Raw genomic sequence first — 69,271 nt, 5'->3', positions numbered from 1 at the left:
CTTTTGAGGAGGAAAAATGGCTACAGGCAATTGCAAGCCATACAGCATTAGAAAAAGTCATGCATTTTGCAGATGCGGCTAATTAAAACCATTATGCTTAGTGCATTATTGCATATGTATTTCCTTCAAACAACTACATTCCCAGTGGGGGCAGGCTGCAAACTGAACATGAAAACTTGTGCTTTGTGGATCTGTAACTGTTTGATGGAAATATATTTTTGAAATAGATTTGGGGATTATTTTGAACAAACTGCTTCAAAATGGCAACAAGAAAACTCAAGCATTTTTCTGGTATATTTTAATCAATTCTATCTGGGCAAAAAGGTTTGAGACATTTATTTTGCAGGAAGTAGACTGCAAATTGCTAGGGAACACTGCTGCATTTTTTTCAGAGACGTTTACATCAAATTACATTTGGGGAGTGAGAGGCTGCAGATGGCAAATGGAAACCCCGTGCATTGTGCAGGATTAAAGGATGACATTGGAGGACTCGTCTGGGGGGGGGGGGGGATACTTAGGGGCAATGCCTGCAAATGGCAAGAGGTTAAGTCTTGCATTGTGCAGGTGTATTTAGATGACATGAGGACACTGGAGGAGATGGCAGGGTGTGTGCACTGGGTTATGGGGCTCGCCTGCACACTGCGATGGGGAGGTTAGCACAGGGTTAAGGCGCCTGCAAGGGGACGCATGTGCCCTGTGAGGAGGGGCGAACAGCTGATGGCTGTGTCAGCTCATCACCGGCCCTAACCTATCTGCTGCCCCCCCCGCCAGGTGCAGCCCCACCGCCCCCCTGCCCTTGTCCCCGCCCCCATGGTTGGGAGAAACCGCAGCTCGTCCGCTAGGAGAGAGAAGCGACCGCTGGCCGGAGCGGTGCCTCACGGGATTGATAGTCCCTTCCTGGCCCTACGTCCTATTCAACTTCGCGGGCGCGTTCGCTCACGGTGGACCACAATTCCCACAAGCCCCTGCGGCAGCGCTCTTGGCCTTACGCGCGTTCCCCCGTGAACGCTTTTTCCATTGGTCTGAGGGTCTGCCGCCAATCATCCCGACGGCGAAGGCTGATTGGGCGAGCAGACCGCTCCGACTTGGACTGCCGTAGCCGCCGGGCGAGCGAGGTGGCGGCCATTTTGTGTGGCGGGCTGGGCCGGCCCGGCCCAGGAGCCGGCGGGGCGGGGCGCGGCGCTGGCCGCGGTGAGCGGCGGCTCCCCTCACGGGCCCTCACCCCTGCTAGCGCGGCACGCGGAGCCCCGTGGCCCTGCGCCTCCCTCCGCACAGCGGGAGCCCCGGGGCTCGTCCTGCGCCTCGCAGCCGGACGGGGAGGCGAGCCCAGAGGTCGAGCCCCCGGCGGGCGGGCCGGCCTGGCCTGGCCTCGGGAGGGGGCCGGGCTCGGGGACGCGCCTCCCCACGCGCTTACAGCCCCGCGCGCCCGGGGTCCCGACCTCCGAGGGGGCAGCTCGTGCAACCGGCCGGGTTGACCCCGAGCCTTAAGCGAGACCCCGAAGGGTCGCAGCAGCCGTGGGCCGCCCCTCGCCTCCCCCTCCCCTAGGCTGAACCCAGCCCCCTGTGGGCCGTGTAACGTGCGCAGGGCACAGCCGGGTGCCTGGGGGGCGGTGCACGAACCGGGAGCAGCGCCACGGGGCTTCCCATTCCCCCAGAAGGCCCTAGCCTAGCTCAGCCCTGCTGGGAGGGTCGTGAAAGGCCCTTACAATCCTCGGCCATTGGGCATTTCTTGTCTCCTGGGTTAAGGACACCTGCCAGTCCGTGCCTATTTCAGTAACACATCAAAGAGACGACATGTTTGCGGAGGAAGTAACTAATGCAGTTCTGCTGCTGCATAATCACTTAGCTGAAAAGTACTTAGACTCCAAAGTACAATACAGCTCTCTTCCTTACACTCGTGTTCAAAAGTAATGGCTGATTTGCTAAGACTCCACAGTAGCTTTTAAACTCAAGTGAAACTTGTTTCTTTTGGGTGGATACGGGCTTGGGAGTCGGGAGATGTGAAATCTGGGCCTTACCATTCACTTGTACTTTAATCTTTTGCAATCCTGGGACTTCTGGGCTTCAGTCTCCCTATGTGTAAAAATAGAGGTGATAAAAAAAATCCAGTGTGAATACAACTATTATTTTAATGTGTGGGTTATATTTTTGTAATTGAAAGCCAAATTCAGATCTTTTACCCCAGTGTAAATCTGAAGTAACTTCATTGACTGCAAGAGAGTTACTCCAGATGGACACCGGTGTAAGTGAGCAGAATTTGAACTAGTGTTGGTACTCAAATACAAACATCCATACAGTTACCCAAATACCTGATGATAGAGTTCTCAAAACACAATCCCTGGTGCATGCTTATTTTTAATACTGTATAGAAATTAGAGTAAATAGTTTCTAGGAAAAACTAATTTTTTGAAATTTTACATAATTTTTCTGTTAATTTCTAAATACTTATCTGACTCTGAGATCAGACAATTAATACAAAGTTAGTCTTGTATCAGAAACTAAACGTGGACATAACTGAGAGGAAGATCTAATTTTATTTTGAGTGAACATTTGGTACAATAACTTGCATTTTCCTAGAAAATGTCTATTTTCCATGCTTCTACTGTACTTTATTATACAGTATAATTTTCTAGGCTGGAAAGTGATCCCTGACTATAATCCTTTATTTTATGCATTTAAACCATACCACACCCCAAATTCCCCCAGGGAATTTTCACTTGCTGAACCCAATGGGTCTCATTTAATGTGGCCTCCTCTCTGCTGCTATTGTGAAGTGAGGCAACAGCTGTCAGTGTGCCATTTGTAGAGATTTTTTTAAAAGTACCTGCCTGTCTCAAGGGCTAGGGCTCGACTGGTAACTTTTCAACTAGTTGTTGAAATACCCTGATAAATGAGTGATTAGTTTCATTCCTTTAGCTGTTAGAAAGGAACTGTAGAGACCCAAAATAAGTGAGCAGCGTGTTCCTCATGTGCAAACCTCAAGACAATAGAGGTGGCATGGAAGGCAGTTCTTGAGATGGCACAAACAGGTCCAGCGTCCTGATGAGCAGTGGGAATTGTGACAGTGTGTATGGTAAGTATCTTGATGCATGGGTAATGTCCCAATGCTGTGGTACATGAAAGGTATGGTTCACTTTTTAATGTATTTAACATATACGGATACTGCTTAAAGTGTATGACTGGGGACTAGGGAATCTGGGTTGTATTTCTGACTTTTTCACAGACTCACTGTGCAACTTTGGACAAGCTCCACAAAGGCATTTAGGCTCCTAACTTCCACCGTTGTGGATCTGGGCCTTAGCCACAGTTTCTTCTACCTGTGGAATGAGTATAATGCTGACCTGCCCAACAGTATCATCAGGTATACCCTGAGATTGAGTGCTGCCATTTTACTGAAAACTGTTTTACAAAATGTGCAACAGGAGTGATGAAGGATCTTTTACACTGGGAAGATCAAACTGAGCGGAGACAATTTCCTGCAGAAAATTCCTTGCTTGCATTACTCTGGAGTCAAAGAATATTTTGCTTCCATGCTGTTTCACCAGTTTATATAAAGGTTTGGCTTTTATTAATCATGGCTTACCCCCTTTTCTAACTGTCCAGGTGTATAACCATCTTCCCATATGACTTTTTTTTAATACCCATTTATATTTAATTTAGCTCTGTTTTCATTTAGCTGCAGGTTTATGCTAATGACGGTTTTAAAACCATTTAAAAACCAAACTGAGGCCTGATTTAAATATCAAAAGTTGCTTAACTAAAGGTGTGATTTTTAAATGTATTTAGTTAAACTAGTGCAACTTTGAGTGTCAGCACTCACATTGATTAGTTTAAACTAATCCACACCAGGTTTTGCACTGGTAACTAAATTGATTAAGATAGGGGATTGTGCTCTCAATCAGGGCCCTAGAACTTGCTCCCCTCAGTCCAAAATAGCCCAAATTTGGTGACCTCACCACACTGCTGAAGCCATCTGTTTGATGGGGCTTTTTGGAGAGGACTCAGGGTATGTTCCCAGAGTTATGGGAGCTGGAAGGGAGCTTTTTGTAGATGACCGGCTTACTTAGTTACTTGTCCCTGTCTGTCTGTTTGGTTTTTTAAAGGCTGCTGGGGTATTATTATGTTGCAACATTTAATTGTCAGGGCACGCAGAGTCTTTGTTACTGTTTGGGGGAGGGATAGCTTAGTGGTTTGAGCATTCGCTTGTTAAATCCAGGGTTGAGTTCAATCCTTGAGGGGGCCATTTTGGGAGCTGGGGCAAAAATCTGTCTCGGGATTGGTCTTACTTTGAGTAGGGGGTTGGACTAGATGACCTCCTCCCTTCCAATCCTGATATTCTATTAATCTAAAGAAATGAAGTGTAACTGGTGCAAATTCTGTGTGTAGACAAGACCAAACATTGTTTTCCATTCTGAGTCTCTCCATTGCACTGTATATGAAAAATTGATCCACATTGAGATGAGTGGCTTACAGGGCATACTGCCATGCCATCCTAGTAAAATATATATTCCCTAGAACTCAAGTGTTCTCAGTGATCTAGTAATGATCCCATTTTATGCTTCAGAAACACCTTTTAGTTTTCATTCTTAGCACTGTTAGGGGTATATATGGGTTGAGCATTTCAACACATTTGATACACTGTTCATTGATAAAGAAGCAGTTTTCAGATGATAGCATTACAGTTTCCTCCCTATTCAGATGTTGTTTTTAACCAGTGGTTGCTGTTCTCACTTTTTCCTGAAGGGAATGAGTACACTATTCCAAGGGATGTGTTCCAGAAAGACCTGCAAAGATTGCCCTCTGCCACCACTCTCATTTAGACCTATTAATCCAGGAGGAGAACTCCTGTAGTTCCAGACCACAGGAATGGTTGTTACTCTGATACTTGCCACACTTGTTAAATATAAAGAAAAATGTTATGCAAGTAATTATGGATCTGTTCAATATCAGAATTAAACCCTTTTCTTTTGTATCAGATAGTAACATGGAGTGTATAGTTACTCTTTACAGCATTACAACTAGCAAAATGAATCAGCATCCTGCTGATGCATTGCTCTCCACCCACATTAAAAAGGAGACCAGTTGTAACAGGATTTGATAGTATCTCTTTTTTTATATAATTTTGCATTTCTGGGATCAGCTGTTTCTTCATCTTGTGCCTAAAATAAGAGAAAGTATTCCAACAGTTCTATTTTTAGCAAGTGGAAAAACCTCACAATGAAATAAGTTTAAACATTCTCAGTCCAGAGATCCATTTTTTACAAATCATGTACAAACCTTATTCTCAGGCTCTTGTAATTGGCTGCTATAAAGTTGAAGTATATTTTGATCATCCTGCCTGTTTGTTCTGGCAGGAGCAAACAGAATTGCTGCAAGTGTGTTCCTTTCCAGCAGACCCCAGAGTCATGATGGGTGAGAACTTTGACATGCAGAGTCTCATAAGGCTGAAACCTGTCAGCACTGTTGTTTAACATCTACGTACAACCAGTAGGTAATATTTAGATGACAGTGGCTGCAATGCCAGCAGCATGCCACTGCTATACAGATTTATTTTCTAGTGCAGTCTCCTTGATCTTAGTGAAGTGAAGAAATTGGAGCCTGCATAAAGGATACTTGGTGCAAACAACTAGTTAGAGGGAAACACTTCAAAGAACTGGCAGGCACCACTGCCTTACCCTTTGGGGACATATCTGCCCTCTTCAAGTTAAGCCCATGGTGCCTTAGGTCAAACCATACTTATTAGTGCCTTTGATATAGATTCATAGACTATCAGGGTTGGATGGGACCTCAGGAGGTCATCTAGTCCCACCCCTTGCTCAAAGCAGGACCAATCCCTAGACAGATTTTTGCCCCAGATCCCTAAGTAGCCCCTTCAAGGATTGAGCTCACAACCCTGAGTTTAGATGGCCAATGCTCAAACCATTGCGCTATCCCTGCACCCCCCGTGACATAGCTGCAACCCTCAAAGCACTTACTTTCATCTTTGGCTACCAAGAAGATTGCACCTGTTCCCCTCAGATGATCTGGCCACAGTGGGGCATGTGCTTAGCACTGCCAGTCTGGACTACTCTTCACTCTAGCTGGATCTAGACAAAAAGTTCACAGATGCAGCAGATGCATAATGTAGAGGCCTGGCTCTAGTAGATGAGCCCAAGAGTGTGTATTGCACTGGTGTTCTGCAACTTAAGATGATCTGCCTGTCAGTTACCAGATCTTCTACTGATTGCCAAAGCCCTTTAATGTGAGAGGCCAAGGGGTGGGGGGGGAGAGGAGGTGGAGGGAAGCCTACCTCTCTCTAACCTGCCAACCCTGTTGTGGGGACAGTCTGTCTCTGCAGCATGTTCCATCACCTAGGATTGTCTGATGTGCTGCAGGTTAACAGGTATAAACACAAGAGAGTTGAAGGAAGACTCTTCTAACTGGAAATCTCTCTTAAAAAGTGATTAGAAATAACCCTACTCTCACCTTTCCAGTAAATCACTCCTGAGGTCCCAAAACTCAATCCCATGTGGAAACCACTGATTAAAACAAAACATTGATTTGGAGAATTGCTAACACCTTTGTAAATGTCCTGGAACAGACATTTGTTGAGTGTTTGAACTAGCTTGTGGAAATGTGTGCCAGTGAATGTGGGTTGTAGTATAGTGTAGACTAGACAAGAGAAGTGGTTTTATATTTGGGATAGCCACTGCTGTGACACTTGACTAAACATTTCTTCATATGTAATTACATTTCTCACGTTAATGTTAGAAACTAAGCTTCATGGTGGTATATTACTGTAAGTCAGGGGTAGGCAACCTATGGCATGTGTGCCAAAGGGGGCATGCAAGCTGATTTTCAGTGGCACTCACACTGCCCGGGTCCTGGCCACCGGTCCGGGGGGCTCCCCATTTTAATTTAATTTTAAATGAAGCTTCTTAAACATTTAAAAAGCCTTATTTACTTTATATACAACAATAGTTATATATTAAAGACTTATAGAGACCTTCTAAAAACATTAAAGATGTATTACTGGCATGCAAAACCTTAAATTAGAGTGAATAAATGAAGACTCTGCACACCACTTCTGAAAGGTTGCTGACCCCTGCTATAAGTTGAAGTGCCAATATTAAATGTTGAGGTTACGGTGCAATAATGCACATCTGCTATTTTCCTTCTCATAACCACCATACTGGGTCAGACTTAAAGTCCATCTAGCCCAGTACCCTGTCATCTGACAGTGACCAATACCAGGTGCCCCAGAGGGAATGAACAGAACAGCTAATCACAGAGTGATCCATCCCTTGCCCATTCCCACCGTCTAGCAACCAGAGGCTAAGGCAGGGGTGGGCAAACTTTTTGGCCCAAGGGCCACATCTGGGTGGGGAAATTCCATGCAGGTCTATGAATGTAGGGCTGGGGAACGGTGTGCAGGAAGGGGCTCAGGGCAAGGGGTTGGGGCAGAGGAGGGATGTGGAGTGTATGAGGAGGCTCAGGGAAGGAGGCTGGGGTGCAAAAGGGTGTGGAGTGCAGGAGAGAACTTGGTGCAGGGGGGGCTCAGGGCAGGGGTTGGGGTGCAGGAGAGGTGTGGCAGGGGGTTAGGGTGCAGGCTGTGGCCTGGTGCTGCTTACCTGGAGCCACTCTGGGGTGGCAGCGACACGCAGTGGGGCTAAGACAGGCTCTCTGCCTGCCCCACTCCTGGAAGAGGCCTGCACCATGTGTCTGTGGCCACTGGGGGAGGAGAGACAGAGGGCACAGCATGCTGCCCTCACCTGCAGGTACCTCCCCCAAAGCTCCCATTGGCTGGAAATGGGGAACTGTAGCCAATGCGAGCTGTGGGGGGTGGTGCCTGCAGGTGAGGGCAGCACATGGAGCCCTCTGCACCCCCATCCCCTAGGGGCCACAGGGACATGGTGCTGGCTACTTCTGGGAGCAGCACAGGGCCTGCAGCGCCACAGGGGTGGTAATCCCACAGCCTGTAGTTTGCCCACTCTGGGCTAAGGCCATCATCCCTGTTCATCCTGGCTACTAGCCATTGATAGACCTATCCACTTCTTTTTTGAACCCTGTTATAGTCTGGGCCTTCACAACATCCTTTGGCAAGGAGTTCCACAGGTTAACTGTGCATCATGTTAAAAAATACCTTTTGTTTGTTTTAAACCTGATGCCTATTCATTTCATTTAGTGACCCCTAATTTTTGTTACCAGTAAACAATACTTCCTTATTTACTTTCTCCACACCAGTCATGATTTTATAGATCTATTCCCTCCGTCATCTCTTTTCCAAGATGAAAAGGCCCCAGTCTTACTAATCTAGCCTCATGGCAGCTTTTCCACACCCCTAATCATTATTGTTGCCCTTTTCTGTACCTTACCCTCCATCCTCCAAAATGCTATACAAACACAATCTTGCATGTTTTATAATTCAAAAATTAAATATGGAAATATTACATACAAAGTACTTGAAAGAATAGTGGAAGTTTAAAACCATAGTATTTATATTCCTTGGAGAGAATTTCATTTGTACTTGGAATTAACTCATTCCTTGCTGTTGAATTCTGCCAGTCTTACCCTACAGAAGGCTGATATTATGGTCTGTGGTGCCTCCTTCACACCAGACTTCCTTCTCTACAACTGAAGCTATAGTGCACCAGCCCGACTCTGCTGACTAATGTCATAGCAGAAGGAAAGAAAATTAAGACAAACCTATTTACTACAACTAGATCTTTAATGTTTTCTGTTTTTTCTTTCCAAAGTTAAGAATGGATAGCAATACCTGCCTTAAAGCAGAATTTCTGCAAGGAACATGTAGTTAAAATCCATCTTGATCCTTAGTATTGGAGGCCCTAGGTTGCTGCATAGCCAGCCGTTGCAGATTCCCTGGACTAATATGTACATTTCTATTTGAAATGTGGATTACTTGTGCTGCCCATCCCAACTGTAATTGCCTTTAGCTGGTGAATCTAACTTGCTCCACTTGCATATTGTAGTTTAAGCCCAGCTGCTGCTCAGACACTGACTAGATAGGGTTGGGTAAATTCTACATACAGGCTAGTATCAAAATTGGTAGAAATAGTCACTCAGTATTAGGTTGAGGAATTGAAAATTGCATATGTTTAAATGGCTACTAGTTATGGCTTTATTATGGGTTAGGATGGCTGCATGTACTATCCACACCAGATTGTCTTTTAGGGTGAAGGAGATCTCACTAGTCTGTGCACTGAGAGAATGTCCTGTGATTACATAAACGTGCAAAAAATTTCAGATCTACCTTATCCCCATCACTTGTGGGTCACATTTCTGTACATTAAAATTCCTAAAGGTTTTGCACAATTTTACTAAGCATTTAAAGGATCAGACTTCTGTTCTGCAGTTTAAAGTATATTAAAAATATCAAGGTGCCTATAAACACAAACAAATTGTAGGCAGTGCTTATTTAGGTTCTTAGCAGCTCTAGACAGATGAAAGATGAGAATAGACATTCAGAACTATCCTTGAAACTTAAAGCAGGCCAACGTTAGTGTAATTTTTTTTGTTCGAATAAGTGATGACTACTACAAAAACATGATAAAGTAGAAGCAAAGTAAAGAACCCACCACTTGCCCACCAACCCAGCTGCATTTACTTTTGTTACAGCAAAAATATTTGCTAAGCCACCACAACACAAAATGGGTTTATATTAACCCACTTACATTAGAGTGTTAGTGGTTTAGAATTGGAAATAGGAAGTTCTGTAGGCTGCAGGGACCAGAGATGCAAAAGTATTAAGTCTAAGCCTTAGTTCTGTTGATTTTATATTAGGCAATAAGCCATTTAAAAATACAAATCACTAATTATTCAAAACATATTCCCACCTAGGAGAATGCTATTTTGAATATTCTTCTAGAAATCACACTGAAACGGTTCCATTTACAAGTAATTAAATTTATTAGAACTCTATAATGAATTTTATTGTTTTCAGAATTTGGCTGATTTACAATTCCCTAGGTTTTTTCCCTCCCCCTGGATTTTTTCCCCTTTTGGTTTAAACATAAAATGCATCATAAGTTGAGTCAAATTTACTTGCACATCAAAAAGACACACCCCTCCCCTGGAGTCACATCTATCTTAAGGGGGGGGAATTCTCAGTTGCACATAGTTAACAGAACACACACTACACTATAGCTATAGCTTCAAAAACAATACAAGGCTGTGGTTTATTCTGATTATGTATCATAAAAAGGATCCACTGTCTTTTATATACACATGTATATAATGTTACATTCCATCAATGTAAAAAGTCCCCCCCCCACCCCCCCAAAAGTTTCACTCTCCAAACTTGGAAAGCGATTTCTCCTGTTGTCTGTGAAGTTCGTTCTCTTTCAACAGCTTCAGGTTCTCAGCTCTCAACCTGTCCAGTTCCAGCTCTAGTTCTCTTACCCTAGGATCCTCTGCGGAGTCCCCCCCATATTTTTTGCTTTCCAGCCTCAGCCTGTTGTTCTCATCTTCCATCCTGGAAAGGCATTTTTCCAGCTCCAAGTACTCCTTGATCAGCTCCTGCTTGCTCATGTTCTGCAGGCTCTCCACATGGTACCGCTCGTAAGTCTCTGAGAAATCCCTCTGGAGAAACTCACTGCCGTCGCCTCCCATCCCGTCGCTGCCCCCGTCCTCGTCTGCTGCCTCCTCCAGGAAGTCTTCCTCGCTGGTATCATCTGACTTGGCTGCCGCCTTCTTGGGGTAGAGGCCAGTCTTAAGATCCGGCTCCTCCTGGTCGTGATCCTCCATCAGGAACTGGGTGGTGTTGTACGGCGCCACCGGCTGCCCCTTGGCGAACATCTCCGCCCTGAGCCGGGAAGCCCGCTGGCTTTGCCGCTCGTCGAACAACTTCTTCTCCTCCCAGGTGAGCTTGTAATAGGGCTTCCAGTGCCGCTTCTTCTTGGAGGGGCGCCGCCGGTGCTTCTTCTTGCCCAGCTGCCGCTGCCGCCATTCCTCCTCGCCCCCCACGGGGGGCCGGTCCCTGTGGCCCCCCGGCCCGGCCCAGCCCTGGCCCTGGCCCTGCGCGGCCGGCGGGGGCCCGGCTCTTTGTCCGTCCGCGGGAGGCTGCCCCTCCCCGGCTGCCCATTCTCCGCCCTCCGCCTGCTCGCCGCCTCCCTCCGGGCGGCCCTCGCCCTGGCGTGCCCCGGCGGGCGGGGAAGCCTGACACGCGCTCTCCGCCGCCCGCGGGCTGCCAGCCGCCGCCGCCGCCTGCTGCTGCTGCTGCTCGGCTCCGCTCGCCGGACACTCCCCGGCCGGCTCCGCGGCCGAAGTTGGGCCGGACGGCGGCTGCGGGTCAGCCATGGCCGGGCCGCTCCTGCTGCTCGCGGGCCGGGGCTCGGCGCCTCAGGCGGGGCTCAGGGCCGAGCGCTCTCCCCGCGGCGCATCTGGAGCGGGCGGCGCGGGGAGTCAGTCCGCGCCGGGCCCCAAGGGGTTAACGCGTCCGCGGCCACCAAGGGGTTAACGCTTCTAGTCCCGCCCCGGAGCGGGCCGCTGCCTGGCTGCTGCTGCTGCGCCGAGACCTGGCACACTCATCTCAGGGCCAGCCTCCTCCTCCGCCGCCCAGCCCCGCCTCTTCCCGCAGCTCCGCCTCCCGACCCCAGCGCTCCTCACTCCCAACTGCAGCTTGCAGCCCGCTGCCTCGCCTTATATAAAGGCACCAGACCCCGCCCCACTCCGCGCAAGCGCGCTGCCCACCCCGCGCCCCGGCGTATGCTGGGATTTGTGGTTTCCCGTCCCGATCGATTCCCTGGCCCGAGCCTGCTGGAGCGACTACGGTTCCCAGAGGCGCGGCGGGGCCTCTGCTGCGCCCAATCAGCTAGAGCAGTGGGCGTGGCTAAGACCACAGTACCACCCATTGGCCTCCGAGGCTTCTTCGGGAAAACCATTGGTCCTTCATCTGCGGCTAGACCAATGAGAGAGTAGGGGTAGCACTTGGTCTCTACCATTGTTTTTCCAGGGGTCTTAAACGTGAACGGCTCCAAGCGACCTTCAAGGGGCTCGCTAAGGACAAAAGTCAGTAGCCGTACGGTCCCCTTTCTCTCCGTGTGTGTGTCGCGGAATGTCCTATCTTTCCTCCCCATGACGAGGAATGGTACAATCCAAAGTAGTCCTGGATGGCTTCGTGGGTTGAGCGGATGAGACTGTGGATTGGGCCACTTTCTCCCCTCAGTCGCAGCGTGGGGGTTGGGGGTGAATTCCGACTGGAAACGAGAGGGGCCTAAAAGCGACACACGCGTGGGAGGCGGAAGGACACCAGGGATTGGGAGCTGCGTAAAATGTAAGGTGACTGTGATGAGACCGTGATCGGAGCGGAGGAAGATGTAAACAAACCAGAGCGAGAGAAACAAGTCCCATCTTAAAGGGACAGTGTCTCCTTCTCCTCGCAGCCTCCCCGTCCCCCACGACTGGCCAAGCGGCTGCAGCAGGCACAGAGCTGTGCTAGGAGAGGAGCCCGGACTCCTGGGGTCTCTCTAGGAGGGGCAAGTCCCAGTGTTCAGAGCTGGGTTCTGAACCCAGACTGCTGAGTTCCAGTCCTGGCTCACTTCCCTGCCCTCGCTGGGCCTCAGTTTCCCCATCTGTAAAATGGGGCTAGGGGTGTAAATCCCACCCCTCACGCACACTGCATGGGGTTAGCCTGTGCCAACTCGTCCCCTGGCACTGTCACGAGCTTCAGCGCTGCAGGAGGATAGCTTGTGTTCCCCACTCCCTACCCACACACCTTCCCTGGACGAACAGCAAACCTCCACTGCAAGCTCTGGCTCTGGGCTCTGAAATGAGTCACGGAGGAAAGAGCCGAGTGTGTGCCATCTCAGCACACCACAGGGATAGAAACGGGCCTCTGGAGCTAAACACAGAACCAGCTTTAACAAACACCTCTTTTGTGGATCAGGTGGGGAGCACCTAATATACGTTGACTGCTGGGCTGCCCATGCATCTGACATGGCTGATCAGACAAATGTGGCCTACACAGACCTGGTCACAAGCATGTGAAATCAAGGTCTCCTAAATCCCATGCAAGCTCAGAACCTCACAACTCTGTGCTGTCTTATTCTGTACGGGGAACTGAGAAAGAGGGAACATCTCAAAATGCAGCAGTACTACGGGGGCAGGTCTGCTGCTGCTTGGTGTCCTGCAAATCATATGGGGCACACACCACTGTCTCTTGGAAAGTGTCCAGGGCAGTTGTCAATGTTGCAGAGGCTAAGGCCAAGATCCTCAAAGGTATTTAGGCTCCTAACTTCCATTGCAATCAGAGATCTCGGCCTAGATGCCCATTGGACGCTAGCATGTGTAGCGCTAGAATTAAAATGCCAGGCTTAATCTGACCTTCCATTAGAAGTACCAGGACTCTTTCCTTCACTCAATCCCCCCTCCATACCCCCCAGAATTAGAGGAACCAGGGATCTTTCACTGATAATGAAAGTGGATTGGGCCTGGGCTTGTCACTTTATTCTGCAAACTGCATGAAGGCAATGGAAGTGTTTCCCCCTCTCTTTCATGTATTACATTTGGGTCTGTTTTGCATCCTGCAAATTTTGGAAGTCAGAGCAGCTGGCTAAATCTCTACATCTTTCTTGGATGGCCAGTGGGTTACTCCTGGTATAGTTCCAGGCTGAGAGTACACAAAAATCCCCCTGCCTTTAACAAGCCAGCAATTCTGTTAAAGAAATCCTGAGGAAGAGTCATGTGCATGGAAGTGCATTTGTGCTGTGTTAAGGAGGCAGCGTGGTCTAGTGGTCAGAGCATGGAATTTGGAGTTCTGGGGTCTAATCTTGACTGCCATTTTCTTACTGTGTAAGCTTACCCTATCTGTACCTCAGTTTCCACACTGTAAAATGGGGATTGTAATATTTACTTACCACACAGGGTGAGTTGGGAGGCTCCATAAAGCTCTTTGAGATTCTTGGCTGGAAAGTGCTCGAGAAAGGCAAATATTTTTACTATAACACCTTTCAAAGCACTTTAACAAAGCTTAATTAACAAGAGAACCACTCTCAGATTAACACCCATGCTATCAATTACATGTTCAATTAATGAATTTGAAAAAAAATGTAATTTTATTTTTATTTTTACTTTTTATACAGTTTTTGGTGTTTGTTTTGTTTTTCATTTCATTCAAGTCCTGCAGCCCTTTGTGTGTGTGGGACAGCTTTAAAGAAATTATTTCCTTTTCATTTCTCTTACTTTTCAGTTTTGTAAAGGCTTGTTTCTACAAAAATCAAACTTTGGGACCTAATTTCAGCTGCCAGTGTTATTTTTGAGCCTCAAAACATCCCTATGAAGGAGGTAAATCTTATTATCCCCCATCTTATCTATTGGGGAAACCGAGGCCCAGAGAAGCGACACAATTTTCCCAAGGTTATACAGTGAATCAGTGTCAGAGGTCAGAGCAGAATCATGTCTCCCCATTTGTCTGCTCTGTGTGTACTTACTGGGCTGGTTTAGCGAGCCTTTTGCAAAACACCTTAAAGAAATTGCTTAAAGAAGGTGTAACAAGGTCACTGCTTGTAAAATGTCTCTCTGCCTCAAGCCTAAAGCTGCACCTTCAAGTGATGAGCTGAAGAGGGAATATGTTCGTTCTCACTTTACAATTGATCTGAAGGGAAAACTCCAGTGCAGCACAAAAGAGACTCTAGTGATTTCATCTCATGACAGTGAAGACTCAGCTACTCACACACTTTCTTCCAATACAGTAAGAAAAGACGAGACTAGTTCACAATCAGACAGGAAGCTGCCAACTTGTCAGTCTGAAGATGAAGGGTAAAGCACCGGAAATGCAGCTCAGTATCTGGCTGCAGGAGGAAACAGGAGCCGCTCTCATTTGTTGCAAGGTACGTCCTAGGGGTTTTAAGAGTGGTTATAACCACAGCAACAGCTCACCAAAGAGGAACCTCCGCTGGGAAGGAAAATGGCAGCTCCCGCAGCGATGGCCCAAGGCCTCGAGTCTGAAAACGGCCAGGCGGCCTCTGACAGTTTCTGGTCACATGACCTCTTTTGGTGACTAGTCCGGGTAGGGGGACCGGCTTTGCTGGATGGAAATAAGGGAAAGAACATGAAAAATAAGCACCAACCCTTATTTTCAAGGTCAGTTAGGGATCCGCCATTCCCCTGAGCCTGTCATGTATTTGTCTGTCAAGTGGACGTTTCTGCTGCCCTCATGTACAATGCAACTATCACAAGCGTCAATTTAATGTTTAAAATGGTCAAGGGATGTGCCTTAAAATAAGGGACGGGTGCTTGCCCAACGTTTGGCTGGATCAGATGCAGCTGAGGATCAGATTCTCTAGCCCCACAGAGCCAGGAGGCCTGTGCAGCCAGGCCGCGCCCGCTCTGTTTAGCTAGCTTAGCGATGTTTCTAGCCTCCATTCCCAGAGGCTCTGAGTCCCCCACAGGCTTCATGCATTTATCCTCACAACTCCCTGGGAGGCCGGGCAGGGCTGTGACCCCATTGTACAGGTGGGGCGGACGAGGCACAGAGAGATCAAGGTCAGATCTGCCTCCTTAGGCCCCACTGACATTCTCAAAACCGCCTCTCAGCTGCCACCTAGCCCCACAGGCGCCTCAATCCCCATGGTGCCTATTTTTCCACGGGTTGGTATTTGTTAAGGCACCGAAGCCCTGACACCACCCCACAGCCAATGGGCAGCTCGGTGCCCTCGCTCGAGCCCCCACTCCACAGGCCCCAAAGCAGGATTCTTCAGTTAAAGGGGGAGGCAGGTATTGCCAGCAGGGCCCGATCCTGTTAGCGGCGCTTGAATTGTGGGGAAGAAGTAGGGAGACCCTGATGTCAAGTAGCTTTAATTTAAGCCCCAGTGAGAAGGAAGGGGGCCATCAGGCAGCAGGGCCGGCTTTAGGAAGTGCGGGGCCCAATTCGAACATTTTCGGCGGGGCCCCGGCAGGGATGACTTAAAAAAAAAAAGTTAAAAAAAGCCTTTCATTTCTTAGCAACCAGTTCCCTGTAAAAAGTTCTGTTTTAAGGGATGTGCCACAGTATGTATTTTTTTGTACCAATAGGGTTACCATACGTCCGTATTTTTAAAAATTCCTCCCGGATGGCGATTTAAGAACCAAAAAGCTGGACATGTCCGGGAAAATACGGATGTACGTTAACCCTACCTAAACTTCTTTTTTAAAAAGATGGGCCTGAACTAGAACTGAGCTCTGTTTCACATGTGTGGGTCCCCACCACTCCCTGGGGGTGTGCTAGGGTGACCAGATGTCCAGATTTTATAGGGACAGTCCCGATTTGGGGGTCTTTTTCTTATATAGGATCCTACTACCCCCCACCCCTGTTCCAATTTTTCACACTTGCTGTCTGGTCACCCTAGGGTGTGCACAGGTGTGGGTCCCAGCTGTTCCCTGTCCCTCTCATTGAAGCAGGTGTGCAGGGTTACTGCCCTGGGAACTGCAGGGCACCAGTGGACATGGGGCTGGCTGGAGGCAGGGCAGGGGCTGACTGGAGGTAGGGTCTGGCTGCAAGCAGAGCAAGGGGTGCGGGGCTGGCTGGAGACAGGGGGATGTGGGGTGGGCTGGCTGGCTTCAGGCAGGGCCGCAGGGGGGTGTGGCAAGGATTGGCAGGGCTGGAGACAGAGGAGTGCGGGACTGGCTGGCTTCAGGCAGGGGCATGCAGCCGGGGTTGTCTGGAGACAGGGCAGGAGGTGCGGGGCTGGTGCGGGCAGGGGCTGGCTGCAGGCAGGGCAGGGAGTGCGGGGCTGGGTGCAGGCAGGGGCTGGGTGCAGGCAGGGGGTGTGGGTACAGGGGGTGCAGCCCACCCTGTATGGTAAGTGCCTCCTCCTCTCCCCTCCCTCACCAGGGTAGCAGCAGCAGCCGCCCGGGGCTCAGGGGCTATTTAAAGGGTCCGTGGCTCCCCTGCTTCCACTGCCCCAGCCCTTTAAATAGCCATGGGAGCCCTGGGGAAGTGGCAGGGCTCCAGGGGCTATTTAAAGGACTGGGGCAGCAGAGGCAACTGGAGCCCCCCGCTACCCCAGGACTTGGGGGTTATTTAAAGGGCCTGGGGCTCCCCTGCTTCTACCACCCCGGCCCTTTAAATAGCCACGGGAGTCCTGGGGAAGCGGCGGGGTTCCAGGCTATTTAAAGGGCCAGTAGAAGCAAGGGGAGTCCCAGACTTTTTAAATAGCCCCCAGGGCTCCAGCAGTGGGGCTCTGGTGGCAATTTAAAGGGCCTGAGGCTCCAGTCCCTGCTGGGAGCCCCAGGCCCTTTAAATTGCCTCCTGGGGAAGCTGGGCCACCCCGGTACAGCGCACTGGCAGGGCTTGGGTGCGGGGCCCTCTTAGGCGCGGGGCCCGATTCGGGGGAATTGGTTGAATTGGCCTAAAGCCGGCCCTGTCAGGCAGAAGGGAGCTAGCCCCAAACAGCAGTAACCCCCCCCCCCATGCTCCCATCGTTCAAGCACTGCTTGTGGGTGTGCTCTGAGCACCCTAACCGCTGAGACCTGTCAGACCCTAGAGCAGAGGGGCTGGATCTAGCCCACCTCTAAGTGTGGGGACAGCCAGGGCCCAGGGAAACACTGAATGGGAGCAGGCGCGAGAGAAGGTTTGGGCTGCTAGGGCACGGCTAGGACAGGGTTTGTGGCTCAGGATCCGGGGCAGGGGGAGTCCCATCGGCAAGTGCACCAGGCCTGAGCCCCTCTCCTTGGCATTGTCCGCCAGGCTAACAGGCAGCTCCCTGCTCAGCTTGCCAGCTTCTGAAAACCCTTCCCGAGGTGCCTGGCTCCCTCCAGGCCTCGTTTGGGGAGCCAGGGCCCTAGCGTGGGGCTGGGGGGTACATTTGGCATCGCAGCACACACGTACTTTGCCACGAGTGCGGGGGCTGGACTAGATGGCCTCTCAAGGTCCCTCTCAGTTCTATGATACGGGCCTAAGGCAGAGGCTCTCAGACTGTGGTCCGCGGACCACCAGTGGTCCGCGAGCTCCATTCAGGTGATCTGCAGATAGTTCCCTCTAAGGTGCGCGCCTGGGGGGCTGCACATGAGAGAATGAAGGGCCGCCCACCTAATTAGCGGAGCTGCGCAGGCCTGGCTCCACGAAGTAGGTGCCTGGACCCTGGAGAAGATGCACATGTAAGGTGAGGTGGTGGCTGTGGGGGGAAGAAGGGCAGTGGGGTGAGAAGAGGGGGTAGAGGGAATTTGGGACGTGCAGCTCTGCATTGGCCAGAGAAAGAGGCGACTTTCTCCAGCTCCAGGGCAGCCAGTCTTGTTTTGAAGACATCAAGAGACAGAGAATCCCCCACTTCCCTGAGTGGTTTGGTCCCTCACTAATCAAAGTGTGTGACTGCCGTATTTCTAACGTCCACTTGTCTGGCTTCAGCGTCCAGCCTTTCTCTGCTAGATTAAAGCCCTGTAGTACCTGGCACTCTCTCCCCAGGAAGGTTCTTATACTCTCTAGTCAAATCCCCTCTCAATCTTCTTCTTGGGGTGCTCCCAGACAGAGCGCTTTGCGTCTCTTCTCCAGCTCTCAGATAATGGTTGTGGCTCTTTATGCTCTATCCAATTTTAATATCCTTTAAAAAAACATGGACACCCAAACTGCAGCATGCAGGATTCCAGGGTGCGATGTCGTATACGGAGGCAAAATCACCTCCCTTATCTCATCCACGACTCCCCTTTCTACAGCCACGGATCCCATTAGCCCAGGTGGCCACAGCATTGCACATGGTCAGTTGTTTGTCCACTACGACCCCTCCATCTTTTTCAGAGTCCCTGCGCTCCCGGGTACAGTCCCCCATTCCGCATTCCTTGTACCTAGATGTGTAGTTTTGCATTTGGCCGCATTAAAATGTGTTTTCTGTGAATGAGCCCGGCTTAGCAGGTAGTCCAGATCGCCATGGATAACTGCCCTGTCCTCAGCATTATTTACCACTTCTAATGCCCTGCTGGGCAGGGAGCATAGGCCACGCCACACAGCAACGGGATCCCTCGGCTTGCGTTGTACCATGGTGCAGAGTCTAGAGACAGCGCGTGATCATTCAGGAAAGCAGCCTCGCCACAGGGACAGTGAATGGCTCTGGGTATTTTTCCCCTCTCTGCATGCCCAGAGGAGACACCAGGAGCTTGGGAAGATCCAGTGGAGCCGAAGCCCCTCTCTGCCAGGTGATCCTTCTGGCTGCGCTGCGGCCCGGCTAAGCTCAGCGCTTCCAAGCACTGGAGCTGGCAGTCGCGCCCGTCAGAGCCACGGAGCTCCTGAGAAACAAACTTTCCAGTGCAACTTGCTGAGCCTAAGCTGCCTTCTCATTCCCAGCCCCCTACTGCTAAGCACGTGGGGCACCAGGGCTGCAGCCCTCCATGCAGATGGACTTTTCCAGGGCCCCTTTCCCTACAGACCTTTGGGAAAGAACGGACTGGGAATCTGTGTGCAGAAGTGGCACTGAAATCCTGGCCTGTCTCCAGCAGGGCCAGGTTCTGCACAGGCGTCCCCAGGCCACTGCAATTCCCTACCCCTCCTGCATTCCCACGCGGCTCCATCCTGCCTCACGGGGCACGGGCTGGGACACTCAGCGCCCAGCTCCCTCCTGGGCTGGAGCACAAGGGAGAGGAGGAGCTACCTAAAATGCACACACATGTGCAAATTCACGCACACACCGAGCGAGAGGTTCGCATGCAAACGCACACGGATAATATCTCAGACACACGCAGCAAGAGGCTCATGAGCACACACACACACACACGCACACACTGAGTGACGGGCTCGTGTAATTACATCCACAAGCCCTAGGTGAAAGGAGTGTTGGGGTTGCACAGTTAAGCACTCACACAGGAGGAAATGCCAGAATTCAGGCGGCCTGTGGAACCTTAACTTGGCCTCCTCCTGCAGGTGCATTATGGGACAGGCTTTACTTACATGAGCACATGGGCCAGTGGCAGGGCCACCGCAGAGACCTCGGCCCTAGAGTAAGGGAGCTGGAGACAGTTTCCATCGGGCGCCATGTGGGGCGGAGGGGAGGGGGCAGGGGTGGAGGTATGGAAATAGTGTCTTTGTCAGGAAGGTGCAATTGTCTGTATTTCAGCAGCGCCTCTGGCCACGACCTGGGCTCATTGCATTGGCGCTGCACAGTCCCGCAGCCAGCGAGGCAGAACCGCCCGAATTGCCACCGTCCAGCTGCCTGGCCGGGCGGGATTTGCAGCAGTGCTGCGTGGGGGGAGCTGAGCTCTTTTGAAAGCCAGGCCCATAAGTGCCGAGCCCAGGCCTGGCCAGAGAGCCAGCCAGGCCCTGTTGCCAACTCTCCTGGTTTTATTGCAGGTGTCAGGACAGTTGGTCTTTTACTTAAAGCCTCAGAGCCTGGAGCCCTGTGGTGCTGCGAGAGGAAAAGGACGTTTCTAGCTCTCACTGTCGTGGAGACCCCGGCGTGACCCCAAAGGCTCCGAAGCTGGAAGGCGAAGGAACAGGGCCCACCTGACTGCTGGAACCCCATGACGCAGCGGGGTGGGGCTGGGGCTGGCACCTGATTGTTGAATGTTTGAGGTTGGCCTGGGGTACGACACACTGAATCGGGGAGTTTTGCCCCTGGGCAGGAGTTCACCCCGAGACGGAGGGAACAAACCCCTGTGGTGAGCGAGCAGCCGCAGTGCCTATGGCAGAGCTGCCTCTGTGCCCAGCCTCCACACGTGTCACTCGGAGGGGCTGTTCTGCCACCGGGATACGAGCAATGCCCGCGGTGAGGGCGAGCAGGGCCCCTTTGGGGAATGCCCAGGCAAGTCCCCATTTCCTCCCCACCCCAGGCAGCCAGCGGATTCCCAGCCACAGACATTGGCACCAGGGACGGGAGGAGACGAGAGCTCCGCCCATGCTGGCAGGCCAGGGTCGGGTCGCAGGTGGGGTTCATGGGAGGTCACCTAGGGTGGGGCTGGGAGGAATTGGGCACAGACCCAGGGCCCATGGTTACATGTTGCCATGGGGTTCACCTGCCAACTCTCCTCAGGTACCTTCCTCTGCATGACGGGGCAGGGCCCCGCAGGACACGTGTCAGACTCTGTCATGCGACACCCAAGACAAAAACAGCAGAAAAGACCTGAGGTGCCTCAGCAGAGCCGGGGGCCCAGGTCTGGGCAAGTAAGGCCTGCTGTGGGTCAGGCCGAGCTGGGGAGTGACTGGGGGCTGCGGGTCAGGATTGAGGGGCATCGGCAGAGCTGGGGGGCAGGGGGAGCCCTGGGCTGGAGGAGCAGGGGGCTGCGGGTTGGAAGTGAGGGGCACCGGCAGAGCTGGGGGGCAGGGGGAGCCCTGGGCTGGAGGAGCAGGGGGCTGCGGGTCAGAAGTGAGGGGCACCGGCAGAGCTGGGGGGCAGGGGGAGCCCTGGGCTGGAGGAGCAGGGGGCTGCGGGTCGGGAGTGAGGGGCTTGGCACAGCTGTTGGGGGGATCCCCGTGGCAGAAGAGCAGAGCTGATGGTCGGGGGGAGCCCAGGGCTTGGAGAGCCGGGAGGCTGCAGGTCGGAGCGTGGATGGGGGAGGGGGAGATTGGCCACACTGTACCTGTTGCTGGCCAGCACTGTTGTGCCCTCCCTGAATTAAGAGCTGTTCCCTGTTGGTAGCTCCTGTTACCCAGAGCAGCCCCCCAGCTCAGGGGCCCTGGCCGGGGAGCGGAAGAGGTCAGTCCTTGCAGCCAGGCTTTGCCTGGGGCTGTACAAAGTGCCTGTGTATTCAATAGGTCACCTTGTTTGCACTCCAGGAGAGCAGCCCATGGCTGCGGCGGAGCCCAGGCGCTGCTGGCAGGGCTGTGTGCATGTGATGTCACGCTGGTGCCATGAACGGGAGCAGGAATCGCGACTGGGCTGAGGCAGAGCTGTGGGCACAGAGGCCCTGTGTTCTCTCCGGGAACAAAGCAACTGGCAGCTCGCTCCAGTCTGGCAGCCTTGACGGGAGAGATGGGGACAAGTCACAGCAGAGTTTGAATGGGAAGGAGAAATCAGGGCAGGCTTTATAGGCGGCAAACCTGGTGCACAGGCCAAGGTGCTGCTGCGGCAGGGGGCTCTGTACCCACCCCAGGCCCAGCTTTGGAGTCCGGGCGCTAGAGACACGAGTCCATGGGTGCTGCGGGTGCTCGGTGCTTCTGAACAGCAGCCGCAGAGTCTCAGGCTGGTTCCAAAACGCAGTGGCCACTTTTGAAAGTTTGCCTGTAAGTGATTTTACCCAGGGGGGCTCCAGCAGCACTGGGCAGAGAACCCAGGAGTCCTGATGCCCAGGTCCCTGCTCGAATTGCTAGAGCCACATTCCCCGCCTATAACACTAGACACTTTCACTAGCTCTTGGGGCTCCCAGTGTTTTGTGTAGCTCCATGTGCAATATTGTGATGCAAATTAATGAGCTAATCTGCATATTTGTAAAGACTATATATAACCATAAGCCTCAGCAGCAGTGATTGTGTTGCTGATAAAAGGTCTTGGTCTACATGGTCCCCGGGGAAGGGCTCCCCTGGCAGGAATGGCCGTGGCTCCCCCCTCAGAGCCAGGTGGGGGCCGCAAGGGACCCCGGGTCACAGTAGTGGGGAGACACGACCACGTGCCGGGCTGGAGAGTGGCGCCAGGGAGCCAGCTGTGGGCACCTAGCAGTGGCCTTCAGACCATCCCCCCAAGTGGGTTATTGACCCAGCCTGTGCTGAGCCCCCCTGCGCCATGACCCCACCTGTGATTACATGGCCACACAGTAGGCGTCAAAGATCACCTGGGGCAGGCAGACAGGGGCCCCCCGCGTGGTGTCTGGAGTCCGGAGGATAAAGGTCTCTGTGAATCCAGGGCAGGCAGGACGCAAAGCACAAGTGAACCAGTGCAGGGGTGGGAAAGAGCAGAGGAAAGTTCTGTGAAAGCAGCAGGGGAAGGAGGCGCAAACACGCCCAGGCCCCTCGGCAGAAAGAAGAACTATAAGTGTCTAGATATAAATGCAAGACGCATTTCCCAGGGAAACTCCCCCTCCCAAAGTCCCCCCTCCTTGGCTGAGCTTGTGCCCAGGGACCATTTCGCTCCAGGGCTGTTTGCGACAGTGCCGCAGTGGGACGTCCATTTCCCCGTCACCCAGCCAAGCAGCTCCAGGGGTTCGAGGTGGGTGACACATTTGAGCATGAACATTTTTCAGTCTAAAAACGCTGTTTTGCTATAGAAACATTTCTTGGGAACGTGTTGACATCAATGTTTTTCAGTGGGAAAAATGGTGTTTTGATTCATTTCATTTTTCCTTTTATATTGCACTGGAAGATTCATTGTAATATTCTGTTTAACAGTCTGTACATGTCTGATCGATTATAGCAATAGTTCAAAGTCAAAATACAACGAAGCCATTGAAATGAACTGAATCCATGGGCCCTGTGGAGGAGCGGACTCACCCCTGCAGCGCCTCCTGCTGGTGACTCCTGGGAATTAGCTTGTTCCAGCCCTGGAGCGCCCCCTGCAGGCCGGTGATCCGCCTGTCCTCTGCCCACCGTGTCCCTCCCTGGACCCGGTGCCCTTTTACATGGGGTGCTGCCCCCCCCAGCAGTAACCCCCTTTCTCTCAGAGTCTCCCCCTCCCAGGGGAACCCCCACACTCTATCCTCACCTCACCTCAGTATCAGGCTACTGCCAGTCATTGTCTAGCCCCGTGCCCTGGGGCAGGCTGCAGCATCAGCCACTCATCACTAGCAAGGAGGATTTGGACCTGCTGCCTCAGCCTACCCCTGGGCTGCCCCCTGCAACTCCCAGTACCTGTTGGCCTTGTGCTAGGCCGCAGCCTGGGGCTTTCCAGGCTGGAGCTCCCCAGCTCCTCTGCCTTTCCCCAGCCCTGCTCCACTCAGGTACCCGGTCTCTAGCTCCCTGCAGCCAGACCCCTCTCCCTCTACACCAGAGAGAGACTGTCTGGGCTCCTGGCTCACAGCCTCTTATAGGGGCCAGCTGGGCCTGACTGGGACCTGGCCACAGCTGGGCCTGCTTTCCCCAATCAGCCCAGGCTTCTTGCCCCAGCCACAGACCCCTCCTGGGCTGTTTTAACCCTTCAGGGCAGGCGCAGGGGATCACCCTGCTACAGGCCCCAGAGACACTTGTTGGGATTTCCGTTGCACGGGGAAGTTCCATTTTCTGTTCCAAATTGAAACAAACCAACCAAAATTCCAGCTGTCGCCTTCCCCGCACAGTGGAAATGCTGGTCCTTTGGCAGCTGGACCCAGCCAGCGACCCCAGACCGGGTGCTGTGGGGCCACATGCTGAGCCTGTCTCGCGCCCTGACGCGCCAACGGCCCCCTCAGAACGGCTCGGCAGCCCTCATTGGCCACCAGTCCCGTCTGTCCCGGCGTCGCTGCGCGGGAGCAAAGAGGCAGCAACACCCAACACCGTGAAACCGGGCGACCTCAGCAACCCCCGGAAACACCACTCGAAATAGCACAATGGGACAACGGTCAGAGACGCCGGGTCGGGACACTCCACTCAGCTGCTTCTTAGTGCAGCCGGTTCCAGCGAACGCAAGAGGGAAGCTGCCCCCCACTTCCTCCTACCTAACACAGAGGAGTGAATTCAAGGAGGAGGAGGAGCTGAGCCACTCAGGGTGTGTTTACACTGCAATTAAAACCCTGTAGCTCGTCAGGCTCAGGCTGGAGCAGGGGGAGTCCCAGAGCTTGGGCTCCAGCCTGAGTCCAAATGGCTACACCACAATTCAGTGGCACAGGCCAGCCGCGGGTGTCCAATCGCAGCGTGGACGTGGCCTCTAACGGTGACCACGGTATAATTACATTCCACGTTCTAGCACAGGGGAGGGCAAACTTTTTGGGCCGAGGGCCACATCAGGGTGGGGAAATTGTATGCAGGGCCAGGGCAGGGGGTTGGGGTGCAGGAGGGGTGCGGGGTGCAGGAGGGGGCTCAGGGCAGGGGGTTGGGGTGTAGGAGGGGTGCGGGATATATGAGGGGCCTCAGGGAAGGGGGTGGGATGCAGGAGAGTTGCGAGGTGCAGGCAGGGGGCTCAGGGCAGGGGGTTGGGGTGCAGGAGGGGTGCAGGGTGCAGGCAGGGGGCTCAGGGCAGGGGGTTGGGGTGCAGGAGGGGTGCGGGGTGTATGAGGGGGCTCAGGGCAGGGGGTTGGGGTGCAGGAGGGGTGCGGGGTGCAGGCAGGGGGCTCAGGGCAGGGGGTTGGGGTGCAGGAGGGGTGCAGGGTGCAGGAGGGGGCTCAGGGCAGGGGGTTGGGGTGCAGGAGGGGTGCAGGGTGCAGGAGGGGGCTCAGGGCAGGGGGTTAGGGTGCAGGAGGGGTGCAGGGTGCAGGAGGGGGCTCAGGGCAGGGGGTTGGGGTGCAGGAGGGGTGCGGGATATATGAGGGGCCTCAGGGCAGGGGGGTGGGGTGCAGGAGAGTTGCGAGGTGCAGGCAGGGGGCTCAGGGCAGGGAGTTGGGGGGCGGGGGGCGGGAGGGGTTTGGGCTCACTGGGGCCAGGGCAGGCTCCCTGCATGCCTGCCCCGTCCCTGGCCCCGCGCCGCTCCAGGAAGCGATGTGCCCGGGGGGGGTGGGGGGACGGGATGGAGGCAGGGCTGGTGCAGGGATATTTTGTGCCCTAGGTGAATCTTCCACCTTGTGCCCCTTCTTTCCCCCGTGCCCAGGGGCTTCTCCCCAGACCAGGTTCCCCCCTCCCCATCCCCTGAACTCCCCTGGAGGGTGCACAGCCCCCCCGTGAGCCCTCCCCACCCCACCCCGGCGGCCCCCGCCCCGAATCCACTCACTGGTTTTGCCGGGCTTGGGCTGCTGCAGCAGCTTGGCAGAGAGGAGCTGCCTTCTGGGGGCTCCTGCAGCAGATACAGGTGGGCAGAGGCCCACGTGCCCCCCCGTCCCAGCTCTGCAGCTCCCGGGAGTGTGAGCTGGAGCAGGCTCAGGGCCCCGCACCCCGGCAGCAGCTCACATGCCCAGGAGTCGCAGAGCCTGAGTGTGGCGAGGGGGGAGATGGGGGGCGCATGGGAGCCTCTGCCCGCATGCATCTGCTGCAGCCTGCAGGAGCCCCCCAGTGGGGTGCAAGGCCGCAGCCTGGGCAGGAGGGGTGGGGGGCGCAGCTGCTTCCCACTAGTGGTGTTGCCGCCTTTGCAGGGCTCCTGCCCCCCTGCGCCGCGCCGGCTCCTCCATGGCTGGGGCTCGCCGCCCCCGCAAACCGGTGCTCTGGCTCTCCGGTGCCTCCGGAAGGCGGCTCCGCCCTGCCGAGCCGGGGCACTGCTTTTTGGTGCCCCCAGGGCCGTCCTTAGGATTGATGGGGCCCTCGGCAGGATTATTAAACTGGTGCCCCTATGCCCCACAGCAGCCTGAGCTCGCAGCCTGGCGGGGGCGGAGGGACAGGGCAGAAAGAACAAGGTGCCCGGCTCACCTCACAGTGGGGGAGAGTCACAGTTCCCCGCAGAGACCCCTGTACCCTCCCCTCCCGCAGAATGGACGTGCAGAAGGTACCTAAGTGACAGCACTAAACTTGCGAATAAAAAAGGTCAGTCGCAGGTTTTCTGATATGCCCTGAAGTTTGTCAGACACTGATTTGCAAAAACTTTGTCGTAAGGGTGAGGCAGCCGTCCTGCCGAATACAACGTTCAATATTATGGAATACACGATGCAGCTCTTCTCTGGTTTACATTTTCTTAATCAGTCTTTCTAAGCTGATTTTATATTTTAAATGTACTCTTACGCCTTCATCAAGTAATCAGTCCAGGTTGCTACATATGTAACTCACTGAAACAGACATTATTTTAAATTAATCAGTCACAGAAGTTTTGTGTGTTCATAACAATGGTCGTTGCGTTTAGAAAAAGCTAATTTACTGTGTGTGATCTCCATAACAATGCACACGTTTATGAAATTTCACCAACTTTAAAAAATATGTTCCCAAAGATTTTAGGCATAACAAAGGATTTTATATCTTACTAAGGTACGGATTTTGCTCAAAACTACTTAATCAGATAGTCAGAAGTAAAGAAAGGGAAACTCTTTGTCCAGGTATCTGGAAGCAAAGGGCTGTTACTTCCTTCAATGGGTGGTGGTGGTGGTGGGGGGTGTATGTGAAGGGAGAAATGGATGGACAGGAAGACTTTGGAAGTAAGTTTTTTACTATAGTAATTAAAATGTGTATTTTAGATGAGGTCTTTTGAAGAATTTATTTAAAAAAACATATGTCTGAAGATCCAAGCAGTTAAGGCTAAAGATGATTGTTCATCTAAAAATCTATGCGAGGATTTGCTAGAGATGTGATTTTTATAATCACCAACTCGCTAATGAAACATTTTTAATGCAAATTTTAAACTCAGGTCCTGTAGACTGACACGTCCTGAGTAAATATGACAGCCGTGCAGGACTGGTTTTGTCAGGACATTCAGACACTGACAGGAGACACCTGGGGGTTGGCAAATGCCTGTTAAATGGCTTCAGAACAGTGTCACTGTTGTGCTAATAGGTCTGGCAGGCTGGAGGCTTTTTCTCTTTTACCTGCTAGATCCCCTTCCTTCCTGCAGGCCCTGAGTCTTCCTGGGGTCAGAACAGGGATAGGAAAGCCAGGGGGGTGGACACTAAGACCCAGTGGTGCCCCACATTTTCAGGTGCCCTACGCAGCTGCCTACGCCTGAGGACGGCCGTGGGCGCCCCCACCAATTGCCGCCCTAGGCCACTGCCTCGTTTGCCTAGTGGTTGCACCGGCGTGTGCCGCCCTTGCCGCGCCTCCAGGTACCTCCCCCGAAGCTCCCATTGGCCACAGTTCCCCATTTCCAGGTGTGGGGCAGGCAGGCTCAACCAGGCAGGATCCAAGTGTGCAGGGGCTCAGTGTGGAGGGCTCCAGGTTTGGGGTGAGAGGATTCTGCGTGGGACAATCGGTGCAGGCAGCTCAGTGGGGGGTCTAGGTGTGGGGGGATCTGGATGCACAGAGACTCATTGGGGGATGCGTGCACAGCTAGGGAGTGATGCGTGACTGATCTTGCAGCTTCCCTGTCAGAAAGTCATTTTTCTGCAGGGAAGCAAATAAATCTGCAGGGGTCGTGAATTCTGCGTATGTGTGGTGGTGCAGAATTCCCCCAGGAGTAAACTGTTATGTGGGGTTAGAAGTTTAGGGACACCCGGAGCATAGGGTTGTGTCCCTGACCATGAATGTATCTAATTATTTTTTAAACCCAGTTATACCCTTGGCCTTCACAACATCCCCTGGCAATGAGTTCCACACTGACTGTGTGTTGTGTGAAGAAATACTTCCTTGTTTGTTTTAAACCCGCTGCCTACTAATTTCATTGGGTGACCCCTGGTTCTTGTTTTATGAGAATGAGTAAATAACACTTACTTCCTCCACACCGGTCATGATTTTATAGACCTCTATCATATCCCCCCTTAGGTGTCTCTTTTCTAAGCTGAACAGTCCCAGTCTTTTAAAATCTCTCCTCATACGGAATTTGTTCCATACCCTTAATCATTTTTGTTGCTCTTCTTTGCACTTTTCCCAATTCTAATGGATCTTTTTTTGAGATGCGGTGACCAGAACTGCACCCAGTATTCCAGGTGTGGGTGCACCATGGATTTATTTGCTGTTTTATTATCGAATCCTTTCCTAATGGTTCCTAACATTCTGTTCGCTTTTTTGACTGCCGCTGCACTGTGAGCAGATGTTTTCAGAGAACTCTCCACAATGACTCCACAATCTCTTTCTTGAGAGACAGCTGCTAATTTAGATGCCATCACTTTGCATGTACGGTTGGGATTATGTTTTCCGGTGTCCATTACTTTGCAGTTATCAGCATTGAATTTCATCTGCCATTTTGCTCCTCCGTCTAGTGAGATCCCTTTGTAACTTTTCAAACTCAGTTTTGGATTTGAACTATCTTGAGTAACTTTGAATCATTTAAAACTTTGCCACCTCACTGTTTACCCCTTTCCCAGATCATTTATGAATATGTTGAACAGCACTGGGCCCAGTACAGACACCTGGGGAACCCTACTATAAACCTCCACTGTGAAACCTGAACATTTATTCCTACCCTGTTTCCTATCCACGAGAGGAGCTGTCCTCTTAGCCCAGGAATTCTTGCTTTGCTTCGGAGCCTTTGGTGTGTCACCTTGTCAATGGCTTTCTGAAAGTCCAAGTACACCCTCTGTACCACCCTTGTCCACATGCTTGTTGACAGCCTCAAAGAATTCTCGTAGATTGGTGAGGCATGATTTCCTTTGACAAAAGCCATGTTGGCTTCCCCAACATATCACGTTCATCTACATGTCTGATAATTCTGTCTTTCACTATAGTTTCAACCAGTTTCCCTGGTCCTGAAGTCAGGCTCACCAGCCTGTGATTGCCAGGATTGCCTCTGGAGCCTTTTTCAAGAACTGGGGTTAACTAGCTATCTCCAGTCATCTGGTACAGAGGCTGATTCAAGTGAAAAGTTACGTACCATGGTTAGTAGTTGTGCAATTTCATATTTAAGTTCCTTTAGGACTCTTGGGTGAATGGCAGCTGGTCCTGGTGACTTATTGCTGTTTAGTTTATCAGTTTGTTCCAAAACCTGCTCTAATGACACCTCAATCTGGGGCAGTTCCTCAGATTGGTCACCTACAAAGAATGACTCAGGTCTGGGAATCTCCCTCACATCCTCTGTAGTGAAAACCAAAGCAAAGAATTCATGTAGCTTCTCCGCAATGGCCTTGTCTTCCTTGTGTGCTCCTTTAGCATCTGGATTGTCCAGTGGCCCCACTGATTGTTTGACCAGCTTCCTGCTGCTGATGGACTTACAGTTTGTTTGGCTGTTAATTTTTGTGGCTTTTGTTAGTCACGCGCCACGTTCTTTTTTGGCCTGTTTATCCTCTTACACTTGACTTCCCAAACTTTTTGCTCCTTTCTGTTTTCATCAGGTGGGTTTGACTTCCAAATTTTAAGGGACCCCATTTTGCCTCTAACTGCCTCAATTACTCTGTTGCTTAGCCATGGTGGCATTTTTTGGTCCTCCTCCTTTTTTGGGGGGGGGGGAGGGATGGGGGTGGTGTGGGGAGGGATATACATTTAGTTTGAGCCTCTATTATGGTGCTTTTAAATAGTTTCCATGCAGCTTCCAGGCATTTCATTCTTGTGACGGTTCCTTTACATTTCCATGTAACTGGCTTCCTCATCTGAGCGTAGTTCCCCTTTTTGAAGTTAAATGCTGCTGCGGTGGGTTCCTTTGGCATTTCCCCCATATAAGGATGTTACATTTAATTTCATTATGGTCACTAGTACCAAACAGCCCTGCCTCTAGGTGCTCACCCCCAGGATGTGTCTGAACCCGGCCAGCTCTGGCTGCAGAACATCTCAGAGATCCGGCCTTTCCCATCCACCCCCAGAGCCAGAGCACTCGCCCAGGCTCCCAGCATCCCACCTCCTTCTCTCTGGCCTCTCCTCCTGGCCCATCCCCCCCCCCAGCGATTGTGTCTCAGTCGCTAACGAGCTGTTGACGCCCACCTGTGACTGGCCCCCCAACGCCAGTCCCACCGGTTACATCTTCCAACAAGCCCCTTTGTGCTTTCTCCCACCCAGCCCCCGTGCTTGGGAGGAGCCCCCTGCAGTCACCTGCAAACAGGGGCGCTGCTGGGACAATGTGTATAGTGGGGGGCTGAGAGCCACTGAACCAAACTGCAAACCTGCATGTGATGGCACCATGTCACGGCAGGGGGTGCAGCCACACAGTTCCAGCCCCTCTGGCTGCAAAGCCACCGCACTGTCCAGCTTCCGCTTTCTGCCTTCCGAGCTCTCCTCTGCCGTTGGATCTGCATGCGGCTGGACTCTGGCTAGGCTGCTGGTGTACTGAGCCCACGGCAGGAGGCCTCAGTGTTTCCTAGTGCACCTGTCTGTCATCTTCATCTCGTCTCACAGTGAGATTAAAGCCTCCTTGGGGCAGACACCAGCTTTTTGTTCTGTGTCTGTGCAGGCAGGCCCTGGTCCATGCTTCTAGGCACGGCTGCAACACCAATGAGCATTAATAGAAAAGATTTTGTACTGAAACATGATGCCCATCTGTCAGTTATGGTGACATTTGACAGGGCACCTTCAGCTTGTGTAACCCACTGGCCAGCATGTGCGGTCCCCTCCCGTGCCCAGAGCTCCTGCGAGCCTGGCTCTTTGGCACAAGCCGTAATGACTCGTGCTTTTAGCACTGGGTCAGCCGCTGGCCGAGCAGGAGAGTGTCCCAGGCTGGCCCGCGTGAAGGTTGAGAGGTTTGCTCCCTGGCAGCGCCCACCCTGCTGGTGCACCCAGCGTCCACGTGTGGCTGATGGAGTCTTGGGGGACGTGAGCGATGACACAGCCTCCTGACCGAGGACGCCATCACTGCCGAAGGTAGCGGGGGGCCTTCGGCTGTACGTGGACCGGCTCCCCATCTCGTTCAGTTTGTGCTTTGGGGTGTGAGCAGGCTGAGCCGCGGGGCACTGGGCGAGGCGGCCAGGCTGCACTGGAACCGCTACAGCTGTGGGTCTCCCCCTTCTCGGTGTGGGGGCCGGTCTGGAGAAGAGGGAAGCTGGGCACGTGTTCATGAGTCACTGCACCAGCTGTGTCTGAGCCTGGCTGTGGTGCGAGAGCCCACGTGGCACTAACGATGCACTTGGGTGGCAAAGTGCCAGGGGGAGGGCAGGTCATGTGCCCCAGGCCACTGATCATTTTCATCGCCCTCCGCTGGACTCGCTCCAATTTGTCCACATCCTTTCTGTAGTGGGGGGCCCAAAACTGGACTCAATACTCCAGATGTGGCCTCACCAGTGCCAAATAGAAGGGAATAATCACTTCCCTCGATCTGCTGGCAATGCTCTTACTAATACAGCCCAATATGCCATTAGCCTTCTTGGCAACAAGGGCACACTGCTGACTCATATCCAGCTTCTCGTCCACTGTAACCCCTAGGTCCTTTTCTGCAGAACTGCTGCAGAACTACAGGTCCCCAGCCTGTAGCAGTGCATGGGATTCTTCCATCCTAAGTGCAGGACTCTGCACTTGTCCTTGTTGAACCTCATCAGATTTCTTTTGGCCCAATCCTCCAATTTGTCTAGGTCACTCTGGACCCTCTCTCTACCCTCCAACGTATCTACCTCTCCCCCCAGCTTAGTGTCATCTGTGAGCTTGCTGAGGGTGCAGTCCATCCCATCATCCAGATAATTAGTGAAGATGTTGAACAAAACCGGCCCCAGGACCGATCCTTGGGACACTCTGCTTGATACTGGCTGCCAACTAGACATGGAGCCGTTGATCACTACCCGTTGAGCCCGACGATCTAGCCAGCTTTCTATCCACCATATAGTCCATTCATCCAGCCCAGACTTCTTTAACTTGCTGGCAAGAATACTGTGGGAGACCGTATCAAAAGCTTTGCTAAAGTCAAGGTATATCATGTCCACCACTTTCCCCATATCCACAGAGCCAGTTATCTCATCATAGAAGGCAATCAGGTTAGTCAGGCATGACTTGCCCTTGGTGAACCCATGCTGACTGTTCCTGATCACCTTCCTCTCCTCCAAGTGCTTCAGAATGGATTCCTTGAGGACCTGCTCCATGATTTTTTCGGGGACAGAGGTGAGGCTGACTGGCCTGTAGTTCTCCAGGTTCTCTTTCTTCCCTTTTTTAAAGATGAGCACTATATTTGCCTTTTTCCAGTCATCCGGGACCTCCCCCGATCGCCATGAGTTTTCAAAGATAATGGCCAATGGCTCTGCAATCACATCAGCCAATTCTCTCAGCACCCTCGGATGCAGCGCATCCCGCCCCATGGACTTGTGCACGTCCAGCTTTTCTGAATAGTCCTTAACTTGTTCTTTCACCACTGAGGGCTGCTCACCTCCTCCCCATACTGTGCTGCCCAGTGCAGCAGTCTGGGAGCTGACCTTGTCTGTGAAGACCAAGACAAAAAAAGCATTGAGTACTTCAGCTTTTTCCACATCCTCTGTCACTAGGTTGCCTCCCCCATTCAGTGAGGGGCCCACACTTTCCCTGACCACCTTCTTGTTGCTAACGTACCTGTAGAAACCCTTCTTGTTACCCATCACATCCCTTGCTAGCTGCAACTCCAGTTGTGCTTTGGCCTTCCTGATTACACCCCTGCATGCTCGAGCGATATTTTTATACTCCTCCCTGGTCATGTGTCCAAGTTTCCACTTCTTGCAAGCTTCCTTTTTGTGTTTAAGCTCACCGAAGATTTCACTGTTAAGCCAAGCTGGTCACCTGCCATATTTACTATTCTTTCTACACATCGGGATGGTTTGTTCCTGTGCCCTCAATAAGGATTCTTTAAAATACAACCAGCTCTCCTGGACTCCTTTGCCCCTCAGATTAGCCTCCCAGGGGATCCTGCCCATCAGTTCCCTGAGGGAGTCCAAGTCTGCTTTGCTGAAGTCCAGGGTCCGTATTCTGCCGCTCTCCTTTCTTCCTTGTGTCAGGATCCTGAACTCGACCATCTCATGGTCACTGCTGCCAGGTTGCCACCCACTTCTACTTCCCCACATCCCACGCCCACATCCTCCCCACTGCACACACCGACAGCACTGCACACCTACATAGCTCTATCTGCATAAACACCCCACGGCACGCACGCACGCACGCGCGCACACACACACACACACACACACACCATTGCATCCACCCCACTGCACATCCCCACCCACACACCTCCATACACTTATCCGCACTGCCCGGACACATTCCACTGCACATACCTACATACACCTCATGGCACCTACTCCACTGCACCTACCCCACTGCACACAAATGCACACACCTAGCCACTCCCCCGCCCACTGCACACACAACTGCTGTGCGCGCGCACACACAGACACACACACACATTACACACCCCAAAGTTTGCCACACACACTGTACATGTAGGTGCACCCTCCACCCCACACACAAGCCACTCACACCACACTATACGTGTGCACACAGGCCAAGGAGAGACTGCACACAGACACGCACAGACTGCACAGATACACACACATCACTCCTTGCCATACACACTGAGGTTCCTGTACACACCCAGAGACACACAAACACACACTGTTCACCCCCCCCCCCCAATGCATAATCACACCTGCTGGACAAGATTTTCAGAGGGAACCGTTTGCCATTGAAAAATGCTGATTTGGCAGAACCGAAACTTTCTGTGGGAACCTGTCGATTCCGTCGGAATTTTTGAGGGGAGGCAGACAAGCAGGCGGGCTGGACCTGCCCCCGCAGCCTCATCAGCCCGCCAGGCAGGGCCGTTAGGAGCCAGGACTCTCAGTGTCTCGGCTCCTTGGCTGTGGTCTGGCGAGCTGCCAAGGAGCTGGGGGAGCGGGGGACGGGAAATGTTCCGAAAAATCCATTTTGGTTCTTCTGAAACCGAATTTATTTTGGCAATTGCCCCCCTGCCTCCAATGGAAGAGTTTTTTCAGAAATGCAACATTTTCTCTGGGCAGGAAATGCTGGTTCCTGTGCAGCTCCACTTCTCTCTCTCTCTCTCTCTCTCCTGGTCCCATTCCTGCTGGCAAATTCTTTTAATAGCAACCTCTGGGTGGCAAATCTCAGCCCTCCCTGCAGGCCTACAAAGACTCACCGCTAGCAGGTCCAGCGTGGTTTGCAGCCAAACGGGCAAAGGAGTCTGAGGCCCCAGTGAGCCCTGCCCCACAGCCCCTTTGCATGGCTCCGTTGTCACCAAGGGGCCGTGACGCTGGCTCAGCCTGGCAGAGCCGATTCCCCACGTGCCCACTTGCCACCCCCCAGCTTAGGGGACATGGCTGGAGCACCTCTGTACTCAGGTTCTTCCTGTGGAGCTCCCTTTGAGGCCATAAGCAGCCAGGTGGAGGTTAGAGCTTCCCGGAGGTTGCTCTAATTCATGCCAGTGATGGAATTGGCTCCCAGAAACCCCCAGAATCAGGGACCCACAAAGACAACAGAAAGCCACTTTTGTTCCTCCCGCTCCCCTTTGGGTCCTGCACCAATCGTAACCCAGGCTTGGAGCAGATGCAATCACGTCTTCGGCTGCCTGCTGCTGTCAGTCTCCCCAGCAGGACCGAGTCCCACAGCCAGGAGTCATCCTACTGCAGCTGCATTGCAGCCAGGGCCCACAGCCAGGTCTGGCCTGCTGGTCCCGCCGCTCTCCCCTGACCCCTGCCACACCCTGCATCCCCCAAAGTGCCCCTAAGATATGAGGCCTCCACTGGGCGCACAGGAGTCTGGGCCAGCCCTGCCCGGAGCTGCTGCAGTGACGAGCTTTCCTAGTTCCGACTGCCGTTCGCTGGCCAGGGCTTGCGGTGAGGGTCCCCCCTCGCTGCGTGGAGGGTTACCACCTGGCCGGGATTTGACCAGCCGGGCTGGTGTTTTTATGGCTTTGCCGGCTGTCAGAAAAATAACGTTATCTGCTGATTTTTTTTGTACGTGGCTCTAAAGCCTTGCATGCTTGTCACACTGCACTGGGCTAGCTAATGGTAAATGTGTCTGTGGCCAGCTAAAGATGCTTCAGGGTTCCTGCTGCTGCCGTTTAAGTAAGAAAACGATGGCCTCTGTGTGTGGGCTCTCTCCAGATACTAGAAGTGGCTGCTGAAGGGGGAAGGACAGCGTTGCCTTGTGGTTGGGGAGTTGGCTTTGCAGTGGGCTCGCTTTCTCGGGGGCGGGGCGGTGGCGTTTCAAAGGTGGTACCCTAAGTGTGGGGGGTTACAATGCCAGCAATGATCAGGCTGCGGGGGGAGGTGCTGGCTGCACTTAGGAGCTGTGCGCTGGCCGGGGCAGCAGCTCCTCACAGCTGGATTCCTAAGGAGAGCTCCCTGCAGCGCAGCCCCCCCGCTCCAGCCACCTGCCAGAGCCGCTGCGCCTCCCTTGGCCCAGGGCTTCTCGCAGAGACTCCCGGGTCTCTCCCGCACAAAGCAAGGGCTTGTGGGGACAGCCATTGCCAAAGGCTAGCGGCCTCCTCGCTGGGCGAATCAGCCAATCCCAGCTTCCTCGGCAGCCTATATGATGATACCCTGGTGGGCGGAGCCTCTGTGGAACCAATCAGAACTGCGGCTCTCCCACTTGCCACCTTTGGTGGGCGGAGCCTCTGTGGAACCAATCAGAACTGCGGCTCTCCCACTTGCCACCTTTGGTGGGCGGAGCCTCCAGGGAACCAGTCAGAACTGTGGCTCTCCCACCTGCAGTGTTAATTACTCTCAGTGCATCACGTCTGGTGCTGTGTCGTCCTCTTGTTTTTTCCCCCGTTTCCATGTGGCCCGTCCCTGCTCTCATTCAGGCCACGGCTACACTGACACGTTTGCTGGTCCAGTCAGGTCACTTAGGGCTGTGATACTTTTATATTGGCAAAAGCCTGAGTGTAGACACAATTTCACTGCAGCAAACAAGTGCCTTTGCTGGCTCAGTAACGACTGCTCCTACCACTCCCAGGCTCCAGTTTAGCTCACCGGGGAAATAAGCTAGCGCAGCAAAAGCGGCAGCTACACTACGAGGGTTTGCGTGTGGCGCTCTGCTGGCAAACTCTGCCCAGTGTAGCCTAGGCTGCAGCACACGGAGATCCCACTGGCGCCCATGACCGCCCCAGTGCACCCGGCAGGCTGAGCTCTCCTGAAAATCTGGCCCTCAAGGACTCCTGGACACAGAAGAGCCCAAGCCCTGGGAACAAGCCTCTTTCTGCCACCTGGCTACATTGTGTCTGGGCCCTGTTATGCTCTGGATTCGGTGATTCAGAAAGTGTTGCTGGGTTTTCCGCAACCAACTTTAATGGGTGTCACTCAGCCAAGGGCCTGGCGTGCTGCCTGGCAGGATTGGGGGGGTGGGGTGGGAGTTACTGGTTTTCACTGTACCAGGCAGCCTGTGTCTCCAGCATGTTTGCCGTGCGAACGTGGAAGTCTGCTGCTCCAACAGCACCGACATCTGCTGGCATGGCCTGGACACTGGCACTATGTGGGAGTTGTGCCTGCCAGCCTCCTCGTGTTCTACCATCAGCTGGGGGTTAGACCCAGGCCCTGAAATCAGGGCCTTTTGTACAGTCTACCTCCACCCCCCTTGTCCTCCAGAATCTCAGCTTTCATCACAAAACCAACATTGGGTTTCCAGCGCTTCCTGGTGTAAACCTAGTGCAGCGCTGGCTGGCTGAGCCTGTGGCAAGACAGGCTGAAATAACAGCTCTGAAAAATGTCTTTGCAACAGGATGTTCACTCTGAAACATAATGATTATGCCATGTAATGGGCAGCACTATTGTTTCATGGTTACCATGTTAGCAAAAAGATTCCAAAAATGCCCTTTCTGTTCTTGGAGTCTATTTGGTACCTCGCTCATCACCCTCGTAGCTGCCATCCAGTGGTGCACTAAGCAATGTAAGGAACATCGGTCACCTGTTTGGTCTCTGCTCTTGCCAAGGAGAGACATCCTGGACAATATTGTGTTTGGGATTTTTTTTTATACTACAGACATCACACCCACATGCTGCTCTGTTAGAGACGGCAGGTCCGAGACACATGGCTTGCACGAAGAGCAGACGGTGGAGAGATTTGGTATGGGCCTTGGTTCTGGGGGGCGGGGTGTCAATCCACCATCCTAGGCCACTTTACAAACATGAGTGAAGCTAGCCGGCACCCTGGAAGATGGGCATTGTCCCACTTTACAGCTGGGGCTGGACAGACCAAGGACTCGGGAGAAAAACCTTTCCTTAAAGGCCGTGGGGCTGAATCCAGCTTTCCGTCAGTTTGACTCCTGATGCACCAGCGTCTCACCAGAGCCACCAGCTGGGGCTGCCAACTTTCTGATTGCAGAAAAGCGACCACCCGTCCCCTGCCCCTTCCCTGAGGCTCTGGCCGGCCGGCCCTCCCCCTCCTTCCCTTGCTCGCTCTCCCCCACCCTCACTCACACACTCCTTTTAACTGGGCTGCAGCAGGGGGTCGGGGTGTATGAGCTGGTGGGGGGTGAGGGGTGTGGGCTCTGGGGTAGGGCCAGGGATGAGGGGTTTGGGGTGCAGAAGGGGGCTCTGGATGGGGCTGAGGGGGTCAGAGTGTGGGAAGGGTTGCAGGGTCTGGGAGGGAGTTTGGGTGTAGGAGGGGGTACCGGCTCCAGGAGGCGCTCACCTCATACAGCTCCCAGAAGTGGCTGGCATGTATGTCCCTGTGGCCCCTAGGTGCCAGGGTGACCAGGGAGGCTCCACACGCTTCCCTCGCACACAGGCACTGCCCCCGCAGCTCCCATTGGCCATGGTTCCTGGCCAATGGGATCTGCAGAGCCGGCACTCAGGGCAGGGGCAGCGTATGGAGCCTCCCTGGCCACCCCTGTAGCCGGAGCCACAGGGACATACCAGCTGCTTCCGGACGCTGTGCAGAGCCAGGGCAGGCAGGGAGCCTGCCTCAGCCCCGCTGGGCCACTGACCGGCCTTTCAACGGCTCAGTGAGCGGTGCTGACTGGAGCTGGCAGGGTCCCTGTTTGATCGGGCGTTCCGGTCCAAAACTGGACCCCTGGCAACCCCTAGCCACCAGCACCCTGTGCAGTAACTGGCCCTGGAATAGGGAGGAGACCAGGGCACAATCTGTCTCATGCTGTGAGCCAACGCCAGAGGGCAGAGCAGGCTGTGAGCTGCCGCCCATACTAGCCCCAGCGGCCCTGGCCCAGACTTCACGGGACCAGAAGCCACTGCGAGCTCCAGAGCAGCGTCTGGCCTGCCAGGGCCGGCTCCAGACCCCAGCGTGCCAAGCGCGCGCTTGGGGCGGCATTTTGCCGGGAGGGTGGCAGGCAGCTCTGGCGGACCTTCCGCAGTCATGCCTGCGGGAGGTCCACCGGAGCCACGGGACCAGCGGACCCTCCGCAGGCACGTCTGCAAGAGGTCCCCCGGAGCCGCGGGACCGGCGTGCTTGGGGCGGCCAAATTCCTAGAGCCGCCCCTGTGGCCTGCACTGGGCTGGGGAATGGTACCAATGGGGCCACAGGCTCACGTCACTGCCCCACTGCCTGCCCCCCGCAGCCTGGGCTCACGCAGGGAGCTGGCAATGCAAATGCAAGCGGCTCTCCCAGGGAGATCCTGCCCACCGGGCTGGCAGGGGGCAAGCGATTCTGCTGAGGTTTTGGAACACGATGAGGCCTAGCTCCCAATCCTGGGGCTCCCCACCTCCTGCAACTCTAGCAGCGGGGGCAGGGAGCAGCCCTGAACCCATGGCTGGTCGGGGTCACTGAGCCCCTGGCTCTCCTGGGCCCGTCCCCAGCACCCGGAGTGGAGGGCAGGCGCCAGCAGGGACCAGCCGAGGAAGCACTTTGCTGCTGGCTGCCGCTCCCTGGCCTCGCAGAGTCGTGCAGGGGCTTGTAGGCTGGGAGCAGGGACTCAGCAACAGGGAGGCTTTGCCAGAGCGGGAGGGAGGCGGCCCCCTGACTGACAGAGCCCAGCCAGCAGCTGCGGGAGGCTGGCCAAGGCAGAGCCAGGCCTGTGCCCTGCACGGGGAGCAGCACTCGGCCACCCCAACAGCCATTTGTCGCCCCCACCCGCCCCCGCCCGCTGCCTGGCTCAAGCCGCAGTGGTGGTGGTGGGGGGAGCAGCTGCTGCCAGGTGCCGTTGCTGATGGACTCGGGCCAGACCCGAGTGGGGCTGGGAAATCCTCCTCCCCGGCCAGCAGTGGGGCGGAAAGAGGAAGCTCGTTTGCTTTTTGGAGCTGGCCAGCAGACGTGGGGCTGCCTGCCCCACAGATCCAAACGGTGCAGGGTCCGGCCCATTTTCCAGCTGGGGAAACTGAGGTGGGGGACTGACTCGCGTGTGGCCTTATAAGGATTCGACGTCACAGCTGGGATCTGACACCAGGGGCTGCTTGGAGCACTGGAGTCCCCACAGCCGGTGCTGCCCCACCGTCCCACCCGGTGACTGCCTCCCTCCCCCCCAGTCCTCTGCAGCACTTCCCCAGCGAGGGGCCGGGCTGGCGGGATGGGTGAGGCCCTGCCACGGCAGGTCAGCGCCAAGGGGGTGGGGGGGCGCCCCACTGTGCCGAGGAGGGCACAGCAAGGGCATTGCCGTCCCAGCCACCCACTCCCCAGACGGGGCCGCTCGGGTGCCAGGTGCCAGGCCGCAGCGCTGCCGGCCATGACAGCTGTTTCCCTCCTCCGCCCGTCGCCCCACCCCCTGCCTCTGCTCCAGCCCTGGCTCAGGGTCGGGGGGGAAGGAGCCTCCATGCCCCTTCCAGCCCTGAGCCTCTGCTGTGGCTGCCAGCCCTGGGCAGCTGTCGAACAGTTCGCCCAGCGACCTGGGACCGAGCCCCCCGCCCACCCAACAGTGCTGGATCTCCCCAAGCTGGGCCAGCAGCCCAGCCCCCGGCAGGGCCAGGCACCCAGGCGTGGGCGCCAGGCTCCAGGGAGGGGCCGGGCCGGGCCGGGCTGCCCTACTGGCTCCCAGGAGGATACTGGCCGAGGGCAGGGAGCTGGGCCGGGCGCAGGGTAAATGGCTCCGCACTACAGGGGAGGAGGCCGAGAGGCCCTGGGGGAACAGAGACCGACCTGCACTGAATCTGCTGGGGGTGGGTGGGGGGGTCCCTGTTCTATGGCACAGCTCTTACAATTCCCCCCCCGACCATCCATGGCCAGTGTGACATGGGCGGGGGCTGTCGGCCAGCATCCAGCCCCCCTCGCAGACCCCAGCATCAAGGGCGCATCCTCACAGGACACCCCAGCGTCTACGTCCAGCCCCTCCCGTGGGCCAGCACCCCCAGCCGTCAGCCAGGGCAGCGCAGCCACGAGCAAGCAGGGGGGCCCCCTACCAAGGTCCCCCCCACCCCTGCATGCCGTAGCCGCTGGGTTCTCCTCAGAGGTCCCCGGGTGTTTCCGAAGGGCTGAGGATCTGGCTCTGCACAAAACAAACATTTCACTCTCTGGAACCACAGCGACACCTCCCCCCACCACCTGGCCATCAGCGGGGCCAGGATCTCGCATGCCACAGCACAGCCCTCTGCCGCTCACGTGAACACAGTGACTGGCAGCTGTAGAAGGCTGTTATCTTCACGTGGGCCAGCCCCCAAAGGGGCTGGAGAGACACTGCCAGTGGGTTCCACAGCCAGCGGCTGGTTCGCCGGCGTGAGCCCCGTTCCCGGCTCCGGAGGGGAGGGGAGTGTGTTCTAGGAGCTGCAGCCCCCCTGCCCTGCTACCCCAGCTACTGCCACTGTCCCCTCCCCTGCCGTCCTTCCCGCCAGCTCCTGCCCGTGTCCCCCCAGTCCCCTCGCAACCCAGCCTGGCTCCTGCCCCTGTCCCCTCTCCTCACCCCTCTCCCTTCCAGTCAAGCTGCTTCCGCCTTCTCCCCCATGTTGCCTGGGCCCAGCAGGGGAGCTCTGAGCGCACAGGAGGGACAAGCTCCCTGCTCTCAGTTCTGGGCTCGGTGCCACAGTGATCCCCAGCAACTGGGACCAGCAATTCCCAGGGAAGTCCAGTTCAGCCCCTGCAGCCGCAGACTGGAGCATGCTCAGTGCAGACAGAACCTGCAGAGACTTTAGCTACCAAACTAACACGTCTCTACTGAGCATGTACGAAGTGCAACTTTTCAGAGGCTTCTAACTTGGCCAAACTGGGGTAAATTTTCATGGGAGAAGCCAAGGTGCACATCTGGCACCAAGCGACTCCTGCCAAGTTCCAAGTCCCTGCTCCAAAGCACCAGGGCACGAGAGCTTCTCTACCAGAGCTATAAGAATTTGGTTTTTTAACATGGGCAAAACATATTGTCCCCTAATCTCGTCCTCCCAAATGGCTGAACCACTTCAACAGAAACGGAGGCAGCCACAGCCAGGAAGGGAAACATCACTCACAGCCTGGCAAAGTGAAAAGCAACTGAGAACGGGGGCTTCTGCAAGAAGCAGCTGGCACTGCAAGGGGTGCTTCCCGCATGACTTGTGCCCACGGCCCTTAGCCAGCTCCCACCACCCTTTACATGTCTTTATCCTCACAACATAGCCGGGGGAGGGCAGTGCCATTACCCCCACTGTACAGGAGAGGGAGGGACAGAGAGACCAAGGCCCAGCTGCTCACGGGCACTGAGAGGCCGTGCTCCCCCTGAACTCAACGGGAGTTAGGCACCTAAATACCTGTGAGGATCTGGGCCTAGGTGACGTACCAGGTCTCATGGGGAGTCTGTGGCAGTGCAGCGACTCGAACCCAGGTCTCGTAGGCTAGCCCCCGAACCACTGCCCCACCCGCTCTCTCCATGGTGAACGGCCTCTCAACAGGGGACCAGTTTCCCTTGCAGGCTGGCTGTTGTGCTTCGCGCTCGCTGCACCAGCCACCCTACGACGAATGACATGAACAGACAGCGGAAAAGCTGTTTTTCTTTAATGGGGCGTTTATCTGCTGCCACTGTTGTGGTGCAGGTCACCTGAGGTGCGAGTGGGGAGAGACAGGAGCCTGCTGGCGGGTCTCACATGAGTGTCCCCCTGTCCTCCCGCAAGTGAAATGGCATCTCAGAGGAGAACAGGCTGGGCCAGACCAAGGCTGGGGTCCCCCCGACCGTGCTGACGGCGCTGGGCTTGCTGAGTTAGTGCTGAATCCGATCGCTCCTTGCCACACTTCTGGAGTGGTTTGTCCTTCAGAGGAGCTGTCCCTGGCACCGGGGGGACAGCGCGTCGCTCCCCCAGCGAGCGCCGCCTGGATTGTTCTCCTTTCCCAGCTCCTGGGAGGAGAACCACTTTCGTTACCCATTGCGGGTCTGCTGGGTGCTGAGTCCCGATGGCTGAGCTGCAAGTTCCAACCAGGCAGCGCGTTCCTGGGGTTTCCGCTCAGTGCTGCGCGTTCAGACAGGGAACAATCCCCTTTTCCTGCGCTGGAAACGCCGCAGCAGCCACTGGACGACGAAGGGCCAGGCGAGGAGGAACAGCAGGGTGCGAGCAGAGACCTCCAGCGGCCAGCGGGACGGCTTCTGCGGAGAGGAACGAGCACAGGGCGGTGGGGAGGGGTTAGCGACCCTGAGGGCTCCTGGGTGCTGGGCCCAGGGGCTCGGAGAGGGGCCCCTGCTGCTGCACTTTGCTTCTCGGCTCTATTAGCGTCTCTAGCTCAGTAACCCCCGGACCCCCTCCCCAAGAGACAGCGTCACCATCTCCCTTCGGGAGAGCCTGAGACACAGCGTTAGGGCCCAAGTGTCGGCGTATCGTCACCATAGTTACTAGTGAGCGTCTCACACGACTCCCTCCGGAGAGGGGGCATCACCCCACCTCACAGAGGCAAACGACGGAGACACCAAGGGCAGGCCCGAAGGCCCCTTGCTCACCCAGGGCCGTCACTCACTAGCAGGAAGGGGCCCAGCCAGGGCTCGGACCCCAACAGAGACTCACCCCAGACCCCATGCGGAGCCTGTGGCCAAGCGGGGAAGAGACGCCTGGTTTCCTGAGTCCCGGGCCGCTGCTTCTGCCGCCCAGCTGGGGACCTGCCTTTAGACACCCGGGGCAGGTTTGCTGGTGGCCAGTGCCCCGGGGAGCAGCTGCATGATCCCCCGGTCTGGGATCAGCGCAGAGCACGGCTGGGCTGAACCCACGGTGGCTTTGGGCGGACGAGGGTCTGGCTCCTAGACTCTGCTCTGCCAGCTGCTGGGGCTGCTCGACGCGTCACTCCAGGCTGCACAAGCCCAGCAGGCAGCTGCAGCTGGAGGCTAAGCCTAAGTGTCTCTCCCCACTTCTTCCTCTTGGAGTCCTTGTCCTTCTCCACACCCAGGGACAGCACCTCCCAGGCCCTCTGCCCCCGCCAGGCCCTTCCTCCCCGGCTGCACCGCTCCCCAGGATCCGGCTGTAATCCAGCCGTGGCGAGGGTGGCCCAGCCGCACTGCACGTGTGACTGGGAGATGAAGGAACCGCCGGGAAACGGGGGCAGCAGCTCGCAGCCGGGCCTGCAGCGCAGCGCGTCTTGGAGCACAGCCGTACCTGCGTGCCGAGCGCGGCCGGCGGGGGGCGAGGGCCGGACCCAGACTCGTGCCCCTGGAAGACAGAAAGAGGCTCAGCTCAGCGCCACACGGGCTGGCGGGTAACGGGGCGGGTGCGAGAGGCTGGGAAGCTGGGCCCAGTGATTGGAGCCCAGCCTAGCCCATTCACTGCCATGTAGAACCACTGCCACTTTCACTGCACACCCCCTCCATGGGCATAACGGGATCCGCCCCCCAGCCTAGGGCAACGACTCCTTGCTCTGCACCCCGGGGCTCACACACCAGCACGTTGTCCCTTTCCCGACGCCCTGCCCCGCAGGGACTTGCTGGGGTCACCCCGTGAGTCAGCGTCGGAGCGGAGTCTCAGCTAAACACCCACCGGCAGCGCCACGCGCATCCCAGGCTCCAGCTGGCGCGGCAGCCTGGCCCCGAGCCTCCCAGCCACTGGCCAGAGCAGAGCCCGTCTGCACCAGGGGCCTGACCCCAGGCGCTCACCTTGCTGCTGTGAGGCCCTGCGGTCTGATAGCGACCATCTGCCTCCCCCTCCCGCCCCGATTTTAACCAAGGGCGTGTGCGTGCAAGGGGGTGTCCGGCCTGGAAAGCGCCCCCTTGTGGCCTCGGCATGGTGAGGGGCTCGTACCTGCGCGGTGCTCAGCGTTTCCAGGTGGCTCAGCCTCTTCAAGACGCTCCGCATGTTGTCCTGCAGGGCGCGGACGGTGCCAAGCAGCTGCATATCCAGCTCCGGCCGGAGCCCTGCGCTCGCTGTGTCCCCCTGGTCAGCATCAGGACAGCCCCTGGCTCCCGGGGCAGCCTGCAGCTCTGTGGGGCAGAGGGACAAGGATGCCAGAGGGACAGATCAGGAGGACGAGGCGTCGTCCTAGACGGCTGCCCCAGAGTTTGCAATCTAGGGACACTGCAGGCCCAGGCGTTACAGCCCAGGAGGGTGCGGCTCGGTGGCGCGAGGCTGGGGCTAACCCTGTCAGGTACAAGCCACTTCCCCAGGGGATTCTGGGGCGGCCGGGCAGTGACCTTCAGCTGGGAGGACGTGCTCTGCTGGAGCCCACTCAGATGGGGGACGGTGGCACAGCTCTGTCCAATCCCCAGCCCATCACTTCGCCAAAGCACTCATGGTTCTGCTACTGGGGCCAGAGTGCCCCTGCCCCCGGCGAGACTCCCGGGCCGGGGAGGCAGATGTTCCCCTGGGGCAGGAGACGCGTCAGGAAGGGCCGGGTCAGCACTACCTCAGCGCTGACTCCAGTAGGGGGCAGCACGCAGCAGGATCCATCCCACGCCTTAGTGAGCGCAGCTGGACGCCGGCTATGAGCAAAGTACGCCAGGGACCCAGGTGCCTTGACCCATCAGCACCTTGCTTGCTCCCGGCATCCGGGCCATTGGTGCCGGAGGGCCTGCTGCCCGCTCGACCGGGGAACTGCCCTGCAGAGCTCACCCTGGCAGCACACGCCGGGCGTCAGCCCAAGTCTAGAGAGGCATCCTGGTGGTGGCCCGTGTGGCACAACCGGGTGGGGATCCGGGCTGTGAAGTCCGCTGGGTAGTGGGGGGGTCTCAGTCCATGGGGCCAGGTGTCTGCACCACAAGCACTAAGCGGCCCCTTCTGGCTGCGGAACAAGCTCACCCCAGGGCTGTTCCCTGTGGGCGGGGGTGGCAGACGGCTGCATGGGAGCAGATGGCCCTGCCTGTGTGGGGAACCACAGAACATCAGGCCCCTGGGCTGGCCACTGGAGAGCTGGAAGGCTGGGCCTGTGGTCAGCGCATGAACTCAGGGCCTGTCTACACGGCAAAGGCTGCGAACAGGCCACTCTTCCCAAGCGGAGACAGCCCAGCAATGCAGGCTCAGCGCAGGCTGGCAAGCCGAGTACGGACCCAGAGCCCCAGGGCTCACGAGACAATAGAGCACCCCCCGCGCCCCGCCCCGGAGGGCAATGGGAGTGGGCCGGTGCTTTGCTGTGTGTGAACGGGCTGGCAATGCTCATCCGGAGTCAGCGTCACTTCTCTGGCAGCGCGGACCCCAAGCTAAACTGCCGGCCGCCCAGGCCCCTCACCCTGCTCCCAGCCCGGCCCAGGCCCAGCGTCTCAGCGCTAGGGGAGAAGAGCAGAGATCTGGCTCGGCAGCCTGGCCCATGCCTGAACCCACCGCCCTGCAATCCCCAAGGAGAGGCAGCTGCGCTGAGCCAAGCGCCCCCGTCTGACCGAGTGCGGCACAGAGCCCCCAGCGCCATGACCCAGTGTCGCTCTCTGGGCCCCGGCGTGTGCTGTGCGTGCGGGTCGGGAGAGGAGAGTGATGGCGAGTGCGTCCAATGGACACTGCTAGCGCGAGTCACAGCGTGGCTGCAACAAGGCACAGAGAGATCACGTGGCTCGCCCGAGGTCCTGGTGAGTCTGAGAACCCAGGAGTCCTGACTCCCAGCCCTGTGGTCTGTCCTGCTCCTCAGGCTGCACTGTATCCCCCCTGCTGCAGGCCCCCCAGGGCCAGAGCACTGTCCAGGAAACCCTTTCGCAGGAGCCTTGCTCTGGGGTACGTGATGCCCTCTTCACACTGGGGCAGGATGCAGAGAGGGCTTTGCAAAGAGCGCAGACCAGCACCCCTGGTTCCAACCGGCAGCCCCGGGCCCTACCAGCTAACGCAGACTGGAGCCGCACCTCACAGCAGCACCTGGGAGCAGAGAGCAGCTCCTTCCATGGAGGCACCGGGCTTTGCAAAGAGCACAGACCAGCACCCCTGGTTCCAGCCGGCAGCCCCAGACCCTACCAGCTAACACAGACTGGAGCCGCACCTCACAGCAGCACCTGGGAGCAGAGAGCAGCTCCTTCCATGGAGGCACCAGGCTGGGCAAGGAGCAGGCCAAGCCCAGGGGCCACTCTGGACCCACTCAGCCCCAGGGTGGCCTTATCCCACGAGCTGTTACAAATTAACCTGTCAAGGCCAAGCAGCCTGTAAGCCCCAGCCCAGAACGTGACCGGAGGAGGAGATAAGCTGGATTCTGCTTCGAGAGGGCGGGATGCCAGTGCCCGCGCTTCCATGCCTGCGGCACGGCGCTGGCGGGGAGAATCGCCCCCTCTAGAGGTGAGTGGGGCAGACGCGCTAGACAAGGCACAGACGGGATCGCAGGTGGCCTTGCCGTGGGGCATCGCTTTCCTCCTCAGCCCGTTGCTGGGCTGCTTTACCCAGCCTTGCCGGAGGGGGCAGCTCCGGGGTGGCAATGGGGGCACGAGCAGCGAGGGTGTGTAGCCATGGGAACAGCGCCCCAAGGGAGGCGGAGGATTCTCTCCGTCAGGACAGGACGGCTCTTCCTACCAGATGCTCTCGCTCCACACGAGTGAGTGGGGAACCCCTGGGGAACCTCAGGCCTGTGCCATGGGGCACAGTGGAGCCTGGGGGGCTTGCTGAGAGAGGATGGATCTGTCCACGGCCAACATCAGCCCATTCCCCCTGCTGAGCGCAGGCTGTCCCCTGCCGCCCCGAGGAGCTGGGCCTTGGGGATGCGTGGGGCACTTCAGGCTGAGCGGCGAGGGGAGGGGAAGATGGGTCCTGCGGGGAGGGCACATGGCTGTGTGCCAGCAGCCTGGGCACAAGTTCTCTTCTCTGTGCCTCAGTTTCCCCGGTGTAAGAGGGATAATGACACTGACCCAGCTCACAGAGGTGCTGCCAGACGTAACCCATTAACGTCCACGAATGCGGGGCAGGCGCAGTAATTACGACACGGCATCACCTGCATGCAGATGGCCTGTGTCCACTTGTGCTGCCCCAAACCAGACACCTCCTGCGGGGCTGGGCGGCCAGAAGACAAAGGCAGCAGCTTCCCGCCCTCCATGTGCTCAGAAGAGATGTGCCAAGACGCTCCTCAGGAACCGTTCCTCAGCCCGGAGAGGCACAGCCCACGGGCCCAGTCTGAGTCCTGGGCGCAGCTCACACCTGAGAGCCCCTGCGATATGTGCCAGGGCTCCCGTGGCACGTGCTGCCCCACGGCCTGGGGGGTGCAAACCCCCAACAGTGTGTGCAGAGGGCAGAGGCACGAGACCTGCCCAGCTGGCGTTTCCACAGGACCGGGCCGGTCATGTGACAGCGGCCTCCTGAAACATGACCCACAGAGCGCGGTGGGAATCACGCCCGAGGGGCAGCCACAAGCCAAATGCCTTGGGAAGAAGCAGCTGGGCACAGCCTGGGCACAGGCACCAGCCCCAGCTCTCAGGGAAGCAGGGGGGACACTCAGGGCCCCATGGGACCGGGCCATTAAAGAGGCTGAACTGGGCCAGCAGGTGCCTGAGCCCTGCCCTGGCAGGACCACCCGGGGAGATGGGGGGGGGGTCGGTCTCCGCGGCCCATTCAGTCCCTGGCGGCTCTGCCCGCACGGCGTTAGCGTGTGCGACACACCCCGTCCCTCAGACCCACCAACTCCTTCAGCAGAGGACACGGCGCAGCCAGGGCTGGGCTGGATTCGACCTGGCGACCTGGGGGGAAGGCTCCCCAGCTCCTCGCCAACTGCCTGGAGCAGCTGCTCCAAGGGGCTGGGACAATGTGAACCAGGGGAGGGGCTGAGAGTCACTGAACCAAACTGCAAACCCTGCATATGGTGGAAACCACATCAGGCCGGGGGCTGCAGCAGCCCCCCAGTTCCAGCACCTCTGGCTGGTCCCCTCCTTGGCCCCAACATCTGCTTCCCTGACTCAGCGTCTTTCCCTTCCCTGCCGTGTATCAGCACAGCAACAGCTCAGCCTGGAGCTGAACTACCAGCAAACCCAGAGACAGGCCTGCACGCCCACCCCACCTCCACCCAGCTCCCCCTCAGCACCCCACTACCAGCAAACCCAGAGACAGGCCTGCACGCCCACCCCACCTCCACCCAGCTCCCCCCCAGCACCCCACTACCAGCAAACCCAGAGACAGGCCTTCACGCCCACCCCACCTCCACCCAGCTCCCCCCCAGCACCCCACTACCAGCAAACCCAGAGACAGGCCTGCACGCCCACCCCACCTCCACCCAGCTCCCCCCCAGCACCCCACTACCAGCAAACCCAGAGACAGGCCTGCACGCCCGGCCCCACCTCCACCCAGCTCCCCCCCAGCACCCCACTACCAGCTATCACAGAGACAGGCCTGCACGCCCGCCCCACCTCCACCCAGCTCCCCCCCAGCACCCCACTACCAGCAAACCCAGAGACAGGCCTGCACGCCCACCCCACCTCCACCCAGCTCCCCCCCAGCACCCCACTACCAGCAAACCCAGAGACAGGCCTGCACGCCCTCCCCACCTCCACCCAGCTCCCCCCCAGCACCCCACTACCAGCAAACCCAGAGACAGGCCTGCACGCCCACCCCACCTCCACCCAGCACCCCACTACCAGCAAACCCAGAGAGGGGCCTGCACGCCCGCCCCACCTCCACCCAGCTCCCACCCAGCACCCCACTACCAGCAAACCCAGAGACAGGCCTGCACGCCCGCCCCACCTCCACCCAGCTCCCCCCCAGCACCCCACTACCAGCAAACCCAGAGACAGGCCTGCACGCCCACCCCACCTCCACCCAGCTCCCCCCCAGCACCCCACTACCAGCAAACCCAGAGACAGGCCTGCACGCCCACCCCACCTCCACCCAGCTCCCCCCCAGCACCCCACTACCAGCAAACCCAGAGACAGGCCTGCACGCCCGCCCCACCTCCACCCAGCTCCCCCCCAGCACCCCACTACCAGCAAACCCAGAGACAGGCCTGCACGCCCACCCCACCTCCACCCCGCTCCCCCCCAGCACCCCACTACCAGCAAACCCAGAGACAGGCCTGCACGCCCACCCCACCTCCACCCAGCTCCCCCACCAGCACCCCACTACCAGCAAACCCAGAGACAGGCCTGCACGCCCACCCCACCTCCACCCAGCTCCCACCCAGCACCCCACTACCAGCAAACCCAGAGACAGGCCTGCACGCCCACCCCACCTCCACCCAGCTCCCACCCAGCACCCCACTACCAGCAAACCCAGAGACAGGCCTGCACGCCCGCCCCACCTCCACCCAGCTCCCCCCCAGCTCCCCACTACCAGCAAACCCAGAGACAGGCCTGCACGCCCGCCCCAACTCCACCCAGCTCCCCCCCCAGCACCCCACTACCAGCAAACCCAGAGACAGGCCTGCACGCCCAGCCCACCTCCACCCAGCTCCCCCCCAGCACCCCCCGACCAGCAAACCCAGAGACAGGCCTGCACGCCCACCCCACCTCCACCCAGCTCCCCCCCAGCACCCCACTACCAGCAAACCCAGAGACAGGCCTGCACGCCCGCCCCACCTCCACCCAGCTCCCCCCCAGCACCCCACTACCAGCAACCCAGAGACAGGCCTGCACGCCCACCCCACCTCCACCCAGCTCCCACCCAGCACCCCACTACCAGCAAACCCAGAGACAGGCCTGCACGCCCGCCCCACCTCCACCCAGCTCCCCCCCAGCACCCCACTACCAGCAAACCCAGAGACAGGCCTGCACGCCCGCCCCACCTCCACCCAGCTCCCCCCCAGCACCCCACTACCAGCAACCCAGAGACAGGCCTGCACGCCCCCCCCACCTCCACCCAGCTCCCACCCAGCACCCCACTACCAGCAAACCCAGAGACAGGCCTGCACGCCCGCCCCACCTCCACCCAGCTCCCCCCCAGCACCCCACTACCAGCAAACCCAGAGACAGGCCTGCACGCCCGCCCCACCTCCACCCAGCTCCCCCCCAGCACCCCACTACCAGCAAACCCAGAGAGGGGCCTGCACGCCGCCCGCCCCACCTCCACCCAGCTCCCACCCAGCACCCCACTACCAGCAAACCCAGAGACAGGCCTGCACGCCCGCCCCACCTCCACCCATCTACCCCCCCAGCACCCCACTACCAGCAAACCCAGAGACAGGCCTGCACGCCCACCCCACCTCCACCCAGCTCCCACCCAGCACCCCACAACCAGCAAACCCACAGACAGGCCTGCACGCTCACCCCACCCCCACCCTGCTCCCACCCAGCACCCCACTACCAGCAAACCCAGAGACAGGCCTGCACGCCCGCCCAACCTCCACCCAGCTCCCACCCAGCACCCCACTACCAGCAAACCCAGAGACAGGCCTGCACGCCCGTCCCACCTCCACCCAGCTCCCCCCCCGCACCCCCCTACCAGCAAACCCAGAGACAGGCCTGCACGCCCGCCTGACCTCCTCCCAGCTCCCTGCCAGCACGACCCTACCAGCAAACCCAGAGACAGGCCTGCACGCCCGCCCCACCTCCACCCAGCTCCCCCCCAGCACCCCACTACCAGCAAACCCAGAGACAGGCCTGCACGCCCACCCCACCTCCACCCAGCTCCCCCCCAGCACCCCACTACCAGCAAACCCAGAGACAGGCCTGCACGCCCGCCCCACCTCCACCCAGCTCCCCCCCAGCACCCCACTACCAGCAACCCAGAGACAGGCCTGCACGCCCGCCCACCCCACCTCCACCCAGCTCCCACCCAGCACCCCACTACCAGCAAACCCAGAGACAGGCCTGCACGCCCGCCCCACCTCCACCCAGCTCACCCCCAGCACCCCACTACCAGCAAACCCAGAGACAGGCCTGCACGCCCACCCCACCTCCACCCAGCACCCCACTACCAGCAAACCCAGAGAGGGGCCTGCACGCCCGCCCCACCACCACCCAGCACCCCCCCAGCACCCCACTACCAGCAAACCCAGAGAGGGGCCTGCACGCCCCCCCCACCTCCACCAGCTCCTACCCAGCACCCCACTACCAGCAAACCCAGAAACAGGCCTGCACACCCAGCACCACCTCCACCCAGCTCCCACCCAGCACCCCACTACCAGCAAACCCAGAGAGGGGCCTGCACGCCCACCCCACCTCCACCCAGCTCCCACCCAGCACCCCACTACCAGCAAACCCAGAGACAGGCCTGCACGCCCACCCCACCTCCACCCAGCTCCCACCCAGCACCCCACTACCAGCAAACCCAGAGACCGGCCTGCACGCCCACCCCACCTCCACCCAGCTCCCACCCAGCACCCCACTACCAGCAAACCCAGAGACAGGCCTGCACGCCCACCCCACCTCCACCCAGCACCCCACTACCAGCAAACCCAGAGAGGGGCCTGCACGCCCGGCCCCACCTCCACCCAGCTCCCACCCAGCACCCCACTACCAGCAAACCCAGAGAGGGGCCTGCACGCCCACCCCACCTCCACCCAGCTCCCACCCAGCACCCCACTACCAGCAAACCCAGAGACAGGCCTGCACGCCCACCCCACCTCCACCCAGCTCCCACCCAGCACCCCACTACCAGCAAACCCAGAGACAGGCCTGCACGCCCACCCCACCTCCACCCAGCTCCCCCCCAGCACCCCACTACCAGCAAACCCAGAGACAGGCCTGCACGCCCGCCCCACCTCCACCCAGCTCCCCCCCAGCACCCCACTACCAGCAAACCCAGAGACAGGCCTGCATGCCCGGCCCAGCTCCCACCCAGCACCCCACTACCAGCAACCCAGAGAGGGGCCTGCACGCCCGGCCCACCTCCACCCAGCACCCCACTACCAGCAAACCCAGAGACAGGCCTGCACGCCCACCCCACCTCCACCCAGCTCCCACCCAGCACCCCACTACCAGCAACCCAGAGACAGGCCTGAACACCCGCCCCACCTCCACCCAGCTCCCACCCAGCACCCCACTACCAGCAAACCCAGAGACAGGCCTGCACTCCCGCCCCACCTCCACCCAGCACCCCACTACCAGCAACCCAGAGAGGGGCCTGCACGCCCGCCCCACCTCCACCCAGCTCCCACCCAGCACCCCACTACCAGCAAACCCAGAGAGGGGCCTGCACGCCCGGCCCCACCTCCACCCAGCACCCCACTACCAGCAAACCCAGAGACAGGCCTGCACGCCCGGCCCCACCTCCACCCAGCTCCCACCCAGCACCCCACTACCAGCAAACCCAGAGACAGGCCTGCACGCCCACCCCACCTCCACCCAGCTCCCACCCAGCACCCCACTACCAGCAAACCCAGAGAGGGGCCTGCACGCCCGGCCACACCTCCACCCAGCACCCCACTACCAGCAAACCCAGACAGGCCTGCACGCCCACCCCACCTCCACCAAGCTCCCAGATCCCACCCAGCACCCCACTACCAGCAAATCCAGAGACAGGCCTGCACGTCCAGCCCACCTCCACCCAGCTCCCACCCAGCACCCCTCTACCAGCAAACCCAGAGACAGGCCTGCACGTCCAGCCCTCCTCCACCCAGCTCCCACCCAGCACCCCACTACCAGCAAACCCAGAGAGGGGCCTGCACGCCCACCCCACCTCCACCCAGCTCCCACCCAGCACCCCACTACCAGCAAACCCAGAGACAGGCCTGCACGCCCACCCCACCTCCACCCAGCTCCCACCCAGCACCCCACTACCAGCAAACCCAGAGACAGGCCTGCACGCCCGACCCCACCTCCACCCAGCTCCCACCCAGCACCCCACTACCAGCAAACCCAGAGAGGGGCCTGCACGCTCGGCCACACCTCCACCCAGCACCCCACTACCAGCAAACCCAGACAGGCCTGCACGCCCACCCCCCCACCCCCAAGCTCCCAGCTCCCCCCCAGCACCCCACTACCAGCAAACCCAGAGAGGGGCCTGCACGCCCGACCCCACCTCCACCCAGCTCCCCCCCAGCACCCCACTACCAGCAAACCCAGAGAGGGGCCTGCACGCCCGACCCCACCTCCACCCAGCTCCCACCCAGCACCCCACTACCAGCAAACCCAGAGAGGGGCCTGCACGCCCACCCCACCTCCACCCAGCTCCCCCCCAGCACCCCACTACCAGCAAACCCAGAGACAGGCCTGCACGCCCGGCCCCACCTCCACCCAGCACCCCACTACCAGCAAACCCAGAGACAGGCCTGCACGCCCGCCCCACCTCCACCAAGCTCCCAGCTCCCCCCCAGCACCCCACTACCAGCAAACCCAGAGAGGGGCCTGCACGCCCACCCCACCTCCACCCAGGTCTGAGGCCCCTGGCTCGGCCCCACCCCACGCCAAAGGGCCGGTGCCACACCCACCTCTCTCTGTGCCGAGGGGCCTGGGGCCATCGCTGCTCCGCCCGACTGGTTCTCCGCCTTCGCCCAGCTCTCCCCCCCCTCGGGCCGGGGACTCAGGCCCGGCGTCGGCGCGCAGGCCGGCTGTGTGAGGACTGCTCAGGGAAAGGCTCTGCCCGGCCACGCGCTGACCAGCCTGCGTGAGGGGAGAGGGCAGCAGGAGTTGCAGTGAGACCCCCTGTGCTGGGGGACGCAGCGTCCAGCCCGTAGGGTGCAGAGGGGACGAGGATACTGGGGCAGGGAGAGGCCAGCTGTCTAGTGCTCAGAGCAGGGGACTGGGAGTCAGGGCTCCCGGCTTCCCCGCTGCGTGACCTGTGCCCCTTCCCCACCTCACGCACAACAGCCACCTACAAACAACAAGCTGCCTTTCTGCCCCTGGCCAACAAGGGTCTCCAAGGGCTTCGATTAAACCCGGCATCATCCCCCCCATTTCACAAACAAGAGACGTGACTTAGCCCCAGCTGCAGCAAAGCCCGGAACAGAGCCAGGGGTCCCAGCGCAGGCTCCCACCCACCAAACACAGGACTTTCCCTGCCATCTTATACCCCCACCAGAGAACTGATCCTACACAAAGCATCTCCCAGCAGGACATGCTGGGCTGTACCGGACAGTCTGTGAGCCCCACACTCCAGCCCAGCCCTGGGGTGACCCCCGAATTATCCTGCTGCCCGAGGGCTGGGCTGGAAGCAACCAGCAAACACCTGAGCAAACCCGGCATGGAGTGCAGGGGTCCCTTGGCCAATCCGCAGCACAGAGACCCACCCATGAACACCTGGGGTGAGAGACACTGAGTTTTGATTTGCACAATTCCCACAGCCACACCTCCGCCTAATACAAGTAAATGAAACCAGACCAAGCTCCCTCCACGGAGCCATTCCCCTCCCCGCTCCCTGGAGCATCAGTGGCAGCTCTGGGGGGTCCGAGAGCCATTGCTGGGGGTGGGAGCACAGGGGCTGGGGCTCTCCTCCCACTGCCCCCAAGCACAGTGCAGGGCCCCGAGGGGTCCTTCTCTCCCTGACCCCACACACGTGAGGGGAGCGGGTGGCTCATGCTCTGCAGCGAGCGAGGCCCCTGCCCGGTGCACAGGGAGGGGAGCGCGGCTGTGATCAGGGCTCTGACTGATTTGGGGTTGGGAGGTTCACATGGCGCAGGGTTCCCTGGGGACGGCCGGAGAACAGGGGTCCAGTGCAGGCGGCCAGAGGGCAGCAAGGGAGCCTGGGTTCAGGGAAGGGAAGTCAGACCCCTGCTGAGCAGAGGCAGGCTGGGACAGGGCGCTGCAGAGCCAGGCCTGGCACGGCAGCCGGTGGCTGTGAAATCAGGGCACCGTGCTGAGTGGGGCGGAAGGGGGGACGAGCTCTGGGCACAGGACCACGAAGGGGTCTGGACCCGGCCCCCCCGGGCGGCTCGCTCCGTGAGCAGCGTTACCTGACCAGGCTCCATCTGCTCCAGGGTGTCGCTGTAAACGTCGCTTTCCGAGTCACTGGGCACTTTGCTGCTCTCAGGGGCTTCGTCGGCCTGGCCCGGCCCGGCGCCTGGAACGGGAGATGCCCGGCTCAGCGGGGTGGGGGAATGCCCGCGGCTTGGGGGGGGGGACATGGGCGGCTTGGTGGGGGGACACACATGGCTCGGGAGGGATGCGGGCAGCTCAGCAGGGGTAGGAGGACACACGCGGCTTGGGGGGGGACACATATGGCTTGGGAGGGACATGGGCGGCTTGACGGGGGTACACACATGGCTCTGGGGGGAGGTGGGTGGCTCGGCAGGGGTGGGGGGACACACATGGCTCGGCAGGGGTGGGGGGATGTGGGTGGCTTGGCGGGGGTACACACATGGCTCTGGGGGGAGGCGGGTGGCTTGGTGGGGGGACACATGCAGCTCGGGGGGACGTGGGCGGCTCAGCAGGGGTGGGGGGATGTGGGTGGCTCGGCGGGGTACACACATGGCTCTGGGGGGATGCGGGTGGCTCAGCAGGGGTGGGGGGACACACGTGGCTTGGCAGGGGTACACACATGGCTCTGGGGGGAGGCGGGTGGCTTGGCAGGGTACACACATGGCTCTGGGGGGAGGCGGGTGGCTTGGCAGGGATGGGGGGACACAGGTGGCTTGGCAGGGTACACACATGGCTCTGGGGGGAGGCAGGTGGCTTGGCGGGAGTGGGGGGACACACACGGCTCGGGGGGGACATGGGCGGCTCAGCAGGGGTGGGGGGGACACACTCTCTGGCCAGGCACCAGGAGAGCAGGGGGCTCATCGCAGCAGTACAGTCCTTTGTGACCCAGCGCCACAGGCTGGGGCAGTCACTGGAAGGCCAAAGCTCCGTGCGCAGGAAGCAACGCCCACCAGGTGCACCTGGGAGGTTTGATCCTTCCCCGAGTGCGGCTCATCTGGGATCTCACCGCCCCTGGCTCACACAAAGCTCTAGGGGGGAGGGATAGCTCAGTGGTTTGAGCATTGGCCTGCTAAACCCAGGGTGGTGAGCTCAATCCTTGAGGGGGCCACTTAGGGATCTGGGGCAAAAATTGGTCCTGCCTAATGAAGGCAGGGGGCTGGACTCGATGACCTTTCGAGGTCCCTTCCAGTTCTAGGAGATTGGTATATCTCCAATTATTACCTAGAGCTCACCTCATTGCACAGCACTCACTGTACAGATGGGGAACTGGGAGGAGAAGGGACGTGCCCAAGGCCATGGAGTCAGTAGCAGAGCCAGGAGTCCAGGCTCTCAATCATGGCCCTGCTGTGCTAACTACATAACACTCTCCCCAGGACACAGCGCAGGGCCCTGGCCACCGCAGACACTGATGAGGACAAATGACAAGACTGCCATAGTCCCCAACATGGCACTCCGGTGGGGGTGATCCCTCATGGGAAGCTTCCTGGAGGGGAGAAAGCGCCACTGAATGTGACTTGCAGCCAAGAGAAGCCCCATGTCCCAGGAGTTACAAGTGCCGCACACGGTGTTTATCCAGCGCCACACACGGCCCACGTGCCCCACCATGGAATAACCACACGCCGGAATCCCTGACGCCAAAACAATCATCCCAGCTGACAATGCAGCCACCACCCGACCCCCACCACACCCTGGGGAACCCCTGTGCCAGCCACCACCCGACCCCTGCCCACCCCCACCCCACCCTGGGGAACAGGTCCTGCCTCTGTGCCAGCCACCACCCGACCCCTGCCCACCCCCACCACACCCTGGGGTGCAGGCCCTGCCTCTGTGCCAGCCACCACCCGACCCCTGCCCACCCCCACCACACCCTGGGGTGCAGGCCCTGCCCCTGTGCCAGCCACCACCCGACCCCTGCCCACCCCCACCACACCCTGGGGTGCAGGCCCTGCCCCTGTGCCCACCCCCACCCCACCCTAGGGTGCAGGCCCTGCGCCCTTTCCAGACAGGACACTGGGTTTGTTCTCCTCCCAGTACGGAAACCTGAGGAGGGATGTAGCCCATTCCCACCCCCTGGGCCTTGGGGAGGGGACCGCTAAAGGGGCCCCTCCCGCCTGTGGCTGAGCATGCGCTGGGCCACCCACGTCCACACTGACACGGGAAGCCCTCTGAGCAGCCTCCCTCCATTTCCCTCTGGGGGCGCTTCCCCCATCCTGACAGCTTCACACACTACGCAGGAAGGACCAGACCCCTCCCCGCCGCGGCCCTGGGGGGTTTGCTCCGCTGGTTAGTTCCCCTCGCTGCTAAAAACCCGGTTTCTGTTCGGACTTTACCTAGCTTCAGCGTCTGCCCCCTGGATCTCGTTAGGCCTTTGTCTGCCCTCAATTACCAAATATTTGCGCCCCTGCAGGTATTTACAGGCCATCATCAAACTCCCTCTCTGTTAAGCTAGCTACGGAGCTCCATGAGTCCATCACTGGGAGGGCTGGAGTGTGACAGGACCACGCGTGGGTGTGTGGGGAGGAGGTGAGTGTCTTTCCTCTGGGATCTCAGTCACGGGGCAAATCCCAGCCTGGCACGGGTGATTCCAGCTCTGTGTGGGTGGCAGATAGGAGGCCTTGGCACAAGGGAGCCTGCGGCACTGGCAAGGTGACCCCACCGGATGGCTGTGGCCTAGACCCCCCACTTCCAGCAAGCCCTGGGAGCCACGAGGGGCAGTGCCCGCGAGAGCAGCTGGAGCCAGGATGGCAGCTCTCCCGCCAGGAGCAGTGTGCAGCAGGCCCGGCCCTGCAGACACCCTGTCTAGGCTGCCCGTAGCCCTGGAGGAGCCTGGCTGCTTGGCCACAAGGGCCTTGGTCCTGGCTTCGACCAGCGATTCGATCCTTCCTTGGGTAACGGCCGTGGTGGGATGCAGCATGCACGGGGTTAACACTAGGGCCCCGGGGTCTGCGGAAGCGGCTCACAGAGGTCGCTAGTAGCACCAAGCGTCCAATGAGCTCACACAAGGAGTGCGGGCCCCATTCCTCCAAGGGGCGCAGAGCCCCCGGGGCCCAGAAAGCAAGTGGCTTACGGGGGCTCCCCGGGGTCTGTCCTGCATCCCCACCAGTTACGGCAAAGCGAGCGACAGAGCAGGCTGCTGTGTGCAGAGCACGAACTCTCCCTGCACGGTTATTCTCCCCCCAGAGGAGCCGGGCTCTGCCCAGCAGGTCACATCGCTGTGCCGGGTGCTAGGAACCGAACCCAGCAAATGCCCCCGAGACATGTGTCAGCAGCGTGCCCTTGTTGCCAAGAAGGCTAATGGCATTTTGGGTTGTATAAGTAGGGGCATTGCCAGCAGATCGAGGGATGTGATCATTCCCCTCTACTCAGCACTGGTGAGGCCTCATTTGGAGTACTGTGTCCAGTTTTGGGCCCCACACTACAAGAAGGATGTGGATAAATTGGAGAGAGTCCAGCGGAGGGCAACAAAAACGATTAGGGGGCTGGAGCACATGACTTATGAGGAGAGGCTGAGGGAACTGGGATTGTTTAGTCTGCAGAAGAGAAGAATGAGGGGGGATTTGATAGCTGCTTTCAACTACCTGAAAGGGGGTTCAAAGAGGATGGATCTAGACTGTTCTCAGTGGTAGAAGATGACAGAACAAGGAGTAATGGTCTCAAGTTGCAGAGGGGGAGGTTTAGGTTGGACATTAGGAAAAACTTTTTCACTAGGAGGGTGGTGAAGCACTGGAATGGGTTACCTAGGGAGGTGGTGGAATCTCCTTCCTTAGAGGTTTTTAAGGTCAGGCTTGACAAAGCCCTGGCTGGGATGATTTAGTTGGGTTTGGTCCTGCTTTGAGCAGGGGGTTGGACTAGATACCTCCTGAGGTCCCTTCCAACCCTGAGATTCTATGATTCTATGAGAACACAGGCAGGGTCTTGCTGCCGGGTGCCGGGTGATAACCATCCTGCCCTCACAGTGCCAGAGCAGACTGCGATGTGCTCTCCCCGAGCTGTGCCCGCTCCTGCAGGGCTCACCGGAGGGAAGCTTGTCTGTGCCTCCCATCTGCTGGCACAGGGGTGGGGGCACTGATGCAGGGGGAGGGGCTGGTATCACAGCTGCTTCCCTGACCAGATGCTGCTGCACTCTGCTGTCCATAGGGACGTCCATTCACAAAGTGCCTCTCCCACTCCTCAATGGGCGGAAGAGTCCCATGGTCAGACACGCGTTGCTCCGCAGCGTAGGTGATTGACGGAGCGAGTCTACAAAGCCAGCTCACCTCACACTGCCTGGCCGTGGTTAGTGATGGGGGTGGGGGTGGGGGCCAGTTTGAGACACCCAGGAGAGGTCTGAGTTCAGCCGGCAGGTTCTCAGCACTGTCTGGAATCAGGCCTGTTTAAGACGCCTTGAGCAGAGCACCCCACACTGCAACATCCTTGAGTCAGCAGCTGCTTGACGACCCTGGAACCAGGCTCTTCGTTCGGCTCCTTGCGTGGCTCCGTTTGGCCAAGGGAAATCACGGGAGGCAGTTTCGCCTTGTTTGTCGCCAGAATGTGATCCTTCCCTCTGACCTCCCGGAGCACAGGCCAGAGCTCTGCCCCAGAACACGTCCTGGAGCAGAGCTGTTGGGAAACCAGCCAACCTTGATTTAAAGAGTGCCACTGAGGGCCCGGGGTAAGCTGTACCAGTGCTTCATTGCCCTCGCTGGTAACAATTCACACCCTATTGCCAGATCTGAATTGGTCTGGCTTCCACGTCCAGCCACGGGACCATGTTACACCTGCCTCTGCTAAACTGCAGAGCCCATTAGTAAATCATTTGCTCCCCATGTAGGTACTAGTCCGGGATCAAGTCACCCCGTAACCTTCTCTTTGTTAAGATCAAGGAGCGTAATCTAGTTGATCACGGTTACGCAGGTTTTCTAATCCTTTAATCACTCTTGTGGCTCTTCTCTGAGCCCTCCTCAATTTGACTATAACAAACTAGATAAATGCATGGAACATCAGAATGGTGATACTGGGTCAGACCAAAGGTCCATCTAGCCCAGTGTCCTGTCTGCCAACAGTGGCCAATGCCAGGTGCTCCAGAGGGAATGAACAGAACAGATAATTATCCATTCCCTGTCGCCCCTTCCCAGCTTCTGGCAAACAGAGGCTAGGGACACCATCCCAGCCTCCTGGCTAATAACCATTGATGGACCTGTCCTCCAGGAACGTATCTAGTTCTTTTTTGAACCCTGTTATGGTCTTGGCCTTCACAAAATCCTCTGGCAAGGAGTTCCAAAGGCTGACTGTGCGTTGTGTGAAGAAACCTGAACCTTTTCCAATTCCAATGTATTTTTTTGAGATGCAGCAACCAGATCTGCACACTGTATTCAAGATGTGGGCGTACCATGAATTTATATAGAAGCAACATGATATTTTCTGTGTTATTATCTATCAATTTCTTAATGATTCCCAACATTCAACCTGTGGAACTCTTTTCCAGAGGATGTTGTGAAGGCCAAGACTATAACGGGGTCAAAAAAGAACTAGATACGTTCCTCGAGGATAGGTCCATCAATGGTTATTAGCCAGGATGGGCAGGGATGGTGTCTCTAGCCTCGGTTTGCCAGAAGCTGGGAATGGGCGACAGGGGATGGGTCACTTGGTGATTTCCTGTTCTGTTCATTCCCTCTGGGGCACCTGGCATTGGCCACTGTTGGAAGACAGGATACTGGGCTAGATGGACCTTTGGTCTGACCCAATATGGCCGTTCTGATGTTCTTATAGCAGTTCTGTAGAATTCAAACAGGAAACCCTACCAGTGGTGGCAACCCTACCAAAGAGCAGCATTTTGAACTGAGCTCATCCATTTTAAACCTAGAGATGCAACAGGACAAACTTTCAGACTAGTTTTTACAAATCTTCATCCTGATTTAAATCAATGACTAAAAACAAACCAAGTGATTTAAATCAGGAGCTAAGCAGCTGCCTCCTCTCACTCTGTATGAAGCCTGAGTCAACAGCCTCCCCATAGGTCTCTCATTAACAAAGTTGTCCCATTCCTAGTCAGAGGCCATGTGTGCAGGTTTCCAGGGGCGCGCCACGGTGTCACAAATGGAGACCCCCTGAGGTGGGCAATGGCTGGTAGCTTAGGCTCTGCGTTCACGTTCTGGAGACAGAGCACGTTTCTATCACCCACAGGCTCCAAAGAGGAGCCAGCACTTCCATGAGGACAAGACCACTGAGTTCCCCTAGATACAGGCCCTCATGCTGCAGGGCCTAAGCCAGTCATTCAGTGCCGACTCCGGGGGTGCTCCAGGGCTGTTCTTCAGAGGGAACCCCCCTGTGACGAAGTGGGACTGTTCTTAATGTTTCCTCTGAATACTGTGTGGGTGCCTCAGTTTCTGGCCGACACTCTGTCTCCCAGCAACTAATGGCCGGGGCCCTTCTCCCTTGCAAGGGGATGCTCAAGGTGTGGGAGAACAAAGAGGCCAGGTGACCTCCTGGCCCAGAAAAGGAACTCAGCAGAGAGGAGGGGCTGGAGGGGGTTTTAGTTTGGAGCTGGCTGGGGACTGGAAGTGAGGGCAGACATCTAATAAACCCCTGTGTTACTGGCTGGCTGAGAGTCACGTCTGACTGCGAAGTGGGGGTGCAGGACCCTCTGGCTTCCCCAGGACCCCACCTGGGTGGACTCGCTGTGGGAAGCGCCCAGAGGGGCAGAGGATGCTGAATGCTCCAAGGTCAGACCCAGGAGGTGAAGCCGTGTGAGCTTCTTGCCCTGGGGACAGTCTGCTCCAAGGGAGAGGAGGCTCCCTGAAGTCCTGCCTGGCTTTGTGGGGAGCAGTTCCAGAGCAGCGCCCGGGGACTCCGTGACACCCCCACTGCCACGCCAAGCCCGGCTCACAGTTCCAAGGCCAGCCCCATAGCAGGACTCTTGTTTTCAGCGCTGCTCTCCTGCTGCTCCATGGGGAACCTCCCCTCACGATTTCACGGCTCAACCAGCGACGCGAAGCACTGGCGGCAGCCAAACACACACTTATCAGTGCTTCCAGGCAGGGACCCTGCTCCAAGTGCAAAGGGCAGATCTCTGCTCCGCCAGCAGCCACGGCCAGAGCCACTGGCTGCGTGGCAGAGCAGGAGTTTGCCCTCAGACCAAAGCTGCTGGTGGCAGCTCGAGTGACCCTGATCTGAACACTCCCGGCAAGGAAGCGCAAGCTGATGTTTTAAAGGGGGATCAGAGGGGATGTCTCCACTAACACTGGGCTCCCAGATTTAACCACCCAACCCCTGCTAGGCAGAAGCTCCCCGGCCTGCAGGCTGTCAGACACGCTGCGCAGCTGGGCAGTCAGTGTCCTGCCCTGGGGGGGCGGGGCATAGGAAGGAGGGTGGAGCCTCGTCAGGACACCATGGCATCCCTGCAGCCCAGCCTGGCCCTCCTCCCACTCTGTAGAGGAGGGTCTGAGGCTCTCACATACAATCACTCGTCTCAGGAACATGGAGATAAACCAGGCGCAAGTTCTAGTCAGAAGCAAGCCCAGGGCCCGCCCCTCCGGGTCCCTGTAATCTCATTAGAATAATAGAATATCAGGGTTGGAAGGGACCTCAGGAGGTTCTAGTCCAATCCCCTGCTCAAAGCAGGACCAAACCCAACTAAATCATCCCAGCCAGGGCTTTGTCAAGCCTGACCTTAAAAACCTCTAAGGAAGGAGATTCCACCACCTCCCTAGGTAACCCATTCCAGTGCTTCACCACCCTCCTAGGGAAAAAGTTTTTCCTAATGTCCAACCTAAACCTCCCCCTCTGCAACTTGAGACCATTACTCCTTGTTCTGTCATCTTCTACCACTGAGAACAGTCTAGATCCATCCTCTTTGGAACCCCCTTTCAGGTAGTTGAAAGCAGCTATCAAATCCCCCCTCATTCTTCTCTTCTGCAGACTAAACAATCCCAGTTCCCTCAGCCTCTCCTCATAAATCATGTGCTCCAGCCCCCTAATCATTTTTGTTGCCCTCCGCTGGACTCTCTCCAATTTATCCACATCCTTCTTGTAGTGTGGGGCCCAAAACTGGACACAGTACTCCAAATGAGGCCTCACCAGTACTGAATAGAGGGGAATGATCACATCCCTTGATCTGCTGGAAATGCCCCTACTTATACAGCCCAAAATGCCATTAGCCTTCTTGGCAACAAGGGCACACTGTTGACTCATATCCAGCTTTTTGTCCACCGTAACCCCTAGGTCCCTTTCTGCAGAACTGCTGCCCAGCCATTCGGTCCCTAGTCTGTAGCAGTGCATGGGATTCTTCCGTCCTAAATGCAGGACTCTGCACTTGTCCTTGTTGAACCTCATCATATTTCTTTTGGCCCAATCCTCTAATTTGTCTAGGTCCCTCTGTATCCTATCCCTACCCTCCAGCATATCAACCACTCCTCCCAGTTTAGTGTCATCTGCAAACTTGCTAAGGGTGCAGTCCACACCATCCTCCAGATCGTTAATGAAGGTATTGAACAAAACCGGCCCCAGCACCGACCCTTGGGGCACTCCACTTGAGTGGGGCGAGACCGCACTGCCCTCGAGTGCACGCCATCTGGGAGTCCAGGTTGACAGGAAGAGGAAGGATGGCCCAGTGGTCAGAGTAGCAGGCTGGGACTCAGGAACCCAGGTTTAATTCCCTGCTCCATCACAGACTCCCTCTGTGACCCTCGACAAGTCACTTCGCCTTTCTGTGCCTCGGATCCCCACCTGTGCAATGGGGATTGTGAGGCGCTCAGATACTACAGTGACGAGGGCCGGATCAGTCCCTGCGATGGATGGCCGGGGAGCTGGAAGGGATGGGCCCTTCCTTATAGGCTAGGGCACGCGGGAACCAGCAGAAGGAAGTATCATTTCATGGATGGGGGAAACTGAGGCACAAAGAGGTGAAGCAGCTTGTCCAAGACCTTGCAGCAAGGCAGTGGCCGAGCCGAGACTAGAACCCAGGCGTCCTGACTCCCAGGCTGCTGCTCTGCCCATTTCAGCCCAGCCCAGCCCAGCGCCCCTCCCAACGCCCCAGGCTTACCAGCCTTCTTCTTGAAGAAGGACTCGGGGGGCCGGGGCATGTCGTGTATCACCTCATAGAGAGGCTCGAAGAACCCAAACACGTCCTCAGACATCTCGCCCGCCGGGATCGTGTCAATGACCTGGAGAGAACCCCAACAGCGTGTATGTAGCCAGGTCGGAAGATGGAGGATCCCGCGCTGAGGCAACGGTCATCCAAACCCTGGGCCAGAGCGCAGTGTCTGGGAGAGGGAGGGACCGACATGGCTGCCTGTGGCAAGCGGGGTCCGAAAGCTTCCCCCCCACAGCTCTGCCAGGGCACCTCTGCTCTTCCCAGGCTGGGGCCCTTCCCCAGCGCTGCCAGCGCCCTCCCCTCCCCACCTTCTGACGACTCTGAATCCAGGCCCTCCTCAGCCAGAGCCCTCAGCTGTGCCAGCGTGTGCCACGTGGCCTGCACGCCACCAGGGACGATGCCGAGGGCACTGCTTCCAGGGTGTCCCAAGGCACACGGGGAGCGAGTGGAGCAGCCCCAGGAGCTGCACGCAGCAGGGAAACAAGGAGCTCTGTACCTTCTGGGCTACCTTCTTCATCTCCGAGATATACGCTGCCATGGCCTCCTCTTTGGACATCTTCCCCAGCCTGTTCCATGCGTCCCTGCCAACCAGAAGGTCTCATGACTGATGCCCCACGAACAAGGCTGCACTGCAGGCCACAGCACTCATGCCAAACAGTTACTGTTTCAGCCTTACCACTTATACCGGCCGATGGGATCCCAGAATCCAGGCCGGGGGATCTCACAGCTGCCCACTGTCGCCTGCTTGTAGTAGCTGTAGAACCGTAGCATCACCTCGTAGGGAGGGCGGTAGGACCCTAGAACACACGCAAAGCCATCAGAGCAGGAGCACAGGGACTGCGGCCACTTCCTCACCACGGCCACTCAGGCCTGTTACACGCATCCTGACGCTGGGGCTCTGCCCACTAGCCCAGCACTCACCCCTACTGCTGGAGCTCTGCCCTTCAGAGAGGCCTGGCGCTGAGGTGACCACTTGGTCATTGAAGGACCCATGAGTCAGGGCGTTAACCACGATCCTGGCCCAATTCCCGCTCAATTACATTCTGCTTCCCGAAAATACCCCCTGCAGTTTTAGCTGGAAAGTTGAGAGGATGTGTAGTGATGCTGTGCACTGTTAAAAAGCAGCTGCGTTCCACCCCAGAGGTAGCTGTGTTTCAGTGGCGGGTGAAACTGGGTTTGTGTTTTGGGGCGGGAAGCCTCATATACTATAAGGTGCTATTAATATAGGAAGAGAAACAAGGAGGGCAGATGCCAGGTACACAAGGCTGCACAAAGCGGCTTGGTCACGATGTCCTTTCTCCTCTTAAGTGCAAGCTGAAATTTCACATGGCCTAAAGCATCAGAGCCAAGATTTTCCAGCATGGGGGTGGGGTGGCCCGAAGACAAATACATAAATAAATGCCTGGTTTTCACAGCTGCTAAGCACATGCAGCTCCTTACTGAAGTCTATGGGAAGTGCAAGTGCTCGGCACCTCTGGAGATCAGGCCCATAGGAACTGCCAGAACAGAACAGATTAAAGGCCCATCCACTCCAGTATCCTGCCTCCAGGAGCAGCCAATGCAGGAAGCTCCAGGAAAAGGAGTCCCTCTGCTCCATGCACGCACCTAACTGTACAATACCGTACAACAGAGATATTCCTTCCTGACAGCCCTCCGGTGATGAGTGTGTGGCCTGAAGCATGAGAATTAACATCCTCCCTGGTGTAATTGCCAGTGGAATTCTGATTTGCCAGGAGAAGACACCAAAGCACGGCTACAGTCAGAAACCCGACTGTGAAGTGGCACCTTGTCAACGTCACAGTTTAATTGATAAAAACCCACTTTTTCCACCCTTTTACTAGAGCCAGCGCTGCAGAACCAGACTATCTGGGAATTAAGCTGTGTTCTGCCAAGCGCTAGCTAGCATCCGCCCCAGCACCGCAGGTCTGAGCACAGAAACGCTACAAGCTGAGCTCGCGTGTGCTTACAGCAAGTGGGAAATGCTGGCTGAGAGTCCTGGGGACTGATACACCCCAGGCAGTGTATCAATCCTGCCCTTCACTCAGCCTGCCTCTGCCCTGCTCCGGGGAGCAGCTCTAGTGGCAGAAGACGGAGAGTTCAGTGGCCTTCCAGTCCTCGGCCTTTCTACTGAGACTGCCGACGAGAGGACCAGTCCATGCCCGTGGTGAGGGTGTTTTGTGACGTGACACATGGTGGAGGATGAGACAGTCCATTAGTTCCCATCTAGTCTGTCTCCTGGGGGCCGGCACAGGCCTGTCCATACTGGACACTTAGTCAGGCTATGGGCAGTTCCAAGGGACCAAGTTTGAGCCTCGCCTACATGGAAACTCACCCCAACATCCAGCCGGCAGAGCCCGCGCTAGGCCGTCTGCGGTGCATGCTGGACTCACCGTTTTTAGGCAGGCCCTGAATGACTCTAACAGCGGCCTGGAATTGCTTCTGGTAGTCCGGCTCCACGGGCTCCATCCCCATCCACTCGCGGGACCTGAGAGAGAAGCATGACCCCACCATGTTAGCCGGGGGGGCCTGTCAGAGGCACTCCCAGCTGTGGCAGAGCCACTGGGCTGGACAGGGGCCTTCCCCAGGGCTCTGGGGCATGTGGGGCTCGGGTACGTGGGCCAGGACTTCGTACTGGTCTGCGAGTTTGCCCTGGGCTCACAGCCCTGCCAGGCAGGAACCTCTCAATTCACCAATCCCCACCTGCCCTCAGCCCCATCCAGCAGGGACCCTCCGGGGTGACAGGGCAGCTGGGTCTCCTCTGCCCGCAGGAGCTGCTCTGTACCGGCCCACTGGGCTTGGGAGGCGCTGGCCCAGGGCAGGAGCTGCTGGGTGGATCCACAGCCCTGTCCCTAGCACCCAGCTCCTACCCTGAGCACTCCCGCACCAGACCCGACCTGGGGCCCAACCACCTCGCCCCACAGTGCCCTGCTCTACGGCGCCCTCCCTAGTGCCCCCGGCATGGACCCTGCTGCCCCCTGCCCAGATCCCCCCATAGCCCATGGCCCCCAGCCCAGATTCCCCTCAGCCTAGCCCAGTCCGGACCCCCTTAGCTCGCACCCCGGATCCTCCCAGCCCGGATCACCCCCAGGCCAGCCCTGGACCCCCTTAGCTCAGACCCCGGATCCCTTCCCCAGGCCAGCCCTGGACCCCCTTAGCTCGCACCCTGGATCCCCCCCAGCCCAGATCCCGCCCAGCCCAGCCCTGGACCCCCTTAGCTCGGACCCCGGATCCCCCCCAGCCCGGACCCCCTTAGCTCGCACCACGGATCCTCCCAGCTCGGATCACCCCCAGCCCAGCCCTGGACCCCCTTAGCTCAGACCCCGGATCCCTTCCCCAGCCCAGCCCTGGACCCCCTTAGCTCGCACCCCGGATCCCCCCCAGCCCGGACCCCCTTAGCTCGCACCACGGATCCCCTCAGCCCGGGTCCCCCCCAGCCCAGCCCGGATCCCCTTAGCTCGGACCCGGCTCCCCCGCCGCTCCGAACAGCTGATCCACCCCGACCCCCCTTTCCGGGCCGGGGCCGGAGATGTGCATAGGGAGCAGAGACTAGGGAACCGTCCCAACCAATAGCGACATGCCTTTCATTCGCCCGAGACACTTCGACCAATTAGCATCAAGCTTTAAAAATAATGCAAATAAGCGCCTCCGCGACGCAGCGTGCTGTTACGTCCGCTACAGTGTTTCAGACAGGCCAAGTCAAGCCGCCAGCCTGGTGTAGCAGCGCCCCCTGCAGGGGGAGGGATGACCGGCGGACGCCGAACCTTGGGCAGTAGTGCCCCCTGCAGGAGCGTGTTAGACATCGGGTTTATTGGGTGAAGCTGGGAAGGAGCTTTGGGCTGATTTATTACAGGGGGTGGAGAGGAGAGTTTCCAGTGTGGGCGGCAGGGGCCTATGCAGAACAGTGCCCCTGTGGCTGGGGGTGTGGCGTGTGTTTTCATGGCCCCATGGTTGTACACGAGTGTTTGGTGCCTAGGCAGCAGCGCAGGGCAGAGTTAAGGACGCGCTCGCTATACAGGCAGTGTGGACAAGGCCAAAGGAGAGATTGCAGAGTGTGGGAAATGCTCCTGGCACTTCACAGACAAAGGACAGGTCCCTGATACCGGAAGTTTACAATCTGGATCAGATTGAACACAGTGAAGGGCTGTGGCAGAAGGACGGAGCAAGCGGTGGGAGAACGGTTACGGAGTCACACCAGTGAGTGATCAGGGGATGTGCTGTGCTCTGAGGGGGTTATGTTCTAAGGCTGTAATTTGAGGTCCTGGCTCTTTGACAAAGTCTCAAAAGTGAAGCCCTGACTAGAGAAGGAATCTTGGGCTCATTGGTCCAGAGAAAGTGTGTGTGGGAGGGAGACATCTCCCCACCGGGCTATTTACTAGCATGGACTGAACCAAAAGAGTAGTGTCTCCCTGTGTGGCGTGAGTCCTGTGTGTTGGCTCCTGTGGGTCATAGGCAGACTGAGAGGCTGGTCTGAAATGCCCTTAGGGAGATAATCCCTAACCCAAGGAGGCCTCCTGTGACCAAGGCCTTAGCTGCATCATCAGAGTGACAATCCAAGAATTCACACCTGGGCAGAACTGTCACTTCCTCTGCCTGCCACGCCACAGTTTGCATTTCCACAGCACCTGCTAAAACAGCATCTAGATGCATTGTCACGTCAAATGCCAGCCCATCACAATGCACCATCACCAAACAGGGCCACCTTGTCGCCCCTCCAAAAGTCCTAGAAATATCAGGATGGGTGGTGCACACTGTACAGGTCTCTTGAGGTGCTGCTCCGGGCCTTCTGCTGCAGCGGGGCGCCTGGGGGTGCTGGATGCTAGCAGTGCTGGCTTTGAGATGAGATGTAACATGCAGACCCCAGGGCCCGTTGTGAAAGGGAGGCAGTGACCCAGGCTTCCGAGCCAATTGTCAGAGCATATTAAATGGTCTTGCA

At 57.5% G+C, this 69,271-nt stretch overlaps 2 protein-coding genes and 2 long non-coding RNA genes across 8 annotated transcripts; 2 read left to right on the top strand and 2 right to left on the bottom strand.

Moving 5' to 3' along the window:
- The first annotated feature begins 1,132 nt into the window (after positions 1-1,132).
- On the top strand, positions 1,133-5,101 carry LOC123356357. Of its 2 annotated transcripts, XR_006575337.1 has the most exons (4): positions 1,133-1,191; positions 2,917-3,073; positions 3,423-3,556; positions 4,744-5,101. It is a non-coding gene; the product is annotated as an uncharacterized LOC123356357 (long non-coding RNA). The 2 variants fall into 2 exon arrangements; XR_006575336.1 differs by lacking the exon at positions 1,133-1,191 and having other exon boundaries at positions 1,606-3,073; positions 4,744-5,099.
- A 4,786-nt stretch (positions 5,102-9,887) lies between these two features.
- Positions 9,888-11,619, bottom strand: HEXIM1 (HEXIM P-TEFb complex subunit 1). Its single transcript, XM_044999559.1, has one exon. It carries the CDS (start codon positions 11,293-11,295, stop codon positions 10,285-10,287), a length of 1,011 nt encoding a protein of 336 aa, XP_044855494.1. The 5' UTR covers positions 11,296-11,619; the 3' UTR covers positions 9,888-10,284.
- Positions 11,620-12,286: 667 nt separating this feature from the next.
- LOC123356358 lies at positions 12,287-23,226 on the top strand. 2 transcript variants are annotated; one of them, XR_006575339.1, is made up of 4 exons: positions 12,287-12,883; positions 14,688-14,825; positions 20,249-21,048; positions 21,671-23,226. It is a non-coding gene; the product is annotated as an uncharacterized LOC123356358 (long non-coding RNA). The 2 variants fall into 2 exon arrangements; XR_006575338.1 differs by lacking the exon at positions 12,287-12,883 and having other exon boundaries at positions 12,890-14,825.
- Positions 23,227-42,164: 18,938 nt separating this feature from the next.
- Positions 42,165-67,898, bottom strand: ACBD4 (acyl-CoA binding domain containing 4). Of its 3 annotated transcripts, none has more exons than XM_044999558.1 (10): positions 67,800-67,865; positions 66,729-66,823; positions 65,015-65,135; positions 64,835-64,919; positions 64,288-64,408; positions 55,304-55,410; positions 53,843-54,014; positions 44,398-44,576; positions 43,759-43,812; positions 42,165-42,764 (listed from the first exon to the last, which is right to left on the bottom strand). In XM_044999558.1, exons 2-10 carry the CDS (start codon positions 66,808-66,810, stop codon positions 42,639-42,641), a joined length of 1,047 nt encoding a protein of 348 aa, XP_044855493.1. In that variant the 5' UTR covers positions 66,811-66,823; positions 67,800-67,865; the 3' UTR covers positions 42,165-42,638. The 3 variants fall into 3 exon arrangements, with proteins under 3 accessions (XP_044855493.1, XP_044855492.1, XP_044855491.1); XM_044999557.1 differs by lacking the exon at positions 67,800-67,865 and adding an exon at positions 67,039-67,302; XM_044999556.1 differs by lacking the exon at positions 43,759-43,812 and having other exon boundaries at positions 66,729-66,824; positions 67,800-67,898.
- Between the last annotated feature and the right edge of the window lie 1,373 nt (positions 67,899-69,271).

The sequence above is a fragment of the Mauremys mutica genome, chromosome 25 (assembly GCF_020497125.1).
Source record: "Mauremys mutica isolate MM-2020 ecotype Southern chromosome 25, ASM2049712v1, whole genome shotgun sequence".
Classification (NCBI taxonomy): domain Eukaryota; kingdom Metazoa; phylum Chordata; order Testudines; family Geoemydidae; genus Mauremys; species Mauremys mutica.
Note: the sequence above shows the minus strand (reverse complement) of the source record. Positions and strands in the feature narration are given on the sequence as shown.

Bases quoted from the DNA above. Each gene is read 5' to 3' on its own strand.
- HEXIM1 (XM_044999559.1), bottom strand. From the start codon at position 11,295: ATGGCTGACCCGCAGCCGCCGTCCGGCCCAACTTCGGCCGCGGAGCCG.
- ACBD4 (XM_044999556.1), bottom strand. From the start codon at position 67,872: ATGCACATCTCCGGCCCCGGCCCGGAAAGGGGGGTCGGGGTGGATCAG. The intron at 64,920-65,014 runs GTAAGGCTGAAA...TCTGGTTGGCAG, and splicing joins CCCATCGGCCGGTATAAGTG to GGACGCATGGAACAGGCTGG. The intron at 64,409-64,834 runs GTACAGAGCTCC...GGTTCTCTCCAG, and splicing joins TGAAGAAGGTAGCCCAGAAG to GTCATTGACACGATCCCGGC.